This window comes from Lolium perenne, chromosome 5 (genome assembly GCF_019359855.2).
Source record: "Lolium perenne isolate Kyuss_39 chromosome 5, Kyuss_2.0, whole genome shotgun sequence".
In the NCBI taxonomy this organism is placed as follows: Eukaryota; Viridiplantae; Streptophyta; class Magnoliopsida; order Poales; family Poaceae; genus Lolium; species Lolium perenne.
This window is the reverse complement of record NC_067248.2, coordinates 165,122,859-165,194,947: the sequence shown is the minus strand read 5'-3', so window position 1 is coordinate 165,194,947 and position 72,089 is coordinate 165,122,859. Positions and strand designations below refer to the sequence as shown.

General features: G+C 43.0%; 4 protein-coding genes across 5 annotated transcripts; 2 read left to right on the top strand and 2 right to left on the bottom strand.

Moving 5' to 3' along the window:
- The first annotated feature begins 13,151 nt into the window (after positions 1–13,151).
- Positions 13,152–20,413, top strand: LOC127300500 (uncharacterized). 2 transcript variants are annotated; one of them, XM_051330631.2, is made up of 11 exons: positions 13,152–13,461; positions 13,545–13,718; positions 14,322–14,465; positions 15,605–15,744; positions 16,505–16,591; positions 16,748–16,870; positions 17,816–17,962; positions 18,115–18,210; positions 18,574–18,744; positions 18,838–18,917; positions 20,094–20,413. In XM_051330631.2, exons 1-11 carry the CDS (start codon positions 13,308–13,310, stop codon positions 20,107–20,109), a joined length of 1,332 nt encoding a protein of 443 aa, XP_051186591.1. In that variant the 5' UTR covers positions 13,152–13,307; the 3' UTR covers positions 20,110–20,413. The 2 variants fall into 2 exon arrangements, with proteins under 2 accessions (XP_051186591.1, XP_051186592.1); XM_051330632.2 differs by having other exon boundaries at positions 18,838–18,938.
- A 31,684-nt stretch (positions 20,414–52,097) lies between these two features.
- Positions 52,098–52,922, bottom strand: LOC139831644 (uncharacterized). The gene has a single exon (XM_071820958.1). The coding sequence runs from the start codon at positions 52,920–52,922 to the stop codon at positions 52,098–52,100; it is 825 nt and encodes a 274-aa protein (XP_071677059.1).
- Positions 52,923–53,745: 823 nt separating this feature from the next.
- LOC127303720 (uncharacterized) lies at positions 53,746–54,555 on the bottom strand. Its single transcript, XM_051334426.1, has one exon. The coding sequence runs from the start codon at positions 54,553–54,555 to the stop codon at positions 53,746–53,748; it is 810 nt and encodes a 269-aa protein (XP_051190386.1).
- Positions 54,556–55,034: 479 nt separating this feature from the next.
- LOC139831053 (uncharacterized) lies at positions 55,035–60,643 on the top strand. Its single transcript, XM_071820145.1, has 9 exons — positions 55,035–55,291; positions 55,378–55,554; positions 55,910–56,681; positions 57,547–57,633; positions 57,791–57,913; positions 58,712–58,858; positions 58,974–59,072; positions 59,739–59,909; positions 60,345–60,643. The coding sequence occupies exons 3-9, from the start codon at positions 56,595–56,597 to the stop codon at positions 60,369–60,371; spliced, it is 741 nt and encodes a 246-aa protein (XP_071676246.1). The 5' UTR covers positions 55,035–55,291; positions 55,378–55,554; positions 55,910–56,594; the 3' UTR covers positions 60,372–60,643.
- Positions 60,644–72,089: the final 11,446 nt, after the last annotated feature.

The window sequence follows — 72,089 nt, the reverse complement described above, 5'->3', positions numbered from 1 at the left end:
GTAACAATCATAGCAGGGCATTTGCAGATAATAATAAAACGGTGTCCAAGTACAAAGCAATCAATAGGCATGTGTTCCATATATAGTCGTGCGTGCTCGCAATGAGAAACTTGCACAACATCTTTTGTCCTACCAGCCGGTGGCAGCCGGGCCTCAAGGGAAACTACTGGATATTAAGGTACTCCTTTTAATAAAGTACCGGAGCAAAGCATTAACACTCCGTGAACACATGTGATCCTCACATCGCTACCATTCCCTCCGGTTGTCCCGATTTCTGTCACTTCGGGGCCATTGGTTCCGGACAGCGACATGTGTATACAACTTATAGGTAAGACCATAAACAATGATTATCTTGATGAAACAATAACATGTTCAGATCTGAGATCATGGCACTTGGGCCCTAGTGACAAGCATTAAGCATAACAAGTTGCAACAATATCATCAAAGTACCAATTACGGACACTAGGCACTATGCCCTAACAATCTTATGCTATTACATGACCAATCTCATCCAATCCCTACCATCCCCTTCGGCCTACAGCGGGGGAATTACTCACACATGGATGGGGGAAACATGGCTGGTTGATGTAGAGGCGTTGGCGGTGATGGCGGCGATGATCTCCTCCAATTCCCCATCCCGGCGGAGTGCCAGAACGGAGACTTCTGGCTCCCGCGACGGAGTTTCGCGATGTGGCGGCGTTCTGGAGGGTTTCTGGCGACTTCGACTTCTCTCCGTGCGTTTTTAGGTCGAGGCCGATAAATAGTCCGAAGGAGGGCGTCGGAGGCCGGCCGAGGGGGCCACACCACAGGGCCGCGCGGGCCCCCCCTGGGCCGCGCCGCCCTATGGTGTGGGGCCCTCGGGCCTCCACCTTAATTGTCCTTCTGGCTCCGTCATTATTCTGGGAAAATAGGGCCTTCTGCATAAATTCCGAGGATTTTCCCGAAAGTTGGATTTCTGCACAAAAACGAGACACCAGAGCAATTCTGCTGAAAACAGCGTTAGTCCGTGTTAGTTGCATCCAAAATACACAAATTAGAGGCAAAACAATAGCAAAAGTGTTCGGGAAAGTAGATACGTTTTGGACGTATCAACTCCCCCCAAGCTTAGCTTATTGCTTGTCCTCAAGCAATTCAGTTAACAACTGAGCGATAAAAGAACTTTCACGAACACATTTGCTCATATAATGTATATATTCTCATGCTATGGCTAATACTTAAACAATTCATAATGAGACACATGCAAATGAGATCATCTAACAGCTATGTCAATCATGAAAAGGTACCAACAATTAATAATAAGCATCATGAATCATGTATATAAGCAAGATTGCAATGTTCATAAGAGAGTATGATAAAGTGGTATCTCGCTTGCCTGTATTTGATTGGCAAAACATAAATGCCCGGGCACCTCTGGAGTTCATAGAAAGACTAGAAGTAGTGATTGTCAAAAGATAAATGCATCAAAGTTATACCACAATCAATCATATTTTGAGACAAGCATATTATACTAAGAATGACAGTTGTGCTCTCAAGATAGTGCTCAAAGAAATAATGGAGACACAACATAAAAGTAAAAGATTGACCCTTCGCAGAGGGAAGCAGGGATTAACATGCGCTAGAGCTTTTCATTTTTATAAAGACAGGAGTAAAATTATTTTGAGAGGTGTTTGTTGTTGTCAACGAATGGTAATGGGTACACCAACTACCTCGCCAACCGGACTTTCAAGAGCGGCTCCCATGAATTATTGCATATTTATGTGGCACTCCTTCCAACCTTTCTTTCACAAACCATGGCTAACCGAATCCTCGGGTGCCTGCCAACAATCTCATACCATGAAGGAGTGCCTTTTTATTTTATTTTTATTATGATGATGACACTCCCCCCAACCTTTGCTTACACAAGCCATGGCTAACCGAATCCTTCGGGTGCCGTCCAACAATCACAAACCATGGAGGAGTGTCTATTAAGTTAATTAATTCGGGACTGGGAATCCCATTGCCAGCTCTTTTTGCAAAATTATTGGATAAGCGGATGTGCCACTAGTCCATATGAGAGTCCGTCAAAAGTAAATGACAAGGTTGAAAGCTAAACACCACATACTTCCTCATGAGCTATGAAACATAAACACAAATTAAGAAGCATTTTGAAGGTTTTAAAGGTAGCGCATGAGAATTTACTTGGAATGGTTTGAAATGCCATGCATAGGTATTTATGGTGGACACTCTGGAATAACTTGGTTTTCATGTGTTTGGAAGCACGAGCAGCGTTCCCGCTCAGTACAAGTGAAGGCTAGCAATAGACTAGGGAGCGACAAATCAAGAGAGCAGTAACTGTCATAATCATGCTTGCGGCAAAATAAATAAATGGAGGCATAAAAGTGATACAAGAACTCTGAAGCAATATAGATCATCGAGGCTTAATTGACTCTTTGTTCAGTCATATGCATGCGTGAGCATGTGCCAAGTCGATATAAATGAATTATTCAGAGGAGGATACCACAATGCCATACTTACTTATGAATAAAACAATGCAAGCAAACATCCATGACATGCTACTCATATTAATAATTTGGAGCTAAACATGAGAGATCATAAACTACTAGACTTTCTCAAATAACATATACCTCACATGAACCAACTAAGCATGCTCACATGGATGAGTATATGTACAAAAATGAAAACAAATAGAGTTCATACCAGCCTCTCACCACAATCCAATTGTCGTAGATCGTCATTATTGCCTTTTCACTTGTGTAGCTTGGATAATATGAAATGAAAACCACGCTCCAGCCACCGAAGACCATTGAACTCATAAAGAACTTTACAAACCAAAGAAGAACAGCAAATATTTTTGGTGTTTTCAAATTGCAAATAAGAACAAAAGGAAACAAACAAAGCAAAATCTTTTTGGGTTTTCTTATAGCAAACTAGCAATAGCAAATAAAGTGAAACAAATGCAAGAAACCAAAGCAAACAAATGGTGAAGAGAAACAACAGAAATATTTTTGGTCTTTTTGTATTTTGGAAAGGAAACAAGGCAAAAGCAAGAAATAGCAAACTAAAAGAAACACAGAAAAGCCAGATAGCAGAAATCTGCCAAAACCTGACAGCAGTACAGAAATCGATTTTTACAAAAATCTTACGTTGCTCAGATCGAAAAGTGTTCAACTAATGAAAGTTAGATAACAACCTGGGGAACCTGCACAAAAATTGGCAGCTCAAAATGACGCTCTGGCTATTTTTGAGAATTTTTATGGTAACATTCCAGATTCTGTTTTCAGGCAGCACTTCCCCAAATATCATCTTCCTCTCATTAGAAAACCACTTAAACGAACAAAACAAGTATGTACAAGTATCCAGCAACCATAATATGCAAAGAATGAGTGATGCCGGTATACCTCCCCCCAAGCTTAGGCTTTTGGCCTAAGTGGAGTTCAATCCCATCGATCCCATGAAGTAGTGTCTCCGTAGTATGACGAGGATGGATCGTATTCCGGATATGTGCTGGAAGAAGCACCCGGATACGTGACGGTGTGGTCGTAGGAGGCCCCGGCGTCCTCGGAGTCATGTTGCTGGTGGAAGTCTTGTATCTTCATTTGTTCATCCACCTCCTCCTTAGTGCACGACCATGATTGCCTGTCAATACTGAACAAACCTGGTTGGGGAAGAGGAATTTCTTTCTCATCCCCTTCAGAAAACAACATTCTATAAACCATATTATCTAAAGTAGAATCAGCGGTAACAAAATGATGACTCTTCATAGCAGCAATATCAAGTTTCCTAGGGGCCAATGGCACATCATTAGGATCAAGAGGAAGATTTAGATAAGTTAAAACACGCAGCGCAATAGTTCCTCCAAAAATAGGCCCCATGGTAGTCAGGCGGCGAGCAATAAGAGCACCAAGGTGATAGGATGTTTGACCAGTAAGTGCAATATTCAAGAAAGCAAGATGGTAGCTAGAAATATTACTAGTGTTCTCCCTACCAAGAATGCTAGTAGCAATGTAATATGCAAAATACTTAATGGCGGGGAGTTGAATGTTCCTTATCTTGCCCCGCTGAATGGTGCGACAATCATCATCGGTGATCCCTCGGTAGAGCTCCAACAAGTCCCGGGGGTTGTCATCAATCCTACTTGTTGTACCTACAGGGACAATATCCAATGCACGACAAAAATCCTCCAATTTCATAGTAACAGGATTACCATAGATCCTGAATGCAACCGTCGGCTCATATTGTTTGTTGTTGAACTGGAAGCTTTCAACGAAGATTTTGGTGAGCATGTAGTATTGCTCCCTTTCATCTCCCACATAGGTAGTCAAGCCCGCCCTGTTGACAAGGGTAGAGAAATCCTCCAATATTCCTGCATTCCTCAGGAAATCATAGCATGGAAAAGACGAAGCATTAGGAGCCCCGTTGTCCTCTTCGGGCGCGAAGCTAGGCGCGATGATATCTTCATTATATGATCGCCTAATCCGGGTGGCGGCCCTAGAAGGCCTCCCGGTGCTGGTTGTTCCTTTCTTGAACAACTCTCCAAAGTTGAATTTCTTCATAGCTTCTCTGAAATTTTCAACAAATGATATAAAATTTGATTTGGTGACATATAATTGAGGGAAACTACCATAGGAACTTGCTAGAGTACTAATCATGCATCAAAACTAGTTTCTACCACTTAGAACAAGCATGCAAGCTCACTAAACATGTTACCTACAGCAGCAAATTATTCAAGATATACTCAACCAAACAAAATTCTACTTGGATGGGTGAAGGAGTCACATACCGAAGAGCAAATGTGCCAAATTTCAGCAGGAAATCTGGGCTGAGCAAAGAGATCGAGAAATCTGGAGCTCTGGAGCAAAAACGCGAGTGAGAGGAACTTGGTACGAGTTTTTTCGGGAGAGAGAAGGTGCTGGGAGGAAGAGATGACAAAGTGGGGCAAAGAGGGGCCCACACCACATGGTGGCGCGGCCACCTCCTTGGCCGCGCCGGCCTGTGGTTTGGCGCCCTCTGGTGCCCCACAGGTCATCCTCTGGTGCTCCCAGGTGCCTCGTCGAAAAATAGGACCAATGGTATAATTTTTATGAATTTTTGAAAACTTTGAAAAACGCACATTTCTGGGTATTTTAGTTTATTATTACTGGCCAGGAAAAATTTTGAAATCTCCAAATAACTAAGGAACTTTGCAAATTAAAAGTGCTACAGCAACTAGAGCAAGTGGAGGAAGAAAGAGATGTTGTTTACCCTCTCTATGCATGTAAAAGGTATTTGTTAACAAGGTTGATCAGGTCTTGCCACCAAATAAATTTACATAGCATAAGAAGAAATAAACCTCAAATCAATCATGTTACCTTGAATTGTATTGATATGGATCCAATCACGAGAGTTTGATATTCTTCTTTAGGCTCATATATAGGACAATCAATAGTTCCCACTTTGATAGTTCTCACATTAAAAATAGTATTGACTCCACATACTTTATCAATCTTCTTGGGGAAATAAACGGTATGCTCCTTATCATCAACATTGAAAGTAACCTTTCCTTTATTGCAATCAATAACAGCCCCTGCGGTGTTAAGAAAAGGTCTCCCAAGAATAATAGACATATTATCATCTTCAGGCATTTCCAACACAACAAAATCAGTTAATATCAAGCAGTTAGTAGTAACTTGAACAGGAACATTCTCACATATCCCAACAGGAATAGCAGTAGATTTATCAGCCATTTGCAAAGATATATCAGTAGGTATCAACTTATCTAAGTAAAGTCTCTTATAAAGAGAAAAAGGCATAACACTAACACCGGCTCCCAAGTCACATAGAGCAGTTTTAACATAATTATTCTTGATAGAACAAGGAATAGTAGGTATACCTGGGTCGCCCAACTTCTTTGGAACTTTGCCATTGAAAGAGTAATTAGCAAGCATAGTGGAAATTTCCTCATTGGGGATTTTCCTTTTGTTAGTAACAATATCTTTCATATACTTTGAATAAGGAGGCAATTTAATAGCATCAGTCAAAGGAATTTGCAAGAATAAAGGTTTCATCCAATCACAAAATTTATTATAGTGTTCTTCTTCCTTTGATTTTAGTTTCTTAGCAGGAAAGGGCATTTGCTTTTGCACCCAAGGTTCTCTTTCATTACCATGTTTCTCAGCAATAAAATCTTCTTTAGTGTACTTTTTATTTTTAGCATGCTTTTCAGGTTCTTCTTCAACCTCTTCTTTATCAGGAGTATCATTCTTATCATTATCTTTATCATTATCATGTTCATTACCACTTTCAGTTTCAGCATCAGAAATAGAAATACTATTAGGATCATTAACAGGTTCAGAGGATTCTACAACATTTTTATGCTTCTTCTTTTTCTTCCTAGAATGAGCACTAGGTTCAATGCGTTGAGAATCTTGTTCAATTCTTTTGGGATGCCCTTCAGGATATAGAGGATCCTGGGTAGAGACACCACCTCTAGTTGTTACTTCATAAGCATGTTTTATCTTTAGAATTATTCCCTAACAAGTCATTTTGCACTTTAGTGAGTTGATCAATTTGAGTTTGAATCATATGAAAATGTTTAACAAGCATCTTAACATCATTGGAGGTTCTCTCCACAATACCATGCAATTCACTAATAGCTCGAGAATTTTCCATTAAATGATTCTCTACTCTCATATTAAAATTTTCTTGCTTAACAATATAATTATCAAACTCATCTAAGCATTGTGCAGGAGGTTTCGAATACGGAATATCTTCCCTAGTAAAGCGTTGAAGCGAGTTTACCTCAATCATGGATGAAGGGGGAATTATCTCACATATATCTTCTATAGGAGGTAGATTCTTCACATCTTCAGATTTAATACCTTTCTCCTTGAGAGACTTCTTGGCTTCCCTCATATCTTCATCATTCAATTTAATCATACCCCTCTTCTTCAATATTGGCGTTGGAGTTGGTTCAGGCGTAGTCCAATCATCATGATTCCGGCTTATTTTAGCCAATAATTCTTCAAATCGTCACTGAGTTCTTTTCCTGAAAACACAACCAGCACAACTATCCAGGTATGCCCTAGATTCAATGGTTAGTCCACTATAAAATATATCAAGTAAATCATGCTTTTCCAGATCATGCTCAGGCCGAGCTCTAATAAGAGAGCAAAATCTCGCCCAAGCCTCAGGCAATTTCTCTCCATCTCCCTGATCAAAATTATAAATTCTCTGCAAAGCAATATGTTGAGCACTAGCAGGAAAGTATTTGCGGAAGAAAACATCAAGCAATTCTTTTGGACTTTTAATAGAATTAGGTGGCAAATTATTATACCAAGTTTTAGCGTCATCCTTTAATGAGAATGGAAAGATTTTAGCAACAAAGTAAGTACGCATCTTGACATCATCAGAAAACAAGCTACTTAGAGTAGATAACTCAGTCATGTGTTCAACAGCACTTTCTTTTTCAGTACCACAAAAGAGTGTTTTCTCAACAATAGCTATATGAGATAGATCAAGAGAAAAATCATAATCTTTATCCTTAATGTTTATAGGAGATGTGGCAAATTTAGGATCAGGAGACAGTTTATATCTAACAGCATGTTCTGCAAGCAACTTTTTAATTTTTCTTGCATCAGTAGTAGCATTGCATTTTTCAATAAAATCATCATTAAGCTCCACATAATCTTCATCAGGATCATCACTAAAATAATCAAGTTCAGGTGAATTAACAGGTGTAGTAACATTAGGAGTTTCAGTATTTTCAATTTGTCTAGACCTAGCAATTGTAGCATCTAGAAAGGATCCCAATGAACCACTATCATCAAGCACAGTAGAAATATTATCAATATTATGAGAGTGTTCAGATTCAGCAGAAGTTCCCGCATGCGAAGCATGTGGCGGTGAAACAAGTTTATCAATCACAGATGGTGAATCAAGAGCAGCAGAGGTATTAAGAATTGTACCTTTTCTTGTAGTGGATGGTAATATGGCGATCTTAGTATCGCGAGGTTTACCCATGATGGAGAATTTGCAGCGAACAATATTAATCCAAGTGAACTTCCAAATAAAGCTATGCTCCCCGGCAACGGCGCCAGAAAATAGTCTTGATGACCCACAAGTATAGGGGATCGCAACAGTCTTCGAGGGAAGTAAAACCCAATTTATTGATTCGACACAAGGGGAGACAAAGAACACTTGGAAGCCTTAACAGCGGAGTTGTCAATTCAGCCGCACTGAAACAGACTTGCTCGCAAGAGTTTATCGATAGTAACAGTTTTATAACGAAGAGTAGTGAAATAACAAAGCAGAGTAACAAAGACAGCAGTAGTGATTTTAGTAAACAACAGGATTAAAATACTGTAGGCACGGGGACGGATGAACGGGCGTTGCATGGATGAGAGAAACTCATGTAACAATCATAGCAGGGCATTTGCAGATAATAATAAAACGGTGTCCAAGTACAAAGCAATCAATAGGCATGTGTTCCATATATAGTCGTGCGTGCTCGCAATGAGAAACTTGCACAACATCTTTTGTCCTACCCGCCCGGTGGCAGCCGGGCCTCAAGGGAAACTACCGGATATTAAGGTGCTCCTTTTAATAAAGTACCGGAGCAAAGCATTAACACTCCGTGAACACATGTGATCCTCACATCGCTACCATTCCCTCCGGTTGTCCCGATTTCTGTCACTTCGGGGCCATTGGTTCCGGACAGCGACATGTGTATACAACTTATAGGTAAGACCATAAAAAATGATTATCTTGATGAAACAATAACATGTTCAGATCTGAGATCATGGCACTCGGGCCCTAGTGACAAGCATTAAGCATAACAAGTTGCAACAATATCATCAAAGTACCAATTACGGACACTAGGCACTATGCCCTAACAATCTTATGCTATTACATGACCAATCTCATCCAATCCCTACCATCCCCTTCGGCCTACAGCGGGGGAATTACTCACACATGGATGGGGGAAACATGGCTGGTTGATGTAGAGGCGTTGGCGGTGATGGCGGCGATGATCTCCTCCAATTCCCCGTCCCGGCGGAGTGCCAGAACGGAGACTTCTGGCTCCCGCGACGGAGTTTCGCGATGTGGCGGCGTTCTGGAGGGTTTCTGGCGACTTCGACTTCTCTCCGTGCGTTTTTAGGTCGAGGCCGATAAATAGTCCGAAGGAGGGCGTCGGAGGCCGGCCGAGGGGGCCACACCACAGGGCCGCGCGGCCCCCCAGGGCCGCGCCGCCCTAATGTTTGGGGCCCTCGGGCCTACACCTTAATTGTCCTTCTGGCTCCGTCATTATTCTGGGAAAATAGGGCCTTCTGCATAAATTCCGAGGATTTTCCCGAAAGTTGGATTTCTGCACAAAAACGAGACACCAGAGCAGTTCTGCTGAAAACAGCGTTAGTCCGTGTTAGTTGCATCCAAAATACACAAATTAGAGGCAAAACAATAGCAAAAGTGTTCGGGAAAGTAGATACGTTTTGGACGTATCACCGGCCACTTCAATGGGGCGGCCAGCTTGTGGTCTTGGGGTGGCCGGCCCCCTCCCTTGGCCCCTCATTATATAGGTGGAACCCCAAGTGTTGGTCTCCAAGTCTTCGAATAAGACCCGAAACCAAAACCTTCCATATGAAAAGGAAACCTACCTAGGGTGGGAATCCCACTTGGGGTGGGATTCCCCCTTTCCATATGGGGGGGTGGCCGGCACCCTAAGGGGGAGTCCACTTGGGACTCCTCCCCCACTAGGGTTGGCCGGCCATGGAGGTGGAGTCCCACCGGGACTCCACCTTCCTTGGTGGTTTCTTCCAGACTTTTCTAGAACCTTCTAGAACCTTCCATAGAACCTTCCGCATCATTTTAATTCACATAAAATGACATCCTATATATGAATCTTATTCTACGGACCATTCCGGAACTCCTCGTGATGTCCGGGATCTCATCCGGGACTCCGAAAAAACATTCGAACTCCATTCCATTTTCAAGTTCTACCATTTCAACATCCAACTTTAAGTGTGTCACCCTACGGTTCGTGAACTATGCGGACATGGTTGAGTACTCACTCCTACCAATAACCAATAGCGGGATCTGGAGATCCATAATGGCTCCCACATATTCAACGATGACTTTAGTGATCGAATGAACCATTCACATACAATACCAATTCCCTTTGTCACGCGATATTTTACTTGTCCGAGGTTTGATCTTCGGTATCACTCTATACCTTGTTCAACCTCGTCTCCTGACAAGTACTCTTTACTCGTACCGTGGTATGTGGTCTCTTATGAACTCATTCATATGCTTGCAAGACATTAGACGACATTCCACCGAGAGGGCCCAGAGTATATCTATCCGTCATCGGGATGGACAAATCCCACTGTTGATCCATATGCCTCAACTCATACTTTCCGGATACTTAATCCCACCTTTATAACCACCCATTTACGCAGTGGCGTTTGGTGTAATCAAAGTACCTTTCCGGTATAAGTGATTTACATGATCTCATGGTCATAAGGACTAGGTAACTATGTATCGAAAGCTTATAGCAAATAACTTAATGACGAGATCTTATGCTGCGCTTAATTGGGCGTATCCATTACATCATTCATACAATGATATAACCTTGTTATTAATAACATCCAATGTTCATGATTATGAAACTAATCATCCATTAATCAACAAGCTAGTTAAGAGGCATACTAGGGACTTCTTTGTTTGTCTACATATCACACATGTACTAATGTTTCGGTTAATACAATTATAGCATGACATATAAACATTTATCATAAACATAAATATATAAATAATAACCACTTTATTATTGCCTCTAGGGCATATCTCCTTCATTGACAACCTCACTGTTTCGTTGGGGTAAAGTACTTGGTTTGTGTTTTGCAGGTTCCACGTTGGCGCCGGAATCCCTGGTGTTGCGCCGCACTACATCTTGCCGCCATCAACCTTCAACGTGCTTCTTGACTCCTACTGGTTTGATTAAACCTTGGTTTCATACTGAGGGAAAACTTGTCGCTGTACGCATCACACCTTCCTCTTGGGGTTCCCAACGGTCGCGTGCTGTACGCGTATCAGCTGCCATGACGTCGAGATGGCCGATTTGAGACAGCCGCCATGACGTGGGCGGTTAGCAGCCAGATCAGTACCGGAGGCGGCCAATTTGAGGCATGGATGATGGGATCTGCACCGGAGGTGGCCGAATCGAGGGTAAAAAGGTCGGATCGACACCAGAGTTGGCTGAATCGAGGCGGCGTCGGCGGAGTCTGGGTGGACGACCTCGTTCGCGAGCAGTTGCAGAGAAGACCGCTGACTAGCAGATGCTATCTCTATGCGGGTAGAAACGGAAGCCGCGTAACAGTGATAAGTACTTGCGGCTTGCCGCAGACGGCCCACATTTAATTGCAGGTACATGCGGAAAATACGCGGGCCCCCGCATCACGTCCCACTTGCAGCCTGAGCGCTCAGTATTATTGGACCAGATTTCCACATATACCCATGTCCAATTTTTTTTCTTTTTGAACACGGAGCGCCCAGCGTATAAGCTTCATTGATCACAAACGGTGGGCGTACAATACATTACAAAGGACCCCATGAAATAAAAAATAACACATAGGTCCCTAATATTTGCAGAAAGGGCCTCCCTAAAAGAAAGGAAAAAGCAATCAAGCCCTTCTCTTTCCCCACCGACGAGCAGGAGATTAGCCAGGTCGCCGTCGAGCTTCAACGCGGGGACGAAACCACTTGCTTCAAAGTCGGCGATGGATGCGACCGCCAATCTCGGGGAGGGCCTCCGATGGAGCTTGAAGATTTTCCAGCCTTCACTGGCATGGATAACGGACGACATATGTGCCGCCGATGTGGTGCTCCAAGAAAGATGCTTCTGATGGACTCCGGTGCCACCTCCTCAGCACCGCCACTCTGCACACTCCCTCGCTTGACGCCACCATGACGCCAGGAGCTCGGGAGAGAAGAAGATGAGGCAGGTTTGAAGAAGCAGCAGGGCCATACCAAAGCCACGACAGAGAGAGCGGCTCGCCATCAAACCTGAAGGGCCTGCCACAGACTCGGGGAGGCGGGCGTTGAAGATGGCGACTTTGGCTTACCCAGGAGAGCTTATTGGAGAAGTCATCCTCAGATCCTCCCCTTCCCTTGTCCATCCACCATGGATGAGGTCGGAGAAGCAGAAGATCTGGGCTTTGGTTGTTGCTCCAGCACAACCAAAGCAGATGACGAAGATGGGAAGGGATGGCCTTATTGCTGGAGATGCCACAGCGTCCCTTCGCCGCCTGCCGCCGCTCCTGCCACCGGAGAAGAACAGCGACGAAGAAGAAGGCCTGGACGGGCCGGATCTGGCCAAGAAGATCCCGCCACCTACTCCAATTCTCCACAAGGGTAGCAGACAGAACTAGGAACCCTAGACTACTATGTACATCTGGCCAGGCTCCTCCCCTTCCTCCGCTCCACACGTCATCGCCGGCGGAGAAGAATCCAGATTGGGCCGGCAACGGGGAAGAAGGGCGGCGGACTCTCAAAGCGGCCTGGCTACTGTAGCGCCTTGAGAGGAGATAGAAAAGGGTGGCCTTATCTATTTCCATGTCCAATTACATCCAACAAAATTTAGGTCCTGTTTGTTTGGGCTGGAGCTTGAGCTTTTACTGCTTTTGGGTCTTTAAAAGCACAAGCCCAGCCAAACACCTAACTTCTAGGCATGGGCTTCTACAAGCGCTTCTCACATTTACACTTGAAGCCTATAAGCACGTCTCGGGGTATTTCCTGCAGCTTCTCGTGACTTCTCACTTACAAATCGAGAAAAAAATTGCATCTTGAGAAAAAAATTAGATTCTTAGTTAATTTATATTTTATAGTAAAATCTTTTTAAATAGAAAATAATAAGAAAAATAATATATCTATTATTATTAAATAATAAGGAAAATAATATTTTTATTATTATTAAATAATAAGGAAAATAATATTTTTGTTATTATTTTCTATTTTACATTTGACCAGTTTACCAACCGTCCTGAATGCAGTTTGCCAAACAATAATTTTACATTTGACCAGCCATCCAGCTCCAGCTGCTTCTCAGATCTTAGCAGCTCCAACTACTTTTCGTTCAGCTGCAGCCCAAACAAATAGGCACTTAGTCCAAAATCCATTGGACTACCTCGATCCAGTTCGATACCTTTGCTCTGACACCCAAACGCAGCACCACAGTCCACCGCCGTCACTCTGCTTCCCGCTCTTTTCCCGTTCCTCTCCCCTCTCCGCCTCGATACTCACCGAACCCTAACCTTCTCGAACCTTCCATCTCCATGGCCTCCTCCCCATCCTCCCTCGCGAAATCCTCCTCTCGGCCGCAGCGCTTCCCGGAGAATCTGTTCGTACTCGACAACCCCAGGCCCGAGGATAAGCTGACCCCGCAGATCTTCCTGGCGGCGGGGGATGGCAACATCCGTTCGATGAAGAGTAAGCTCTCGCGACCCCCCCTCCCCCCCGTGGATAGGTTCCTGAATCTGATGCGGTTTCCGCTCCTGGATCTGTCCGTGTAGAGCTGGCGGAGGGGCTAGCAAGGGAGGGGAAAAGCTTGGGGGAGATGACGGTCAATGACCCGCTGCACAGGAGGCTCGGCCCGCTCCACTTCGCCGCCTGGTCCGGGAAGCTGGAGATGTGCAGGTTCCTCATCAAGGATCTCCACCTCGACGTCAATGCGGACGCTGACCGTGGTAATTTATTTGCTCTGCTCTTCTTCTTTTTTCTTTGCACTGTATTGGATTGCTGGGGGTTGTTATTTTCTGCAATTCTGCAAATGCTAGTTTCACTTGACTGGCCCCTTTCTGCTTTGAGGGGCTGGAGACCATCATCAACTCCCCAACCTAAATTTTGTAAAAATATAAACTAGTCATGTTGAAGGGCGGCTAGCTTAATTAATTATTTGGACTATGATATGCAATAGTTCGTTCCTTTTTGTTTTTCTGCTATATATTAGGTTGCCGTTGGGAAGTCTTTTGTGTTATATATATCGTTTTCGTTTTAAAGCAGGGAGGCACTGGCGTTCACATAAGAAAAGTTCTGCAGAGATATATATTTTTCTTAAATGCATGTTAAATAATGGATCGATAAAATAGGAAAATATGAGTACAGACCAATGATGTCACTGTGAGCGAATGCGCTTGCGCTTAATTTTAGTTTTTATGGCATGACCCATTTGTACCTGCTTGCGCCATCTTTGGCTTGTATTTTACAGGTTTCATTGCTCTTAATTACTTATCCCTTTTCTGGCCAGAAGATTCTGAGGAACTGCTTGCGCTTTCTTGTGTTCTTGCTAGGTTCGTCGCCTCTATTATTTGCAGCATGTGGTCGTGCACCTAAAGAAGCTGTGAGGCTTCTACTTGATCGTGGCGCTAATCCAAACATAGCATGCGGGAAAGGGTATACTGTGCTCCATGTTGTTGCAACCATGACAAAGAGAGGTTCTCTCTTACCTACATATCCATCGTTCCAGAATTTTATATGTTTTAGCTTAGGTTTAACCTGCCATATCTGATCTCTGTCATATTTAAACCAAAACGGATCGCAGTCTCTGCTCTTCAGTGACATTCTGCTCTTTTGATTGTTTTTATCTTTGCAAATTGCACTTTTCTGCTGACTTAAGTGGTGTGAAAACCTTTAATTAGGGAACCATTGTTGGTGCTAGTACCAAGTTTCATCGATGTAGAATCAATAGAACCACTGTTGCCTATAATAGTTTCATTCATCAGATAGCCATTTCAAGTTTGAACAGTATTACACTATTACTACCAACCAATTGTTTCTGTCAACTGAAGAAGCTTTATTCTCCTGGTCTTGGCATCAGGTGTTGCAGATAGCAATCAATGCATACTCAAAACATATACATAGTTCACAACCAGAAACAATTGATACCAAAAACATCAAATAATGGATTAAACAAAAACCAATACAGGACTTTAATAGCCGCAAGCTTCTTCTGCCTCCTATCTATTTTTGCCAAATATTTCATCAGTGACAATCTCCTGTCTCCTGCTCCCATTGGCCATAGCTTCCTTGTTGTCCTGATCCTGATTGCTAAAACCTGACGTGCATTAGCTTTTTTATCAAGCATGGCATATAAGTAAACTTGAGCAAGACTCATATTGGATTGTGATAAAAGAACGCCACATTATGTTTTGGTCCCATCAGGCTAGCATTACCTGATGCTAGTTACTAGTGTCCATAGCTGGGAACACTGACAGTCAAGTCTGTAACTCTCATAACCTTATTTGTTTTTCCTACGCTTAATCACTGTTGTGGGTCAGGTTCTGTTGATCAGCCCAGAAAAGCCTTAAGCCATGTTGCAGTAATTTTCCAAGTTTTTTTAGTGCTTATTGTCTCGCGAAACCACTTACATGTTACTTTAGCTTATGGGTTTATAGAAATGCCTTGTATGTATATTATAAGAAATTTTGTTCCTGGCCATGGTTTGATTTTAATTATGAAGCAGCTGCTTTTAATTATGAAACAAATACAGTTTTTTCGGTAATACTACATTATTTATCTATTGTATTCTTCATGGTGATGTGATGCAGCGGGAAATTTCATGTATTTTATCCAGATTCCAGCGGGGTAGCAGAGATATTATTGTCCAGAGGGGCCAATGTTGACCCCATGTGCGAACTAGGAACCCCACTACATTATGCTGCTGAATGTGGAAATGTGCAAATGCTGGACATGCTGTTGCAGTATCACGCAAATGTAATAATTTTCTTCTTTCCATATTTGGTGTGCTCTTTTTGGTCTATATTAGATGTGCTGTGTACAGTACTGTATCCACGATAGCTGAGAAGTCGTGGCCAGGGTGAATTTGGTTGGGCCCATAAATGTTCATATCGATATTTTCTCCCAGGGAATATTCCCATTCTGGCATTGGAATGGATGCTACTCTTACCTCATTCAATGGACTGAGCCAGCTTCTGTTTTTTCCGCTCACTCTAGTCTGGTGTCTCTTTCCGTTCTTTTCTTCTTTCACCATGTGTATCCTTTGTTCATGGGCCATTGGCTCTTCCCTTGCTTATAATGTACTATTATTAGATTCTTGATTACTGTGCCAGATCACAGTCAGATAAAGTTACAGTTTAATGTATTGTCCCCATGTGATAGGGCTCACACTTCTGGTGTTTTGTGTTTTGCATGTAAGTTTATTTGTAAATTAATGAGCATCCAGCATAGGTGATAACAGGTAACATCCGCATATCCTTAAATTACCTTGATTTGTCCACTTGCTGTTTTGAGTATTCATCTGATCGATGTAGTGGAAACAGTTGCAAAAATGATAAAGCATTATGGTTAACTTTTCGAAGGGAATTTGACTAAAATACGTAGAACACAGTTTCTGTTAATGTTTTCATTTCTTCTGATAATAATTGCATATTAAAGAGCTGATAGTTTATTTTTCGCCATTAGCCATTGCGTTATTGTTTCTGTACAAGTGATGTATTGTCTGCCTTTTGTCCAGCCTAACAGAGTTGTGCGTTTATTCTATGCACCACTGACATTGGCTATCTTTGCTCATTCGTTGAAGTGCGTGGAACTACTTATTAAGGTGCAGTCACGTTCCCTTTAGAGCATCTACTTACCATAAGATAGTTTTTGCCAAAGGGAGGTCAACAAATTTGCTATGTCATTCCTATAATGAGCACAAGTTGCAGCATATTCTAGAAACACTATCTTCAACATCATGGGCTATTCAATGTTTCAGGCTGGTGCTGATGTCAATGCTGGTAGACCTGTAACTCCATTAATAATAGCTGCAGCTGATGGCTTAGCTGACTGCGTCAAGTGTTTGTTGGAAGCTGGTGCTGATGCCAATATTCCCGATGAAGTGAGTTTCTGTTCCGCTACTTAGGCTGTTTTCAGTTTGTCTCTCTGATGGAGCTTCCGAGCTAGTTTTTAGTTGAACTTGCGAAACAACTTTCCTGGAGTGTTAGAGATGAATAGCTGATTGTAAATCACAGAACCTATACATTATATATAATAACACAGTAAATGTTGGTCATTTGGTAAACGTCCGTAAATGATGCCGCATGTTGTTATTTCGCGTTTGTTAGGTTTCAAAAATCATTGTTTCTTACTAGCCTGTTTTATGTGATCCTCTCATTTATCTGATTTTTGTACCTGTGTTACATCAATCCCGCTTTTGACGAAAACAAGAGCAAAAGCCCTTTCTGCAAATGAGAAACTTATTAGCCTGGTAGGGACCAATACTTATTTTTTCATGAATATTGTGGCAGTTATGCATATGCTAGAAATAGGCTAGAAGATTGGTTGTTGCTCTTACCCAGTTCTACATTTCAACAGTATGGTGAAATGCTTCTTTTTCGAGATTTAGTAGGGTGAATTGTTACACTCCCAAACTAAAGTATTATGTAACTCTGTCGTAATAAGAGCAGTTTAGGGTAAACTGTGCCACACTGAAGTTCTATGCCTGGTTCAAATAATTATTTATCTAGGTAATACTGAAGTTCACATCATCCGCGCTTTCCACATAAAGAAAAGAGCAAAGGAACTAAACATTTGTGGACCTGTTTATTTTATTCACATATCCAGGAGTTCTGGCTGCAGACTGGCATACTGTACAGTCTTTCATATTGTACTATACATTAATACATATGCGGTACAATCGTCTACAATTCCTCACATTTTGGATCTTACAGTAATATGCTTGAATGTATTACCTTCACCACATTCTTTATTTCCCCCCATTGCCTACCCCCTCCCTCTCCTTCACGCTTATGTCTCAAACTGATCCTTGAAAGGTTGTTAACAGATTGGTAGAACACCATTGGAAATAGCTGCAATCCAAGGATGGAAGGAATGCGTTGAGATCCTTTTTCCTTTCACATCCCGTCTAACCAGATTTCCAGACTGGAGCATTGATGGAATAATGCAACATGTGGCATTAGGGAGTTCAAGAGTACAAATACAATCTCGCCAACTCTACTTATTACTCCAGTTGCATTGATTTCTATGGGTTACGCATATTGCTAAAAATGAACTAACTCTCTTAAAGATTGTTCACTGCACTGCACTCTATACACTATTTGACTGTCATTTACATTTGTTTAGGATTATAAAAAATGTGAGGGATCTGCTTTAAAAGCCCAAGGGGATGCTGCATTTCAGGCAAAGGATTATCCTCATGCATCGGATCTGTACACCAAGGTAAAATCTTTTGTCATAATGCATCTACTTACCTGTAGCTGCATATTAGTACATCATGAGGACTCAAATAGACAATTGGTTTCCTTATCATATATTGAAGTTCCCGGTGAACCAAATAATGATTTTGTTTAAGACACATGCTGTACATCGGAACAGCTTCTATTTGCCACCTTTTAGGTTCAATTTTTGAACAGCTTCTATTTACCACCTTTTAGGTTCAATTTTCTTTGTAGAACAGCCTGTACATATGCAGTATCCTATTCTTCTAAATATTTTCTCTGTCCTTTGATTAAGACAAGGTGTGTTAGTAGTGTCTTTTACAGCTATCTTGATCTTTTGGTGGGACATCATTGATGGCTGCAGGCAGTCGAGACTGACCCTCATGATTCAACCTTGTACGCAAAGAGGAGCCTTTGCTGGCTGCATATGGGTGAAAAAGACAAAGCTTTTAATGATGCCAATACCTACAAAGGTATGGATGTGGACTTGTCAAGTTCCTGCCATGAGCAAGCAGCAGCTCTAATACTAACGAAGGTACTGTTTTGGCAAGTTGCAATGACCATTTGTTTTCCATGATATGTTGTATTTCTTATTACCCTGACCATGCATTGATGCTTGTGTGTTTAGGAGTATGGCCTTGCATGCAAAGCTCTCCTTTCTGGCTTGAAATTGGATTTTGGACGAGGTCCGATTGGTGAAGTATCTCGGTAATCTCTGCTCTTGTTCTGGTAATGTTTCATAGGATAGCTTGAGGCTGTTACTTTTATAGGTTATTATACTCAGATATGGTAAGATCTGTTAGATATCAGACTGTTCTTCCTCTGGTTTACTGTGACATCAACAAATAGTATTACGTGTACACGGCGGCACCATCTGTCCATTGTAGTTTCTCTCGTGCCCATTGACGAAGTTATAAGGTAGGTGGCATGTTAGGACTTCAGGCCTATTTGGATTACTACCAAAGCTTACCTTATCAAAAAATTGTCAGCCCGTGAAATTTGGCAGTCGCTTGGATCGATACCAAATAATTGGCTCGCACAGCCAACCTGCCATACGCCAGTGCTATTCTCGCCAAATCATGGGGTGCCGAGGGCGCCAAAAAGCTCCGCTAAAAATTTGGCTGGGTGACTTTTTCTGATTTGGTCCCATGTACTTCTTTGTTTATTGCTATATGCAGCGCATGCAGCCTACTGTTTTGATAGTATTGTCTTGTAATTAATTGGCCGGCCTTACATAAGCAAGCTTAGGTAGTCCAGGTACTCTGAGCGTGTATATCCAAGCCGCGCATGTCATTTTTTGGTGTTTTTTTTCGATTTTTTTTTCTCTTTGAGTGCATCATGAATCTACATATTTTCTCAGATTTAGTTAGTAGATTTAAAAAATATTCCAGGAACTAGTATGCACGAAATCTGTTTGTGGCAAACCAGACATGGTTAGTTATGCCAAAATTTTGGATAGTGCCGATGGCTACAAATCAAACAACTACCTATCAAAATTTTGGTCAGGCCCTTGGATTGGTCATGGCAATTTTTTGGTGGGGCAAGGTTGGGCTCGAACCAAGCAGACTCTTTATCTTCATTTCCCCCTTTATCACATGTTTTGGTTCGGTTTAGGGGACCCCACCAAAGTCCCACATATAGTTCATTTTGAGTTAGCTAGCTAGACAACTCTAAATGAACTATAGTCTATAGGTGTAATCCCGCTTGACACCTTATCGGATCACATGTCACCCAGAATAAGATTATGATGATTAACCGTCTGTCTGCTTATTCACGCTTTCTTCTGAACTTCATGAATGACCAGTGACCTTTTTTTTTTGCGGGTAGAATGACCAGTGACCTTAAATGTATATGCCACTATAAATTTTGGATTAAAACTTGCAGGGAGAAGAATGCGTGAAGAAAGGTTAATTATTACTGCCTGGACAATGCCAAGCGTCCACTGAAGTTGTGATGGCTGCGTTTTTGCTCGATCCTGCATGTTGTCAGTAGCGTGTCCATATTTTTGCGTGTAGAGATGTACCTAGCATGTAGACTATAGTCTGGCAGGTGAATCGCCTCGATACCTTGATTATGGATGGGCTCACCATTATTATGTTAGTAGGAAACAAGAGATATGATTTGATCAAACGAGAGATGTGGTTTGATCACCGACGATCAACCAATCACTAGAAAATATGCAATACTCGTGATATTGCCGAATCTTTTATAGTTGCATGTTGCCGGCGTATGCTACAAAATGTGAGTTATTTCTAACAACATGATGCGTACATAGCTGCATGTGAATTATGAAATTAGTCCTTGTACCTAGCATAGATGATGCTAGATTGCAGGTAATAAAAGTCCCGCTACATTATTCTAGTTTTAGCAACAACAATACATCTACCACCAAGACAACACCTGAAATTCACTCTTCAAAAGTGACGTCTCCAAAGAAGGGAACAGTGCATTAGCGTCGTTGTCGTCCGATCAAAGATCTTAGGTTTTCACCCTGAAAACATCCCCGCCCTCAAAACAATACCTTCAACAAAGTCATTGCTAGGCGCAACCAATTAAGGTTAGACCTTGGATTTTCACCTTGGGAGGTAGGACTCTGAACTTCACCCGTGCTACCGTTTCCACTTTTGTACCGCTGTTGCGAAGCCCGGAACACCAAACAAGTCCCTCAACAACACAGAGACTTGAACATCCCCTAGCTACTCCTCCAATCCGACCTTTATGATATACTTCACCATGGACCAAAAATTCATTTATGACCACGCAGAATAGAGCTTCACGCCGCTCCCTCCAGAACCAAATGGTTGGAATACAAACATGGGTGCGCACCACCGAATACCACCCGATCCAGCAAATTCCAGGAAAAAGATGTGTTGTTCCATTCACCGGTGGCGCCTTCTAGAGCTCAACACTCCAGTCGGATCAAGAAGGGCATGCCTCAAGCAGGTCTTCATCTTCGCACAAGAGGAACCCTAGGACCGTCGCCTTTATTCAGCTCGGGCCCCCACGGCGCCGACCATCCAAGGCTGGCCAAGGTTGCCGGCCGATGATAGCAGGCTCAGAGCGCGAAGTCCGTGGACACCGGCCACACCTGGGCACCACCGCAACCCAACGGCCGCCCCTCCCCCGCCGGCAGTCGACACCACGATGAGGCAAGGATAAGAGGACCTAGGGTTACCCCTCCAGTCCGCCCCCATCCACACCTCCGCCGCCGGCACGGCTTGCCACCGGAGGAAAACCACCACCACTCGCTGTGATCGCAGCGCCACGCGTTTGAAGGCCCGCGCGCCGGCGCCTTACCGGACCCGCCCAGATCTACCGCCAGAACCTGAGTAGGCCGTGAGGAGTGCCCGACTACCGATGTCGGCTGCCCAAGGCTTTGCCGGGTAGGTTGTTTATGATAATTAATCGTCTGTTGTTTTAGTTTTTTTTTTGAGATTTCCACTACCGATTAAACGGTAACAAAGACAGGGATGTTCAGACCCACAGGCGGGTCAAGCATCCATACCTGGCGACTAGGATTATCTAAAACTACACTCCTAGCAAGATTATGTGCTTCTTTATTCGAAGGTAAGATGCCTCCACCAACGATTGAGTACTTAAATTGGTCAGAACAAGACATTGGCTTCACAATAGCAGATCATCCGCAGCAAGTTCCTCGACCAGGGCAGTCAGCACTTATCTTACCAGCAGTGATTGCAGGATTCGACGTATCTCGAGTATTCATAGATGGAGGCAGCAGTCTAAACCTTATGTACGCAGATACACTAAGGAAGATGAACATATCTCTAGCTAATCTGAAACCAACCGACACACGCTTCCACGGCATCACGCCAGAGAAGCCAAGTTATCCGTTGGGAAAGATCAATCTCGACGTTCAGTTTGGGACCCGAGAGAACTACAGAATAGAAAGGCTGGAGTTTGAAGTCATGGATTTCCCGTTACAATATCACGCCTTATTGGGACGACCAGCATATGCCAGGTTTATGGCGGTACCACATTACACATACTTGTTATGGAGGTTACCTGGACCTAAGAGACCAATCACAGTCAAAGGAAGCTTCGCATTAGCCGATAAATGTGACAAGGATTTTCATCGACTATCAGAAACTTTCGGGATGCAAGCAGAATACATGGCGTCAAGGCTCACGACCGATTATGATGTGCTGCCAAATGTAGGGAGGCCTAACAAAGAACCAACCTTTAACACTGCGAAAGATTCCAAGAAGGTGCAGATTCACCCGACTGATCCGAAGAAGACGACGTCTATCGCGACAGACATGGACCTCGCATAGGAAAGCGCGCTTGTCGAGTTCCTCCGTGAGCACTGGAAAATCTTCGCATGGTGTCCAGCTGACATGCCAGGAGTACTCAGGGAACTTGTCGAGCACCACCTAAACTTGGATCCAATAGCGAGACCAATCAAACAACCTTTGCGGCGTTTTTCGGAGCCAAACCGCAAAGCTATGCTGTCAGAGATTGATCGACTAAGAGAAGCTGGTTTCATTAAGGAGTTGCATACAGAGGCCACGTGGGTAGGAAACCCAGTGCTGGTCTCGAAGAAAAACACTAAAGTCCTTCGCATGTGTGTCGACTTTACGTGTCTCAACAAACAATGTCCAAAGGATCACTTTCCCCTCCCGAGGATCGATCAAATTATCGACTTCACGGTAGGATGTGAACGTCTTTCCTTCTTGGATGCGTACTCTGGTTATAACCAGATCATATTGAAAGAAGAGGACGAGGTCAAAACAGCGTTCATTACACCTTACGACGTGTTTTGCTATAGAACAATGCCCTTTGGTCTGAAAAACGTGGGAGCAACATACCAACGGATGATGCAGAAGTGCTTAGCAACACAGATTGGGAAAACGTGCAAGTGTACATTGACGATGTCGTCATAACGTCAAAAAAGGGGGCAACGCTAATCGAGGACTTGAAGGAAACCTTCGACAACCTCGACAAGTTTTGTCTCAAGCTGAATCCGACGAAGTGTTCTTTCGGCGTCCCTGCAGGAGAACTTCTCGGGTTCCTATTCTCAGCAAGAGGGATTAAAGCTAATCCTGAAAAAATCCAAGCTATCGTAACAATGAGGAAGCCAACAAAGTTGAAAGAAATACAGCAGTTAACTGGGCGAGTCGCAGCTTTAAGCAGATTCATCGCCAGGCTGGGAGAAAAGGCGTTACCGTTTTACGCTTTAATCAAACAAGGAGAGAAGTTCCAGTGGAACGAAGAGGCAGATAGAGCCTTCGAGGATCTTAAACGCACAATTTCGACACCACCAATCTTGGTGGCGCCGAAAGAAAAGGAATCCCTCCTGTTATACATTGCGGCTACACCCCATGTGGTCAGCACGGCGCTAGTTGTCGAAAGAGAAGAAGAAGAAGGAAAACTCCATGGAGTGCAGAGGCCGGTATATTTCATCAATGAAGTTTTATCGCCTTCAAAACAGCGGTACCCGCAGTACCAGAAGCTAGCATATGGAGTGTTCACAACCGCAAGAAAATTGCGGCACTATTTTTCGGCACACCCGATAATAGTGGTCAACGAGGCGCCTCTATCCAATATACTAAACAATCCAGAAGCTACAGGTCGTGTCTCCCTTTGGGGAATAGAACTTTCTCCTCGGGACATCACGTATGAAAAAAGGAAAATAATAAAGTCGCAAATTCTGCCAGATTTCATCGCAGAGTGGATGGAGCTGCAAAATATAGGACCCCCGGATTTATCGAGAACTTGGACGATGAACTTTGACGGGTCCAAGAGGGTAGAAGGAGCTGGAGCAGGCGTGATACTCATATCACCTGAAGGCGACAAATTAAAATATGTCTTATGGATGACGTTCCCGAACGCGTCTAACAATGAGGCAGAATATGAAGCTCTTATACACGGGATGAAGATGGCAAAGGCTTGTGGTGCAACTCGACTAAAAATCTTTGGCGACTCACAATTGGTGGCTCAGCAAGTCATGAATCAATGTGATGCAATCAATGATAGCATGGTGGCATACAAGGAAGTGTACAATGAGCTCGAGAAGTTATTTGATGGATGCGAGGTAAATCACATCAGCAGGCTGAGCAATGATGAGGCTGATGTTCTTGCAAACATCGGTCCGCAGTGCCTCGCAATTCCACCAGGTGTGTTCTGGGAAGAGATAACCGAGAGGTCTACAAAGCCGAAGAAGGCACAGAAGAAGCAGAAGGATGAAAAAACCTCGACAACCCCTAAAGAAGTACTAGAAGAGGAGGAGGAACATGAGCTAGTGATGATGGTGCAGATTCCATGGATGCAAGCTTACATATCATATATCTTAAGGAAAGAGATACCTGACGACCCGGTTGAAGCAAGGCGAGTTATTAGACGATCCAAAGCTTTTACAGTGGTTAAAGGAGAGCTGTACAAGCGAAGTATTTTGGGTGTGTTACAAAGGTGCGTCACACCCGAAGAAGGAAGAATAATCCTGAAGGACGTACACGAGGGAATATGTGGTCATCACGCAAGCAGTCGAGCTATTGCGGCCAAGGTTTTCAGGGCTGGATTTTATTGGTTGACAGCAATCGAGGACGCGAAGGAGATAGTACGAACTTGTGATGCGTGCCAGAGATTTGCCGCGAAGCCTCACTCTCCGGCAGCGGAGCTGATGCCAATACCGTTGTCTTGGCCCTTTGCTCAATGGGGCCTCAATATGGTGGGAAAGTTACACAAGACCTCGCCAGGAGGATACGAGTATATGCTCGTCGCTGTCGACAAATTTACCAAGTGGATAGAAGCAAAGCCGATAAATTCACCAGACGCAGCGTCGGCAATAAAGTTTGTGAAAAGCATTGTTTTTCGGTTTGGAGTACCTCATAGCATCGTCACGGACAATGGCAGTAACTTTACATCCAAGGAATTCAAGGCATATTGCGCAGAAGTAGGCATCAAATTGCACTTCGCGTCAGTTGGGCACCCGCAAACCAATGGTCAAGTCGAGAAAGCCAATGACATCATCTGCAATGGTATCAAGAAGCGCTTGTTAGGACCACTGGAAAAAGCTCGACATACGTGGTCAGAAGAGTTGCCAAGTGTTTTATGGAGTATTCGAACAACACCAAATACAGCGACACAGGAGACTCCGTTTTTTCTGGTCCATGGAGCAGAGGCAGTACTGCCGATAGAAATAGAGCATGATTCTCCAAGAGTCACGGAGTCCGATGAAGAAGCGTCCAGAAGAGCATTAGAGGACGATGTCGATGCACTTGACGAAGCTCGAGATGAAGTACTATCACGGGTCACCACATACCAGCAAGACTTGGAAAACTACCACAGTCGACGTTTGCGGCCAAGGTCTTTTCAGGTCGGAGATTTAGTTCTACGACTCAATCAAAACAGTACTGAAAAACTCGAGTCGCCATGGCTTGGCCCTTACATCGTCACAGAAGTAATCGAAGGAGGCGCGTACAGGATCAAGGACAAGAAGACGGGGGCTCCCGAGAAAAACCCCTGGAACGTGGCGCAGCTAAGGCGTTTTTACGCTTAGTGTCGAAATATAGTCCTCCTTGTAAAAATACAATGTACTGAAACGCCCGCGAGTTTTCGGACGCACTCTTTTCCTTTCAGGGCATCGAGTGGGGCTGAAAGGTTTTTAATGAGGCGGGCTCGCGGTGCTGCAATATAGTAAAAGATATTGGTGATATACATCTTCCTTCGCCGACAGGCTCGGGGGCTCATAACCCATGGCAACAAAAAATATATATATACTCTCGCAAAATAGAAAATTCATCGGGACGAAAAAATAAACCTGAGCTCCGGCCAAAGGCTCGGGGGCTCTACAAGATAGATTACACTTTACAATATAGACAACTTCATCGTCAGGAAGAATTCGACACAAAATATATATGTATGACTTCCCGCAATATAGTACAATTCAGTTGATACCTAATATATTGTCTATGGATAAACCTTTGTTATTTGCAGCGGTTGTCGTATGCTCAGCATAGCTCCCTTTGACAAAGAACTCAGAGTCCATCCGAAGGAGTTCATCCATCACTTCTTCGGCTACAGGAGTTACAACATCGTTGATTTTGTCGATGTTCCTTTTTCGTTTCGACTGCTTGGTTAGACACTTGGCGACAATCATTCGTGGGTAAAGATTGTTTGGCCAACCTCCATAAGAATACATTGATCTTCGACGGGACCCTCGTGCGCCACAGCGCTATCCACTGCCCTTCTGTTTGTGTCGTGCTCGACGCCGTGGCTCTATGTTCCAGCCATGCTTCTCGTCTTGCTCTCGTCGCTACTAGCATTCGGTATGCTGACCGCACCGTAAACACGCCTTTTCGTTCATGCTGCCACGCCCAGAAATCTTCTTGTCGACGACCGCTCAATGGGATTTGGAGAATGGCCTCCACATCCATTGGCTGTAAGAAGCATCGTAACTTGTCTTCCCTCCATGACACCATCGTTGCGTTGATGAACTCCGCAACTCGGGTCGGTGGGGAATCCTCACTCAGGCATGCAATCGGCCGAAGAGAGCCATCCCGCGGGATCCACTGATCATTCCATGGGTGCGTATTCTCTCCAGTACCGATCCTGCGAATCAGCCCCTGCTCGATGACATAGGCATCCCCAATGGGCCTGCCGAAGATGGTACCCGGGGTTTACTCAAGGCCCACGACCCGAAGGATAAGAAGAATCGGAAGCCCAAGTTACTATTAAGGAAAGCTAGAGTTGTATTAGGAGATAATATTTGTAATCTTGCGGGATGAGTTGGAAACCCTCCCGGACTCTGTAACTTGTGTATTACGAATCCCTCGGCTCCACCTCCTATATAAGGGGGAGTCGAGGGAGAAAGAAAGCATTGATTCATTGTCTCACAAACCCTAGTTTTCATATCGTCGAGCACTTTTCGGCTGAAACCTTCGAGATCTACTTGCCCTCTACTTCCGACTAAAACCCTAGTCTACAACCCGTAGGCATTGACAAGTTAATACCTTGTCAATTGGCGCCGTCTGTGGGAATTAGAGGCGTCAAGGATCTGATCTCGATGGCACATTCAAGATCGTCGACTTCGTCAACAGCGAGCAACGCGATGGATCGAGGTAAACAGATCGAAATTGGTCTAGTCGATTTTGTTCCTCACCCGCCCTCCCGTTTGGATGCATATGCGTATCTGGAGGAGCCCATGGAGATGACGTTCGGAAAGTTCCACTTCCGCGTCGAGAAATAAGGAGCGTATCGTCTCGAAATTCCGATCTCGTCGGGATTATTGGCGGTCGATTCCGATTTTTCGAGCTCAGCATCGTCAATCGAGTCAGGCGACGAGGAGACTTCATCGCCACGCTTCATCAGCACTAGGCCAAGCGAAAAGCTCGCCAACATCTTCAGCGACATGTCCTTCGAGTCATCTGCGGACTCCGATATAAGCGATGACTCGAGGAGCTTCGACAGCTTCAACTTCATCGACATATCCACTACCGTTGGCAAGGTCTTCACCAATCTCTATGATGGTGTCACCAAACCCAGCAAGGTTCAGAATTCAAAATATCATCAGATTTATGCCATTGGAGAAACAAGTCGCGATCAGGAGGAGACATCAGAGGCTTTCGACGAATTGGGAAATCCATATGTCGATCCCTCTGACCTAAGGCGAGGTTTAGGCAATAAATATGTCGGGCCTACACCACGTGTTAGGGTTCAACTTCCACAAGCATCATGGGATATAGCCGCAAGAGCTGTGGTGACCCGGCATACCACTGCATGGTGTAGTATGCAAGTCTGATATAACACTAGTGAAACACCGTTCCACTAGTATTATATCGCTCAGAGTGGTACAACAGAAACATATGCGGGTCCAAGGCATGTCTATAGAATTACAACATTGACTCTGTTACATAAGATCATCACAGCCTCCTACTTTACAATGAGGTAAAACTACAAATAAACTCCAGAAGAACGACTCGTAGTCTAATCCTATCACGAACTCTATTTGTAGAGTATTTGATTAGCTATAGAGGCTATGAATAGATTCTAGCTAAGTAGGAGCTAGGTTTAGGAAGCTAGTTCACTTCTATGGCTAAACTAGGTTTTCTCCTTGTTGGATGTGGTATCTGACTCCTCTGACAGGGTCCTGTCTCTTGAAATAGTTGTTGACTCCTCGGCTTTCGAGTTGCACTGTAGATCCTCCTTCGATGCCTCCATATCTAAGCAGGGGATTTAAGAGTGGGATGAGTACGAGCGTACTCAACAAATTCATTATAGGAAAGAGGTGTTTAATGCACTAGCTACATCATTAGACCAGAAAGTCTAATACCAATGCAAGTTTTCATAACCATTTCTTCAAAAGGTTGCTTTTATTCAGAAGAACTATGTCCGTCAGCCTTCACCGGTTTACTAGAACTTCATGGAGCTCCTTTCCGGCCGTGTTCGCAGTTCCATATCCCGGAACAGGGAGTGACAGGTCACGATTCATTACACTCTGCAGAGGTGTGTTGCTTTACCCATAAGAGATCTTAACCTTGGTGCCAACTAAGCTGCAGGCTTGTCCACACTTCCTATGGTGTGAGGCCCGGTATAAGGTCTAGCCAATCATGTTCCTCCGCTACCTCGAACACCCACCCGTTGTTGCATGCCCCGACCCTGGGTCCTCGCCGGTCCCATTATTCCCACTCACGGGTGGACCCCGACCACGACAACAGTTTGGGACTCGTTAACCAAACTCCTTCGCTGGTAGCTGCAACCCATCATAGACCGCAATACCGTGGGGACTTAAGGCCTCCCCAGCCAACCGCTTGCTCTTCGAGCGACAAGTGTCTACGGACTATGCCGTGGGGACTTAAGGCTTCCCCAGCCAACCGCTTGCCCTGACAGATACAAGTGTCTACGGTAAAGCGCATCCGTTGATGAACGAGAGGTGGAAACACTTTTGACTACTCCGTCCCACTCCGGATCTTATGGTTAACACGGGTATTACGGCACAAGAATCACTGGCGACATTTGTTGTTTAATCCTAGATGGATATAAACCCTTGCAATGGAACCTCCACCATATCAACACAAACCATGGTTCCATTGCCCACCACATAGTCATATTCATAGTTATGAAAGTAGTGGTTTTGATTTTTATGCAATAGTGATAACCATAATACTTTGCAAGTAATTTGATAGAAATACTCAAATGACATGAGCAAGTGATGAACTTGTCTTTCTTGACTGCAAGATTATGCAGACAAGGTCTTCGGTACGCAATAACTCCACATTCTGAAATAGCATCATCGTCCGGTAAGGACGATGTTTAAAAGATTGGCAAGGATGCAATAATGCATAAGTATGAGATGCAATCGCTCTAAGCGTGACCTAACCCCGATGATTTAGGATCAGTAAGTTGTAATGATTGGTTCAGGGTGTGTTACACTTTTAGAGTGATTCAAAGATTCACAAACAAGGTTCTTATTAAGAATTGGTTGCTTGTTATCATAAACAGGTGCTGTAATAAATAATAATAACAATAATAGCACATAACAATAATATTTGGTATAATCTTAACATGTAATGAATAGTGGTTGGTTTTAGCACTATATGGCATGGTTAATGATTAATTATCATATACTTCAAAAGAATAACTTTTGAAGAACATGTTCTTTGATAAAGAACAAGTATGATAATTAGATTGGGTTTCTATGGTTGACTATGGTTTAGTGTAGTTCTTTGGCGTAAATATTAGATGGATCCCAACAAAGTTAGATTCATCAACACCTAGGGCTTGTAAGGTTAAGATAAGCCTAGGTATCCTAAGCAATTCATTATACATGGTTGTTGTCAAGGTTGGTTTATCTTGCTAGTGATAGCTGGCTAGGGTTTATAGGTCCTTATAAGCAGGTTTGGTGATGATTCTTTATTTACTTCAAAAGAATAACTTTTGAAGAACATACTTCTTAAGTAATAAGAAGTATATCAATTAGGGTTGAGGTTGTCTAGGGTTTGCTATTGATCTACTAAGTAAGGAATAGTGGTTTCCTAAATAGGATGTTTAATAATTATCTCATACTGATAGGGTTTAGTGGAACAGGGTTATGTAATGTCAAATAGTAGGTATGGTTGCTATTAGGGTTCATCACAATGGTGTGATGCTAAATAGGGATAATTAATGCTGATGGCTTTGGTAATAGGATCTAGGGTTTACACTTAGTTAACCCTACTTGAATATTTAGGTCTGATGAAGATGGACACATGGGTTACCCATATATCAGTGCTAGGTCTTCTACATTTCATGTGGTCATGGCAAATATTTAGTTGCTACAAGGGTTCTATGCTTCGAAAGAAGGTACCATGATCACATGCTCTAACCTAGGGTTTAGGTTAGAAGCAATTTAGGTTTCACATGTAATAATGGAACTAGGGTTCCTAATTAATTTAGGGTTTTAGGTTTCACATGAAATGATAGGGTTGTAATATTATTCAATATGGGATTAGGGTTTGCTATTTTCCATATAGTTCTTATGATTAATAAACTTCATTTTAAAGTTGAAGTTTATTAATAACTTTGAAATAATAATATTGAATTTGGCATTTTATATTTTTTTTAAATCCTCCTAATAAGGATTTAATAAGTTAATAGAAAAGGAAAATTAATTTTAATGTTTTCCTTATTTACTTACTGGTTTTTATTTATTTTATTTATTTTTACTAATTATTGAATTTTAATTGAATTTGGAAATAGAATTAAAGGCTTAATTAATAAGTATTAAATAATTAAATTTTTATTAAAAATAAAAATTTCATTTTATATTTTTATTGGATAGGGTTTATCTTTATAAGAATTTTGATATCTTATATTTATTTTTCTGACTTAAATTGAATTTTCTATAATTATTTGAAGTTGCAGTAATTATTCAATTTAAATTTAAAACAAGAAAATCACTAAAGCTACCCGGGTTAGAGCTACCCATGGCCACTGACTAGTGGGCCAGTGGTACGTCAGCTGCCACATGGTGCCGATGTGGCAGCCATGGGCTTCACCGGCGGGTAGTGACGATGGTCGCCGGCGCTGGGCGTCACCCGCGGGCAAACCAACCACTTCACGATACTCGGCACGACACGGCGAATCTAACAGTACCAGCGCCGCCCGCTAATGACCACCGGAGCTTGACCGGCGATGATGTGCTGCGGCGGCGGAGAAGGAACGGCGCCGAGACGGCACTACAGGGCATAATCGAGCAGTCCAGGGACACGGTGAGATGCGGAAGCTCACCAGGAGGCTGCAGGGCTTGACGGCGTGGCCAGAGGTGGTCCTAATCGACGACAATTGCCGGATTTCTGGCGGTGACCGGCGAAAGGGAACGACGGTTCTCCGGCGACTGAGAGCTTCCGAGCTCGATTCCTCTTGCCCAGTGAGCTTGTCGAGGGTGCTGATCATGATGGTGTCCACGACGAGGTTTGGGGAAGCTCCGAACGGCGGCGATGCTCGGAGTTTGTGAGGTTAGGGTTTCGGCATTGGAGAAAATTAGAGAGAGAAGGAAGAACTCGATGCGGGTGTTCATCCAGATGCTTTTATAGGGCGCCTGGACGCGCCTCGTCACACCGTCGGACGAGGAGGAGCTGCCACCGGCGAGTCGAAGCCGAGCACGGCTTCGTGCTGTCACCCCCGCGCGAGGAGAGGATGAGGACGACCTCCTCTGGATTTTTTTAACGAAGGGGTTTACGGGCTCCGGCTGGGCTGGCGCTTGGGCTGCGTCGATGGGCTGTTGTTGGGCTCCTGCGGCCAGGTAAGATCCAGGTGAGGCCTTTCTTCTTTTTCTCTTTTTCTGTTTTCATTTTCTGTTTTATAATTTACCAAATTGAAATCATATTTGAATTCTATTATTTTTGGCAGGTGTCTCAATTGTGTTAATTCCTTTTGGATGTTGTGAAATGACTATTACACCCATAATCCATTTGAAACAAGTATCTTATAAAGCATTATATTACATACTTGTGTTTTATTCAAAATAGCAAATGAGCATGATTTTATATCCTCATTTTATTTTTATGTTTTTCTTGTGAATCAATCTATTTGAAGTATTAGAGTTGGTAAGTCCAGCTCAAGGTATTTTAGAGTTTATCATTAGGACTTGTTATCTTATTTAAGAAGTTGGTTGTTCACATATGATTTTATGTGAGTATCAATCTGTTAGGGTTTTTATGATGTCTATTACAACCCCCTTATTAAAGATAATATTAACATTATATTTGAAAGGATCTAAGTAGATATTGGTTCCATCATAATTGATCTTGGTTACAAAGATAAATGGTTGATCACTACTTATTTGGTTTTAATTATGGGACTTAGCATTAGGTGGCTCTTATGTCTTATAATTGAAGCATAGGATTAATTAATGAACCATTAGGGTTCTAGTCATATTCTCCTAGTGACACATGGTTTGAGTCTCAAATAAGGTTTAGGTTTTTAGTTATGATCATCCAAGTGATGCATAAACTAGGGTTGAGGTTTAACTCTAGGTTGTGAGATGAAGTGACACCATATTGCATGTGCTAGGGTTTAATCTCCCCTAACCATGATAAAGTGGTTACTTGCTTAATATTTCATGTGCTTCTCTAATTACTAATGATTTGGGAATTGGTTTTATCTTCTACCAATTAACTTCTATTATTGTTCTCAATTAATCATTAAAGTAACTATAGTGGTTGTAGTTCTTTTTATAGTTAACTTTGGTCATATGGATGGATGGTTTCTCACCATATAAAGTATAGTGTTTAACTCTAAGGTTTTCTTAGGTGGTTTAATTTCTGAAGTATGGATATGGTAGGATTCTACTTATGATCACCAAGTGGTTCACAAGTAAGGGTTGGGATATAAGCCTAGGGTTGCTTACTAGTTACCTCCCTATGTCTTCATGTGGTGAGTGATATCTATTTATCCTATTAGGATTTTACTTATCCTCACATACCTCAAGAGCATGATCATGGATTAGGCATGATCAACTTGTTCTTAATAACTCTACCTAAAATTCTTAGGGTTCATGATCATTACTCAATTTATAATGATCAGGGTTTGGCTTCCTAAGATTCTCTCATTAAATAGTTTTCTCACTTCCATGATCAAGCATTGTCTTTATCAACTAGGTATAGTACTTCTTCTATACTATCTTGAGTGGTCATGGCTATGGTTGTCTCAATAAATTATATCCCAGGAGAATTCCTGAGGTAATTACTTAGAGTTCTCTCAAGGATTGATGGTTTAACCACTTGAATATATAATAGGTCTCTCCCTTGAATCCAAGTTTTTCCTCAACTAACTTGAGGGTAACACCATAGCTTGAGTTCTCTCATACAGGAATAGTTATTCTAGGGTTTATGGTATACTCCTAATATTTATTTAGGTAGCTGAGCTAAAGATTCAATTGTCTAACTTAGTTGGAGTAGTCCAATCCTTATTTCACTAATTCATGGATATAGTCTTATTCCACTTGGTATTTGGTTATCTCATCACACCAAGATGAAATGATTTACCTCCTAATACTTTGGTTCAAAGATTGTTCTTGGTTCCTTAATAAGTAAAGCTGGAATTGGCATGAATGGTCTCTCTCATTTTGGGAAGGACTATAATTCTAACTTAAGGTTAAGCTTTATTGAGATTGATGTGATCATCAATATCTATGGTTAAAATAAATGGTTTCTCTCTCTAGGAATGTCTTGAATAATATCCTAGGGTTACTCTTAAAGATGATGATTTGAATACTTGGATGTATATCTAAGGTTTAATTCAAGGTTTGTTAATGCTTCTCTAATAATTATAATAGAACTCTCACCTCTCTAGGTTTAATGCTTAACTATTAGGAATAGAGAAGAATATATATTTCTAGGGTTGATCTCCTTGTCATGTTTCCAAGAATGAAGTACAACAAATACCATGAGGTCCATGGTACGATCATGGATTTGTTTAAGACATGGAAATGATAAGTGAAGAATAGTTTGTCCAATTATTGTTACTTGATTTCCAATTAAATGGATGTTCATATGTTATGGCAAGGAATATCATGTTATGATCTTTAATAGGATCAAGTAGTTGATCCTTGATTCATAAGTTCTTGTGTTGATTTTATTTCCATTTGATCTAACCCCTTAGATCAAATCATCTCTACCCAAAACAGGTTTTAACAAAGGTCACACTGAGGTTTATAGCACTTGACTTGATGAGCTACTTCAATTCCACCAAGGTCAAGTGAAACTTCAGTTACTGTAACAGTTTTACTTTAAAGCGCGAAAATTCCCCAGATTTTCCATGCATGAATGCAATGCACACATCTGTTTCCTCTATTTTTGTAACCCCATTACCTGGGATATTACAGTCTCTACCCCTTAAACTAAACTTCGTCCTCGAAGTTTGATCTCTCTCACGTTTCCGGAGTGTGGATCTGACTTGTGCAGACTACGACTTTTCTCGACTCCATGGTGATCTTACTGGATATAATTGAATACATCCCTTGTCCAGATTCTTCCTGGAATCCATTATGGTTTGTCTCTGAACATAAGTTTCTAACTTCAGTTCTATGATTTGTCTCTGGAATCTAATAATACCTGTCTCTGAGCCATGGCTTCTAGCTTTAATTATTTGATTTCTTTCAACCCTATAGTCTTGTTTCCTTTCTCATTGAAGAATCAATGATGGGACTTCTTCTTGTCCTGACAGTCTAAATTGAAGACTAATTGGATAACATTCTCCTATTTGATAAAATAGGTCTTTGTTTTCCCTTACTACCAAAAAGTGCAGTAATGGTACTTGGTAAGGTACTTAACATGGAATGATCGTGATGGTTTATTTCCTAAGAATGTATTAGACTCATTTAGTCCGTCCAATCATGGTTTATAGTTGATACATATAACTATTTTGTGTTCTTTAGGTTCCATGAAAGGAATCATTCTATTAGTCTTTGATTTTACTACTGTTAAACTCCTTCAGTCTGTGACCTTCTTGAGCTATATTTGGTCTTCAGTATTATCTTCGTCCACTTCATTAACATCAGCTGACTTAAGCTCTCGTACTTCTGAGTAAATATTACTCACTTTCTCAAGTTATAGTCCACTTCTTACTTCCTCGAGGTATGAACCTCGGCTTCTGGTCTAATATCTTTCTGAAAGAAGCGTCAACAATCTTATGAAAATAAGATCGAACTTCCTCTCAGATCAGACCTTCTTCAACTATCTTGCTCAAAATATTGAGTTATTATACAGCCAACTCAATCTTTACTCTACCCCTTAGAGTTTTCTTATAGTCTTCAGCTCCTTTTCTTCCAACCATTGAATTGATGGTTAGAATATTGGTCTAGGTGTAGCTTATGGTTTATATTTTTCTAAGGTCCTGTGAAGAATCCTCGTGGTGTATCCACTCAATTGTGGACATCCAACATGAATCCTTCGACTAAATGATTATAGGTCATTGTTATTTGGCTAACAAAATTTGATTTGTTCACATCTTCTTGGTACAATTAATTCAATGGTGGACTACTTGATATCAATTGTGGCTATTTGTTATCTAAAAAATGGATCTTATTATAGGTTCTGATGAACTGGACGAGACATCTTCTACTTTATCTCGCAGTTTTGATCCTATACCACAACAGTGGTCTCCTGATACCAACTATGATCTTCTTATCTCTGCTATGGTTTCATCGGTCATCTTCCTTCTGTCAGGGTTTATTTTGCAAGAGAACCACTAACTGACACTATGAATATAGTATCCGAAGTGATTTCCCATGCATTCCCTCTTCCATGATGACTAGGGATCTGCTTGAGCTTCACCATAATCATCATATTTCTCACCTTCATGCTTCTTCTGTACTAAAGTACTCCTCTGTTGAGACTAAGCATGAGTTTTGATTAATACTTCCTTCAGAGTTTTGTGGTTGCTTCCCACAATTTTACTCCTTTCCTCTGATGAACCTTCATCTTGTATTTAAGATCTTCAGAGTTCGTCACTTCCTCACACGTTTACCATCACCCTCTAGATCTATAGCATCAAGTAAGAACTTGATATTGCAACATGCATTTGCATATCAAAGTCAAACTTCATGTATGGATCTAGTCAAACAATGAAAATCCAAGAAGATTCAGCTTTGTGATTATAATACACACCATCATAAGCCTGAATAATAATAGTTGAGTAAGACATCTCTAAACATCAGGCTCTGATGTGTAGTATATAACACCACATAAGATAGGTTTATATCGGGATACTTAGCACGAATATATGGGATTCTGCTATTTGTCTCAACCTTTACCTTAATTGCACAATTGCAATGAGATAGACTTGAAACAAAGTGGTCTAGGATAGTTAAGGTTAACCTAATTTTCTTTGAAAGTACTACTTAACTTCCATTATGTTGAGGACTATCTCACATGATATGTCTAGGTTCTTGCATGACTACTCTAATCACATAACTCTTGGAATATAGCTCCTATACTTCCAAGTGATTCTATCATAAGACTATGGTCATGATGTGCTTGGCACACTTCCCATATTCTTGGAACACAGTTCTTGCACTATTGTCTGGCTTCTTATTGTTCTCCTCCTAAATGTTTATGATGTTCTATTCCATCACATAATGATTCTCAGGTGAATCATATATGATTAGAAACTCTACTATGTAAGCAGACATATATTATTTCTATCTCTCTTCCTTACTTTCCGTGATTGACTCATCATGGTCTATACTACCTCATATCACTTAAATTTTTCACTTACTATCAGTTGTTTCACATGTCTAGATAATTTTACTTACTCATTACTTATCTGGGTCTACATCTTCTATTATGATATCTTAATTATCTTCATCACTTGATATTACTCCTATTACAGGTCTGGATATCTCTTACTTGACCATAACATATGTTGGTACACATCTTCCAATAGGATAGCTTCCTTATGGTTGTATCCTCTCTTTGGACTATCATGTATTGTATACCAACTGTGATCTACTCATCTACTGCTTAGGAATTTATTTGTGTACTACATGTTTGGGATTAGCTGACTAACTTTACTTTATCTTGGTAAGTTAGGTAAGAAATGTTGACTCAAGTGTGTCAGGATTATTCTCAAGTGAATATCCATCTCAAGTCATACAAATATTTGGTTTACCTAGGACAACTTCCTATAGACACTACCAATCCTATAGGTCTCCTTTAAAGGGTTTTAATTCTAGGGTCAAAGCATTTGCTCTGATACCAACTGTGGTGACCCGGCATACCACTGCATGGTGTAGTATGCAAGTCTGATATAACACTAGTGAAACACCGTTCCACTAGTATTATATCGCTCAGAGTGGTACAACAGAAACATATGCGGGTCCAAGGCATGTCTATAGAATTACAACATTGACTCTGTTACATAAGATCATCACAGCCTCCTACTTTACAATGAGGTAAAACTACAAATAAACTCCAGAAGAACGACTCGTAGTCTAATCCTATCACGAACTCTATTTGTAGAGTATTTGATTAGATATAGAGGCTATGAATAGATTCTAGCTAAGTAGGAGCTAGGTTTAGGAAGCTAGTTCACTTCTATGGCTAAACTAGGTTTTCTCCTTGTTGGATGTGGTATCTGACTCCTCTGACAGGGTCCTGTCTCTTGAAATAGTTGTTGACTCCTCGGCTTTCGAGTTGCACTGTAGATCCTCCTTCGATGCCTCCATATCTAAGCAGGGGATTTAAGAGTGGGATGAGTACGAGCGTACTCAACAAGTTCATTATAGGAAAGAGGTGTTTAATGCACTAGCTACAGCATTATACCAGAAAGTCTAATACCAATGCAAGTTTTCATAACCATTTCTTCAAAAGGTTGCTTTTATTCAGAAGAACTATGTCCGTCAGCCTTCACCGGTTTACTAGAACTTCATGGAGCTCCTTTCCGGCCGTGTTCGCAGTTCCATATCCCGGAACAGGGAGTGACAGGTCACGATTCATTACACTCTGCAGAGGTGTGTTGCTTTACCCATAAGAGATCTTAACCTTGGTGCCAACCAAGCTGCAGGCTTGTCCACACTTCCTATGGTGTGAGGCCCGGTATAAGGTCTAGCCAATCATGTTCCTCCGCTACCTCGAACACCCACCCGTTGTTGCATGCCCCGACCCTGGGTCCTCGCCGGTCCCATTATTCCCACTCACGGGTGGACCCCGACCACGACAACAGTTTGGGACTCGTTAACCAAACTCCTTCGCCGGTAGCTGCAACCCATCATAGACCGCAATACCGTGGGGACTTAAGGCCTCCCCAGCCAACCGCTTGCTCTTCGAGCGACAAGTGTCTACGGACTATGCCGTGGGGACTTAAGGCTTCCCCAGCCAACCGCTTGCCCTGACAGATACAAGTGTCTACGGTAAAGCGCATCCGTTGATGATCGAGAGGTGGAAACACTTTTGACTACTCCGTCCCACTCCGGATCTTATGGTTAACACGGGTATTACGGCACAAGAATCACTGGCGACATTTGTTGTTTAATCCTAGATGGATATAAACCCTTGCAATGGAACCTCCACCATATCAACACAAACCATGGTTCCATTGCCCACCACATAGTCATATTCATAGTTATGAAAGTAGTGGTTTTGATTTTTATGCAATAGTGATAACCATAATACTTTGCAAGTAATTTGATAGAAATACTCAAATGACATGAGCAAGTGATGAACTTGCCTTTCTTGACTGCAAGATTATGCAGACAAGGTCTTCGGTACGCAATAACTCCACATTCTGAAATAGCATCATCGTCCGGTAAGGACGATGTTTAAAAGATTGGCAAGGATGCAATAATGCATAAGTATGAGATGCAATCGCTCTAAGCATGACCTAACCCCGATGATTTAGGATCAGTAAGTTGTAATGATTGGTTCAGGGTGTGTTACACTTTTAGAGTGATTCAAAGATTCACAAACAAGGTTCTTATTAAGAATTGGTTGCTTGTTATCATAAACAGGTGCTGTAATAAATAATAATAACAATAATAGCACATAACAATAATATTTGGTATAATCTTAACATGTAATGAATAGTGGTTGGTTTTAGCACTATATGGCATGGTTAATTATTAATTATCATATACTTCAAAAGAATAACTTTTGAAGAACATGTTCTTTGATAAAGAACAAGTATGATAATTAGATTGGGTTTCTATGGTTGACTATGGTTTCAGGTAGTTGCTGGCGTAAATATTAGATGGATCCCAACAAAGTTGGATTCATCAACACCTAGGGCTTGTAAGGTTAAGATAAGCCTAGGTATCCTAAGCAATTCATTATACATGGTTGTTGTCAAGGTTGGTTTATCTTGCTAGTGATAGCTGGCTAGGGTTTATAGGTCCTTATAAGCAGGTTTGGTGATGATTCTTTATTTACTTCAAAAGAATAACTTTTGAAGAACATACTTCTTAAGTAATAAGAAGTATATCAATTAGGGTTGAGGTTGTCTAGGGTTTGCTATTGATCTACTAAGTAAGGAATAGTGGTTTCCTAAATAGGATGTTTAATAATTATCTCATACTGATAGGGTTTAGTGGAACAGGGTTATGTAATGTCAAATAGTAGGTATGGTTGCTATTAGGGTTCATCACAATGGTGTGATGCTAAATAGGGATAATTAATGCTGATGGCTTTGGTAATAGGATCTAGGGTTTACACTTAGTTAACCCTACTTGAATATTTAGGTCTGATGAAGATGGACACATGGGTTACCCATATATCAGTGCTAGGTATTCTACATTTCATGTGGTCATGGCAAATATTTAGTTGCTACTAGGGTTCTATGCTTCGAAAGAAGGTACCATGATCACATGCTCTAACCTAGGGTTTAGGTTAGAAGCAATTTAGGTTTCACATGTAATAATGGAACTAGGGTTCCTAATTAATTTAGGGTTTTAGGTTTCACATGAAATGATAGGGTTGTAATATTATTCAATATGGGATTAGGGTTTGCTATTTTCCATATAGTTCTTATGATTAATAAACTTCATTTTAAAGTTGAAGTTTATTAATTACTTTGAAATAATAATATTGAATTTGGCATTTTTTTAAACAATTAATAATTAGGGTAATTATTAATTAGGATTTTATATCCTCCTAATAAGGATTTAATAAGTTAATAGAAAAGGAAAATTAATTTTAATGTTTTCCTTATTTACTTACTGTTTTTTATTTATTTTATGAATTTTTTACTAATTATTGAATTTTAATTGAATTTGGAAATAGAATTAAAGGCTTAATTAACAAGTATTAAATAATTAAATTTTTATTAAAAATAAAAATTTCATTTTATATTTTTATTGGATAGGGTTTATCTCTATAAGAATTTTGATATCTTATATTTATTTTTCTGACTTAAATTGAATTTTCTATAATTATTTGAAGTTGCAGTAATTATTCAATTTAAATTTAAAACAAGAAAATCACTAAAGCTACCCGGGTTAGAGCTACCCATGGCCACTGACTAGTGGGCCAGTGGCACGTCAGCTGCCACATGGTGCCGATGTGGCAGCCATGGGCTTCACCGGCGGGCAGTGACGATGGTCGCCGGCGCTGGGCGTCACCCGCGGGCAAACCAACCACTTCACGATACTCGGCACGACACGGCGAATCTAACAGTACCAGCGCCGCCCGCTAATGACCACCGGAGCTTGACCGGCGATGATGTGCTGCGGCGGCGGAGAAGGAACGACGGCGAGACGACACTACATGGCATAATCGAGCAGTCCAGGGACACGGTGAGATGCGGAAGCTCACCAGGAGGCTGTAGGGCTTGACGGCGTGGCCGGAGGTGGTCCTAATCGACGGCAATCGTCGGATTTCTGGCGGTGACCGGCGAAAGGGAACGACGGTTCTCCGGCGACTGAGAGCTTCCGAGCTCGATTCCTCTTGCCCAGTGAGCTTGTCGAGGGTGCTGATCATGATGGTGTCCACGGCGAGGTTTGGGGAAGCTCCGAACGGCGGCGATGCTCGGAGTTTGTGAGGTTAGGGTTTCGGCATTGGAGAAAATTAGAGAGAGAAGGAAGAACTCGATGCGGGTGTTCATCCAGATGCTTTTATAGGGCGCCTGGACGCGCCTCGTCACACCGTCGGACGAGGAGGAGCTGCCACCGGCGAGTCGAAGCCGAGCACGGCTTCGTGCTGTCACCCCCGCGCGAGGAGAGGATGAGGACGACCTCCTCTGGATTTTTTTAACGAAGGGGTATACGGGCTCCGGCTGGGCTGGCGCTTGGGCTGCGTCGATGGGATGTTGTTGGGCTCCTGCGGCCAGGTAAGATCCAGGTGAGGCCTTTCTTCTTTTTCTCTTTTTCTGTTTTCATTTTCTGTTTTATAATTTACCAAATTGAAATCATATTTGAATTCTATTATTTTTGGCAGGTGTCTCAATTGTGTTAATTCCTTTTGGATGTTGTGAAATGACTATTACACCCATAATCCATTTGAAACAAGTATCTTATAAAGCATTATATTACATACTTGTGTTTTATTCAAAATAGCAAATGAGCATGATTTTATATCCTCATTTTATTTTTATGTTTTTCTTGTGAATCAATCTATTTGAAGTATTAGAGTTGGTAAGTCCAGCTCAAGGTATTTTAGAGTTTATCATTAGGACTTGTTATCTTATTTAAGAAGTTGGTTGTTCACATATGATTTTATGTGAGTATCAATCTGTTAGGGTTTTTATGATGTCTATTACAACCCCCTTATTAAAGATAATATTAACATTATATTTGAAAGGATCTAAGTAGATATTGGTTCCATCATAATTGATCTTGGTTACAAAGATAAATGGTTGATCACTACTTTTGTGGTTTTAATTATGGGACTTAGCATTAGGTGGCTCTTATGTCTTATAATTGAAGCATAGGATTAATTAATGAACCATTGGGGTTCTAGTCATATTCTCCTAATGACACATGGTTTGAGTCTCAAATAAGGTTTAGGTTTTTAGTTATGATCATCCAAGTGATGCATAAACTAGGGTTGAGGTTTAACTCTAGGTTGTGAGATGAAGTGACACCATATTGCATGTGCTAGGGTTTAATCTCCCCTAACCATGATAAAGTGGTTACTTGCTTAATATTTCATGTGCTTCTCTAATTACTAAGGATTTGGGAATTGGTTTTATCTTCTACCAATTAACTTCTATTATTGTCCTCAATTAATCATTAAAGTAACTACAGTGGTTGTAGTTCTTTTTATAGTTAACTTTGGTCATATGGATGGATGGTTTCTCACCATATAAAGTATAGTGTTTAACTCTAAGGTTTTCTTAGGTGGTTTAATTTCTGAAGTATGGATATGGTAGGATTCTACTTATGATCACCAAATGGTTCACAAGTAAGGGTTGGGATATAAGCCTAGGGTTGCTTACTAGTTACCTCCCTATGTCTTCATGTGGTGAGTGATATCTATTTATCCTATTAGGATTTAACTTATCCTCACATACCTCAAGAGCATGATCATGGATTAGGCATGATTAACTTGTTCTTAATAACTCTACCTAAAATTCTTAGGGTTCATGATCATTACTCAATTTATAATGATCAGGGTTTGGCTTCCTAAGATTCTCTCATTAAATAGGTTTCTCACTTCCATGATCAAGCATTGTCTTTATCAACTAGGTATAGTACTTCTTCTATACTATCTTGAGTGGTCATGGCTATGGTTGTCTCAATAAATTATATCCCAGGAGAATTCCTGAGGTAATTACTTAGAGTTCTCTCAAGGATTGATGGTTTAACCACTTGAATATATAATAGGTCTCTCCCTTGAATCCAAGTTTTTCCTCAACTAACTTGAGGGTAACACCATAGCTTGAGTTCTCTCATACAGGAATAGTTATTCTAGGGTTTATGGTATACTCCTAATATTTATTTAGGTAGCTGAGCTAAAGATTCAATTGTCTAACTTAGTTGGAGTAGTCCAATCCTTATTTCACTAATTCATGGATATAGTCTTATTCCACTTGGTATTTGGTTATATCATCACACCAAGATGAAATGATTTACCTCCTAATACTTTGGTTCAAAGATTGTTCTTGGTTCCTTAATAAGTAAAGCTGGAATTGGCATGAATGGTCTCTCTCATTTTGGGAAGGACTATAATTCTAACTTAAGGTTAAGCTTTATTGAGATTGATGTGATCATCAATATCTATGGTTAAAATAAATGGTTTCTCTCTCTAGGAATGTCTTGAATAATATCCTAGGGTTACTCTTAAAGATGATGATTTGAATACTTGGATGTATATCTAAGGTTTAATTCAAGGTTTGTTAATGCTTCTCTAATAATTATAATAGAACTCTCACCTCTCTAGGTTTAATGCTTAACTATTAGGAATAGAGAAGAATATATATTTCTAGGGTTGATCTCCTTGTCATGTTTCCAAGAATGAAGTATAACAAATACCATGAGGTCCATGGTAGGATCATGGATTTGTTTAAGACATGGAAATGATAAGTGAAGAATAGTTTCTCCAATTATTGTTACTTGATTTCCAATTAAATGGATGTTCATATGTTATGGCAAGGAATATCATGTTATGATCTTTAATAGGATCAAGTAGTTGATCCTTGATTCATAAGTTCTTGTGTTGATTTTATTTCCATTTGATCTAACCCCTTAGATCAAATCATCTCTACCCAAAACAGGTTTTAACAAAGGTCACACTGAGGTTTATAGCACTTGACTTGATGAGCTACCACAATTCCACCAAGGTCAAGTGAAACTTCAGTTACTGTAACAGTTTTACTTTAAAGCGCAAAAATTCCCCAGATTTTCTATGCATGAATGCAATGCACACATCTGTTTCCTCTATTTTTGTAACCCCATTACCTGGGATATTACAAGAGCTATGGATGGTTCAGAACCAATGGCCACAACCGCTACGACGGAAGAATTGCAAGCATACCAATATAGGCTCGCTCGAGCTGGAAGGGAATTGGAAAAACAGACAGCTGCTCTGAACAAAAGAAGGGAGGCAGCTTCCGCATCAAGCAGGCGAAGGGCGGAGTTAAGTCGACATTCAGGAACTTCGGGAGATAGCCACAGAGAAGCTCGGAACATAGCAAGATCTAGGCTGCAAAACATACCTGAGGCCGATAGGGAGAACTTGGTTCAAAACCTCGATATGTCCTTTATGTCGATAGACACGAGAGGGAACATTGTCCCTAAGACACCAGAAGCTGGATACATGGAGACGCAAGCATTCATCCTCGCATCCAAGCCACCTCCCAGAGATCCAAGAGAAGCATTGTACAATATGGCTATGGCAGGAGTTGGGGCCATGGGAACGACGTTCGTAACGACGCCTCCCGAAGGTTCAGCAAGGCAAAATAGTCCACGACCTGCTGCAGCAGCACCAGGTCCTGAGAGAACAAGTGGAGCATGAGACACAGCAGCGCAAGCATGGGTGGACAGAGCACGACAAAATAGAAGGGAACATCAGCACTCCCGAGAGATAGATGACGAGGATATGTGCGGGCTGCCGTGCTTTACAAGGAGGGTCCGAAAAACTCGAGTTCCTTCAGGGTTTAAATTACCCGATAATTTCAAAAACTTCGACGGCCTACAAGATCCAGATGATTGGCTAGTTGATTATCTCGAGACAGTGAAGCTGATAGGAGGAACCAGAGCAACAGCCATGCAGAGCATCCAAGTACATCTGAGTGGAGCTGCGCGATCTTGGATAAAGAAGCTTCCTCCGGGTTCCATCGACTGGTGGGACAGTTTCGAGGAGGTGTTCGTCAAGAACTTTCGGTCCACCTGCAAAAAACCCGCATCGTTAGAAGAGTTGAGAGCATGTCGACAAAAGCAGGATGAATCAATGAGAAAGTACATCCAAAGGTGGAACATCATTAAAAACTCGGCAGAGAACATATCTGACGAGAGAGCAATAGATGCGTTCGTAGCTGGAATTCGACGAGGAGATTTTGTCGAAGACTTGGGGAGAACCAACCCAAAGACAGTATCAGCGTTGATGGAGATAGCAAACAGGTGGGCAGATGGAGAAGATGTTGTTCACAATAAACGACACAGGTCACCAGAGGAGGACCGTGGTCGAAATTTTCAAAATAGACGACGATTTCCTCGGCAGTACTCGAGCTATGACGCTCCTGGCCAAATTTCGGCTGGTTTCCGAGGAAGTGCTGGAGGAAGCAATAGAGATGACTATCAAAAAAGCAACGAGCAGCGAGGCGACAATAGAGATGACTCCCGAAATAACAGACAAAATAGTGGGCCAAGGTTTCAGAGACCTTTCGTGTCCCCCGAGGATATGATGAATGGGCCCTGTCAGATGCACTTCTATCTCGACAGCAATGGGAAGAGACAGTCAGGGCACCTGCAGAAGGACTATCGAAATTTTCAGACAATGCTAAGGTTTGCAGGGCAAGCCAATGCTCAGGCGACAAACAGAAACCCTCAAGGGCCCAGGAGTGAGATCCACTTGCCACCTCCTCCCGCAATCACGGACGAAAATCGACACCAGCTCATAATAGCGGCAGCACCACAACCACCTCCATACGTTGATCCCAACTCCAACAGAGCGGTCTCGATGATTCAGAAGGGTAGGCCGTCCAATAGAGCTCAGAAAGTGATCTCGCGACAAGTGTTCATGGCAGAGAAGATGCCTCCACCAACGATTGAGTACTTAAATTGGTCAGGACAAGACATTGGCTTCACAATAGCAGATCATCCGCAGCAAGTTCCTCGACCAGGGCAGTCAGCACTTATCTTACCAGCAGTGATCGCAGGATTCGATGTATCTCGAGTATTCATAGATGGAGGCAGCAGTCTAAACCTTATGTACGCAGATACACTAAGGAAGATGAACATATCTCTAGCTAATCTGAAACCAACCGACACACGCTTCCACGGCATCACGCCAGAGAAGCCAAGTTATCCGTTGGGAAAGATCAATCTCGACGTTCAGTTTGGGACCCGAGAGAACTACAAAATAGAAAGGCTGGAGTTTGAAGTCGTGGATTTCCCGTCGCAGTATCACGCCTTGTTGGAACGACCAGCATATGCCAGGTTTATGGTGGTACCACATTACACATACTTGTTATGGAGGTTACCTGGACCTAAGGGACCAATCACAGTCAAAGGAAGCTTCGCGTTAGCCGATAAATGTGACAAGGATTTTCATCGACTATCAGAAACTTTCGGGATGCAAGCAGAATACATGGCGTCAAGGCTCACAACCGATTATGATGTGCTGCCAGATGTAGGGAGGCCTAACAAAGAACCAACCTTTAACACTGCGAAAGATTCCAAGGAGGTGCAGATTCACCCGACAGATCCGAAGAAGACGACGTCTATCGCGACAGACATGGACCTCGCATAGGAAAGCGCGCTCGTCGAGTTCCTCCGTGAGCACTGGAAAATCTTCGCATGGTGTCCAGCTGACATGCCAGGAGTACTCAGGTAACTTGCCGAGCACCACCTAAACTTGGATCCAATAGTGAGACCAATCAAACAACCTTTGCGGCGTTTTTCGGAGCCAAACCGCAAAGCTATGCTGTCAGAGATTGATCGACTAAGAGAAGCTGGTTTCATTAAGGAGCTGCATACAGAGGCCACGTGGGTAGCAAACCTAGTGCTGGTCTTGAAGAAAAACACTAAAGTCCTTCGCATGTGTGTCGACTTTACGTGTCTCAACAAACACTGTACAAAGGATCACCTTCCCCTCCCGAGGATCGATCAAATTATCGACTCCACGGTAGGATGTGAACGTCTTTCCTTCTTGGATGCGTACTCTGGTTATAACCAGATCAGATTGAAAGAAGAGGACGAGGTCAAAACAGCGTTCATTACACCTTACGGCGTGTTTTGCTATAGAACAATGCCCTTTGGTCTGAAAAACGCGGGAGCAACATACCAACGGATGATGCAGAAGTCCTTAGCAACACAGATTGGGAAAAACGTGCAAGTGTACATTGACGATGTCATCATAACGTCAAAAAAGGGGGCAACGCTAATCGAGGACTTGAAGGAAACCTTCGACAACCTCGACAAGTTTTGTCTCAAGCTGAATCCGATGAAGTGTTCTTTCGGCGTCCCTGCAGGAGAACTTCTCGGGTTCCTAGTCTCAGCAAGAGGGATTGAAGCTAATCCTGAAAAAATCCAAGCTATCGTAACAATGAGGAAGCCAACAAAGTTGAAAGAAATACAACAGTTAACTCGGCGAGTCGCAGCTTTAAGCAGATTCATCGCCAGACTGGGAGAAAAGGCGTTACCGTTTTACGCTTTAATCAAACAAGGAGAGAAGTTCCAGTGGAACGAAGAGGCAGATAGAGCCTTCGAGGATCTTAAACGCACAATTTCGACACCACCAATCTTGGTGGCGCCGAAAGAAAAGGAACCCCTCCTGTTATACATTGCGGCTACACCCCAGGTGGTCAGCACGGCGCTAGTTGTCGAAAGAGAAGAAGAAGGAAAACTCCATGGAGTGCAGAGGCCGGTATATTTCATCAATGAAGTTTTATCGCCTTCAAAACAGCGGTACCCGCAGTACCAGAAGCTAGCATATGGAGTGTTCACAACCGCAAGAAAATTGCGGCACTATTTTTCGGCACACCCGATAATAGTGGTCAACGAGGCGCCTCTATCCAATATACTAAACAATCCAGAAGCTACAGGTCGTGTCTCCCTTTGGGGAATAGAACTTTCTCCTCGGGACATCACGTATGAAAAAAGAAAAGTAATAAAGTCGCAAATTCTGCCAGATTTCATCGCAGAGTGGATGGAGCTGCAAAATACAGGACCCCCGGATTTATCGAGAACTTGGACGATGAACTTTGACGGGTCCAAGAGGGTAGAAGGAGCTGGAGCAGGCGTGATACTCATATCACCTGAAGGCGACAAATTAAAATATGTCTTACGGATGACGTTCCCGAACGCGTCTAACAATGAGGCAGAATATGAAGCTCTTATACACGGGATGAAGATGGCAAAGGCTTGTGGTGCAACTCGACTAAAAATCTTTGGCGACTCACAATTGGTGGCTCAGCAAGTCATGAATCAATGTGATGCAGTCAATGATAGCATGGTGGCATACAAGGAAGTGTACAATGAGCTCGAGAAGTTATTTGATGGATGCGAGATAAATCACATCAGCAAGCTGAGCAATGATGAGGCTGATGTTCTTGCAAACATCGGGTCGCAGTGCCTCGCAATTCCACCAGGTGTGTTCTGGGAAGAGATAACCGAGAGGTCTACAAAGCCGAAGAAGGCACAGAAGAAGCAGAAGGATGAAAAAACCTCGACAACCCCTAAAGAAGTACTAGAAGAGGAGGAGGAACATGAGCTAGTGATGATGGTGCAGATTCCATGGATGCAAGCTTACATATCATATATCTTAAGGAAGAGATACCTGACGACCCGGTTGAAGCAAGGCGAGTTATTAGACGATCCAAAGCTTTTACAGTGGTCAAAGGGGAGCTGTACAAGAGAAGTATTTTGGGTGTGTTACAAAGGTGCGTCACACCCGAAGAAGGAAGAATAATCTTGAAGGACGTACACGAGGGAATATGTGGTCATCACGCAAGCAGTCGAGCTATTGCGGCCAAGGTTTTCAGGGCTGGATTTTATTGGTTGACAGCAATCGAGGACGCGAAGGAGATAGTACGAACTTGTGATGCGTGCCAGAGATTTGCCGCGAAGCCTCACTCTCCGGCAGCGGAGCTGATGCCAATACCGTTGTCTTGGCCCTTTGCTCAATGGGGCCTCAATATGGTGGGAAAGTTACACAAGGCCTCGCCAGGAGGATACGAGTATATGCCTGTCGCTGTCGACAAATTTACCAAGTGGATAGAAGCAAAGCCGATAAATTCACCAGACGCAGCGTCGGCAATAAAGTTCGTGAAAAGCATTGTTTTTCGGTTTGGAGTACCTCATAGCATCGTCACGGACAATGGCAGTAACTTTACATCCAAGGAATTCAAGGCATATTGCGCAGAAGTAGGCATCAAATTGCACTTCGCGTCAGTTGGGCACCCGCAAACCAATGGTCAAGTCGAGAAAGCCAATGGTATCATCTGCAATGGTATCAAGAAGCGCTTGTTAGGACCACTGGAAAAAGCTCGACATACGTGGCCAGAAGAGTTGCCAAGTATATTATGGAGTATTCGAACAACACCAAATACAGCGACACAGGAGACTCCGTTTTTTCTGGTCCATGGAGCAGAGGCAGTACTGCCGATAGAAATAGAGCATGATTCTCCAAGAGTCACGGAGTACGATGAAGAAGCGTCCAGAAGAGCATTAGAGGACGATGTCGATGCACTTGACGAAGCTCGAGATGAAGTACTATCACGGGTCACCAAGTACCAGCAAGACTTGAAAAACTACCACAGTCGACGTTTGCGGCCAAGGTCTTTTCAGGTCGGGGATTTAGTTCTACGACTCAATCAAAACAGTACTGAAAAAACTCGAGTCACCATGGCTTGGCCCTTACATCGTCACAGAAGTAATCGAAGGAGGCGCGTACAGGATCAAGGACAAGAAGACGGGGGCTCCCGAGAAAACCCCCTGGAACGTGGCGCAGCTAAGGCGTTTTTACGCTTAGTGTCGAAATATAGTCCTCCTTGTAAAAATACAATGTACTGAAACGCCCGCGAGTTTTCAGACGCACTCTTTTCCTTTCAGGGCACCGAGTGGGGCTGAAAGGTTTTTAATGAGGCGGGCTCGCGGTGCTGCAATATAGTAAAAGATATTGGTGATATACATCTTCCTTCGCCGACAGGCTCGGGGGCTCATAACCCATGGCAACAAAAAATATATATATATATATATACTCTCGCATAATAGAAAATTCATCGGGACGAAAAAATAAACCTGAGCTCCGGCCAAAGGATCGGGGGCTCTACAAGATAGATTACACTTTACAATATAGACAACTTCATCGTCAGGAAGAATTCGACACAGAAAATATATATATGACTTCCCGCAATATAGTACAATTCAGTTGATACCTAATATATTGTCTATGGATAAACCTTTGTTATTTGCAGCGGTTGTCGTATGTTCAGCATAGCTCCCTTTGACAAAGAACTCAGAGTCCATCCGAAGGAGTTCATCCATCATTTCTTCGGCTACAGGAGTTACAACATCGTTGATTTTGTCGATGTTCCTTTTTCGTTTCGACTGCTTGGCTAGACACTTGGCGACAATCATTCGTGGGTAAAGATTGTTTGGCCAACCTCCATAAGAATACATTGATCTTCGACGGGACCCTCGTGCGCCACAACGCTGTCCACTGCCCTTCTGTTTGTGTCGTGCTCGATGTCGTGGCTCTATGTTCCAGCCATGCTTCTCGTCTTGCTCTCGTCGCTACTAGCATCCGGTATGCTGACCGCACCGTAAACACGCCTTTTCGTTCATGCTGCCACGCCCAGAAATCTTCTTGTCGACGACCGCTCAATGGGATTTGGAGAATGGCCTCCACATCCATTGGCAGTAAGAAGCATCGTAACTTGTCTTCCCTCCATGACAACATCGTTGCGTTGATGAACTCCGCAACTCAGGTCGGTGGGGAATCCTCACTCAGGCATGCAATCGGCCGAAGAGAGCCATCCCGCGGGATCCACTGATCATTCCATGGGTGCGTTTTCTCTCCAGTACCGATCCCGCGAATCAGCCCCTGCTCGAGGACCTGGATCCCTGCATGAACACCTCTCCAAACTTGAGAGGGCGCGGATCCTAGGTTAGCCTGTAGCACATCTCCGGTCGGATAGTAGACCGCCTTCAGAACCCTGGTGCTCAACGCTGTAGGGTTTTGCACCATGCGCCATGCTTGTCGGGCGAGAAGGGATAGGTTAAAAAGATCCATATCCCGAAACCCTAAACCTCCCATGTTCTTTGGTTTGCACATCTCCTTCCATGAGACCCACGCTGTCTTCCTTTCACCGTCCTTGCAACCCCACCAAAACTTGCGGATCATAGTATTGATGTGGCTACACAAACCTGCCGGTAGAATAAAACAAGCCATCGTGAAAATTGGTATCACTTGCGCCACGGATTTAATGAGAATATCCTTGCCTCCTGATGACAAGTTTCTCCAACCAGCCCTGTATTTTGTTCCATATGCGTTCCCTGATGAATTTGAAAGCATCAGTCTTTGATTGCCCCACCTCCGAGGGCATTCCCAAATATCTTGCGCAAAGGGTTTGATTGTGAACATCAAGCACCATCTTGACGCTTTCCCTCCTTGTGCTCGGACATTTCTTACTAAAAAATATAGAAGATTTGTCTCGATTTATACGCTGACCTGAAGCCAGGCAATATGTGTCCAGAATCTGCTGGATCTTCCCCGCACTTTCCGCATCTGCCTTGAAAAGCAACAGGCTGTCATCGGCAAACAAGAGGTGACTCACCGCCGGGGCCGACGATGCCACCTTCAGTCCATGGAGCTCCGATGATAAACTGTGGTGTTTTAAGAGGCACGTAAGGCCCTCTGCTTCTAACAAGAATAGATACGGTGAGATTGGCCGGGTCTCCTTGTCTTACTCCCCGTGAGGGTACAAATTGTCGAAGTCTTCCTCCATTGAACAACACCTGGAAGGAGACAGTGGACACCAGGCGCATAACCATCTACACCCATAGCCTGTGGAATCTGAGCTTGGTCATGACAGCCTCCAGATAACTCCACTCTAGGCGATCATATGCCTTCCGCATATCCACTGCTCCTCTGAAATTATCTCCAAAGACATACTTTCAGTCGGTTTGCCATGGCCTTCGATGCAATTTTGTAGATGACATTGCACAGGCTGATTGGTCTAAACTGACCCAATTCTTCTGGATTAGCTACTTTGGGCATCAAGACGATAAAAGTCTTGTTGATTTCCTCCATACTCTCCTCTCCCTTTAGCACTATCAAGACTGCCATCGTGACCTCCTTACCGCAGAGATCCCAATGAGTTTGGAAAAAAATGTGCAGGGAAGCCGTCAGGCCCAGGAGATTTAGTTGGGAACATTTGGAAAAGTGCCTCCTTCACCTCCTCATCGCGGAAGGGTTTAAGTAGGGCATCATTCATCAGCATCGTGACCTTCGTAGGGATCACGTTAATAAACTCAGCCATATTGGTTACCCCCTCCGAGGTGTACAAGTGCTCATAGAAACTGCTTGTCAGCTCGGCCATCTCTTGTCTATCTTCTGTGAACAGCCCATCAGGCTTCTTTAACTTGCTTATTTTATTTCTCCTTTTCCGCTGATTGGCACGGAGATGAAAAAAAACGCGTATTTTTATCCCTTCCGCCAACCATTGCACTCGCGACCTCTGTCGCCACATGACCTCCTCTCCATTATAAAGCTCCACAAGCCGTTGGGTAATTTTAACTTCTTCATAGGACGGTCCTTGTCGAGTCGGTTCCACCCGTAAGCTTGTCATCCTCTCAGTGAGTTGCTTGATCTCACGCTGGACATGTCCAAACGTGTGCCTCCCCCAGCTATCGTGGGACTTGGAGACCCGCTCCAGTTTCTGTTGCAAGTCCCCCATCGAGCGTGCCTGCCCCTCTGCATCCCACACCTCTTCAAGGTGTGGTCTGAAATTCTCATGCTTCTCCCACATCAATTCATATCGAAATATCTTCTCCTCAATGATCCGGCGTTCTCGAGCTGACTCACGCCATCGGAGGAAAATCGGGGAGTGGTCCGATGACACACCCATCAAGTGACGGAGAGATGCCGTGCGGAACCTCTCACTCCAAGCCAGCGTCGCCATCCACCTGCCACTCACTTTTCATAGGTCCAGAAGTTTCCTTCGAACCCCAAATCCGCAAGCTCGCACACATCCACCGTCTCCCTAAAGCCTGCTATCTGAGTGAGGATCCTTTCAGCGACCCCCTCATGCTCGTGTTGTTGCAACACCTCATTGAAATCCCCAATACACATCCACGGTAATGGGTTAGACGACCTAATGAACTTTAACATGTCCCAGGTCTTATACCGCTCCGATGTCTGAGCCTCTCCATAGACACAAGTTACCCTCCAAGGCTCATCGTCCCCCTCGGTTATAATTGCGTCAAGGTGATACTGAGAATACGGCAAAATCTCCATCTTTATTTCATTGTTCCAAAACATCCCAAGACCTCCACTATGTCCTGAGCTACCAACAGCAAAACCGTTATCGTACCCTAGTCTTTTGGCCAAGCCCTCAACCCGCAACTTAGGAAGTTGAGTTTCTACAACAAAAAGAACAGAAGGTCGGAAGCGCCTCACAAGATCTTGAAGCTCACGAACTGTCGCGTCGCTGCCCAAGCCGCGACAGTTCCAACATATGCTACTCATTGCTCCTGGCGGCGCCCCTCACCGGAGCCCGCCTCATCAAGGTTGTCTTCTGTCAATCTCGGTCTCTTTGGATCAGGCTTCACATGCGAGGCGACCCCCATCTTGGTGCCATCCTCCTCTGCTTCCAACACGATGTCCAGATTCTTCTTCATCTTTGGATCATCCAAGCCATCAGTCAGCAATGGCCTACCTCCCGCCCCCATTGTGTCCGCCCCTGCCTTTCCCGCCCGAGGCGGTGTGACTGCTTGCGGCCTCTTTCAGGAATCAGCAGCCCCAGTGCCCCGTCCCCCTCCTCTTCCTCCACGGAAATTATCCCTCGACGGCTCCCTTATGCGCACCCCTGATGAACTGGGATGCCAGTCTTCCATCGGCGCAATCATCCACGCCCCATATTGCATCGCCGATTGTTCATGCACACCATCCTCACACTCCGCATCTCCGTGACCTAGAAGCCCACATACATCACAGAATTTAGGCAGCTTCTCATATAGGACTTGGAACATCAATCGTTCGCTTCCTTCGGGGTGCAGCCCCACAACTCTGGTCAGGGCCTTATGAACATCCAGCTTGACCCTAACCCTCACGAAACTCGTACCACTGGCTCGCAGCGCATACATCTCCGTTCCAAGCACCTCCCCAATCCGAGCGGCCATATCACGCGCAATGTCATCCTTCCGAAACAGCGGTGGAATCCCTCGCACCTGAACCCATGCATGCAAGCGACTGAGAACCATCGTGGTCGGGTCTGCCACACCATCGTAGGGTTCCACCATCACACCCATATGGCGGAAAATCCAGGGACCATCGTTCATGACCCTATTCCAGTCTCCCAAGCATGATACCTGGAGGATAAACAGGTTATCTTCCACAGGCCTTATTGTCCATGACTTGGCGAAACCCCAAGCTACGTCCATCTTTTGAAAGAAGGGCTGGTTTCCAAAGTGCCTGGTAGTATGCACTCTGACCACCGCCATCCAACGAGCGCCTTCCTTTAGGTTCACCACCTCCTCCTTCGGGAGTACAACGTCATCCAGTTCCTCATCTCTCAGGACCAGCTTCTTCAACATCGCTAGACCCCGACGCTCCCCCTTCCTTAGGCATCTTCACCGCCATCAGATCTTCCTCCTCCTGGATCGGATCCGCGCCGCCCAACCCCGTCGTCGCCCGCCCCCACCAAGACCGGGAAGACGTACCAGGACGACCCCTTGGTCAGCCCGAGTGGAGCGGGAAGCAGATGAGGAGGATCGGTCATCGATCAGAGCCGGTGTTTCCTCTCGCCGCGGTGATCGCCTGCGAGACCCAAACCCTAGACGCGTGAGGCGAAAAGGTTGTATAGTGAGATAATGTTGTCGTATGGGTACGGCATTGCTGTTTTAGTTTTTTTAGGGGGATCTGCTTTGTTTAGTGGAGAATCTGCTTATCTTAATGGATACGACAGGAAAGGCTAAGTATGCTAAATAGGCCCATCCAGCCCATCCGATTCACACAGGGGAGCACCTATATAATCGGCTACCGAAGCCCAACACGCCAACATCCACCCCGCCCACCCGTCCCTCGCTTCGCGCTCTTTTCCGTCTAGAGCCTTCTGGAACCTTCCATTCCATCCAGAGCCGTGAAGGCGAGCCATCGCCATGGGCTCCTCCTTCTCCTCCTCCTCCTCCTCCGGATGCTGCATCTCCTCCGGGGGATCCTCCTTCGAGCCGCCGCTCTTCCCCGACACTTTCAAGCTCTACACGGGGCGCACCTACCCGGGCAGTCTGGTCTTCGAAGCGGCGCGCGACGGTAGCATCCCTGTCATGAAGAGTAAGGTCCCGAAACTCCTCGCGGTTAGGTTTTGGTGCTCGTGGATCCGATGCGATTTCTGGTTGCTGTACGTTTTGTGCGCGCAGCGATGGCGGAGCTTTGTCGAAAATTGGGGGAAAGCCTGGAGGTGGTGGAGGAGATCCAGGACTTCAACGGCAGGAGCCTCGGGGCGCTCCATGTGGCGGCCTTGAATGGGAAGCTGGAGATGTGCGAGTTCCTGATCGATGAACTCAACCTCGACGTCAACGCGGCTGCTCAGCATGGTAATTAACCTGTCGCTAATACACGTTATTGGATTCGTCAGGGTTGTTGTTCCTGATCAAGGATCTCCTGATTTGCGGGATTTTTTTTTTATGCCGTGCCATCTTGGAGTAGCCGAATGACATCTAAGATCTGGTTTCAGAGTGCAACCGTACTTGGCTTTTTTGCTTAGTTTGGCAATCACGCCATTGTGTTTTCAGAGGCTGAATGCCACCTGCCAATTGCGCGCAGTTAATTTCAAATAGAAAGTAGTAGGTGTGCCTTATTGGGGTTAATGGTATGCGATCATTAGTTCCTTGTATGCTGATGGAATGACATTGACAAGTCTTTTGTGTTTTTACTGTTTTTTCCAAGCAGGGCGGTACTTGTGTTTGACAAATTCTGCAGATAGTTGGTTTCTTGAAAATGGATGTTAAATAATGGATCTGTAAAATAGGAGCATTCGAGGTACATGAAAGTAGATACCAATTATGGCATTGTGAGTGAATGTTCTGGTGCTTCATTTTTTTTATGGATGACTCACTTGTGGTATCTGCTTGTGCCATCTTCTAGTATACATGTATTTTGCAGGTTCAGTCGCTCTTGGTTACGTATCCCTCTTTTGGTCGGAAGAAACATCTGTTGCTCACTCTGACAAACTGTTTGTCATATCTTGTGCTCTCGCTAGGTTCATCACCTCTAATATGTGCAATATATGGTAAAGCACCGAAACCAATTGTGAACCTTCTACTTGATCGTGGTGCTAATCCAAACATACCAAGCAAGCAAGGATTTACTGTGCTCCATGTTCTTGCAACAAAGAAAGGTTCTCTCGGCCTGTATACTTGCTTCTGACATTTCACTCATGCCAAATCTTATCTGTCATATCTAATCAAAACTCGTTGTAGTGTCTCTGCCCAGATATAATTTTTTTTCGAGAATACTATGAAATCTATTGTATCCTTGATGTTAATGTGACACAGTGAGTATTTTTCGTGTATTTTATCCAGATCCCCTTGGAATAGCGAATATATTGTTATCCAGAGGGGCCAATGTTGACTCTATGAGCTCAGAAGGAACACCACTACATTTTGCGGCTCTGTGTAGAAATCTGGAAATGATGGAAGTGCTGTTGAAGTATGAGGCAAATGTATTAATTTCCTTCTTTCCATCTTTTGTATGCTCTTTCTGGTCAATATTCACTATGGTTTATACAGTCTTGTATTCATGGTAAAGAGAAGTCGTGGCCAAAAGGTATTCACTTGGCCCATAGATGTTATTATCTTTCTTTTCCCTCAAGGAACTATCCCAATCCTGCCTAATTGGCGGAATGATGAACACTATTTTTACCTCCTTGCCTCTTGCCTAAACTGACCTAGGGCTTCTCTTTTATTTGCTGGCTCTAGTCTTGTGTCTCTTTCCGTTCTTTTCTTGTTTTACCATGCATCATTTGTCCATGGATATTTTCTTCTTCTTCCTTTGCTTAAAATGTATTAGATTCTAGATGACTACCAGATCTTGGTCAGGCCAAGTTCCAGTTTAATCCACTGTCCCTGTGTGACGGTCAGACATGCTGGTGTTGGGTAGTTTGCAACTTCGCATGCAACTTTACTCGCATGCTAGAAAATATCAAGCGCAGGAGATAACACAACATATGACCTTAAATTACCTTCATTCTTTTGCAGTGCTCTTAGATACTTCATCTGATGGATGTAGTGGTAATAGTTGCATAAGGGCCTTTGCTACTGAACGCTGGAATTTCCTTCCAAAAAAGATATTGGGTGCATACTTCTATGTCCAATGATTCATTTGGAAAAACAAAGATGATAAAAGCATATGATTTCCTTTCGCATCTATAGCATTTGTCTGGAAAAAATAAATAAAGTACGCCAAGCAGTGCGTTTAGTAATTTCTTTATTCGGCTAATAATTGCTAATAAATAGTTGATAGTTTACTGTTCTTCATTGACTACTGTGTTATTGTTTCAAGTAATGTGATGTTTGCCTTTTCTCCAGCCTAACAGCGTTGTGCAATCATCCTATGCACCACTTACATTGGCTCTCTTCGCTTCTTCATTGAAGTGTGTGGAACTAGTTATTCAGGTGCAGTGACTTGTCCCTTTAAAACATCTACGTGCAATAGAGATATTTTGCCAAATGGACCTAATTTTTTTGTCATGTCATTCCTATTGTGAGACAAGTTGCAGATGATTACAAAACACTATCTTCACAATTCTGTGGTAAATATTTAATGTTTCAGGCCGGTGCTGATGTCAATGCTGCTAGGCCTGCAACTCCATTAATAATAGCTGCAAGATATGGCTTATCTGACTGCATCAAGTTCTTGTTGGAATATCGTGCTGATCCCAATATTCCTGATGAAGTGAGTTTTTTGTGCTGCTACTTAGACTGTTAGATGTAACTCGAATTAAGCTTCTGAACTGGCTATGTGATGTACTAGCAAAACAACTTCCGTGATGTGTTTGTGATTAATGGCTTATCGTAGCATCGATTATCTCCAGAATTTGTAGATTATATTATTTATGGTACCATCTAATAACATGAATAAATGTAAGCTATTTGATAAACGTGGGTAAATGATGCCATATCTTGCTATTCTGGGTTTGTTAGGTTTGAAATAACATTGCTTGTTAATAGCCGGTTTTATGCTGAGTTCCCCTTCTGTTTATCCGAATTTTTTATCCAGTTGCATTATTCTGAGCATTTTATGGTTAAACATGCCATTCTGAAGTCCTCTGTCTCTTCTCTTCAAATAATTATCTATCACGTTGTACTGAAGGTCACATCATTTGTGCTTTCACAGAAATAAGAAGAGCAAAGGAACCAAACATTCATGCACCTGTTTAATTATTCTATCTATACACATGTCCATGATATGATGGGAATCTGGGAGCACATATATGTACATGCGCTGCACAATCGTCCATAACTTTCCATACTCCCTTCGTCTCATGAAAGTTGTCTTAGATTTGTCTAAATTGGATGCTAGATACATCCAAATTTAGACAAAATCTAAGACAGCTTTGATTGGACAGAGGGGGTATTTCGGATCTTATAGATATGCCTGAATGCAACGCCTTTGCCACAATCTCTTTTTGTGCCATTCCCGAAGCTCTCCCGTGCTTATTCTAAAACTGATCCCTGATATGATTGTTAACAGAGTGATATAATGCCGGTGGAAATAGCAGCAATCCATGGACGGAAGGAATGTGTTGAGATTCTTTTTCCTGTCACATCACGTGTAGACAAATTTGCAGACTGGAGCATTGATGGAATAATGCAACATGTGAAATCTGTGGGTTTAGAAGTACGAATAGAATATTTCCAATTCAACTTGTTGTTCCAGTCGGGTTGATGTCAATCAGTTTTACACAGATCAAGCAAAAAAGCTAAATTAGCTTTGTTTGAAACATTTGATTTAGGGTCATCTTCATACAATTGTGCATTCTTCTTCTGAAGTGCAAGGGGATGCTGCATTTGAGATAAAGGATTATGCTCAGGCATCAGCTCTATACACCACGGTAAATTCTTCCATCAGATCAGTGGCTGCATAGTACATCCATAGGGCTCCAATAAATACTTGGTTACCTTATCATATATTGAAATTCGCTGTGAAGCAAATAATAATTTTGTTACTCCATAATAATACTGCACATATGGGTGCTCTACATTGTAACTGTTTTTTATTACCTACTTTTTTTTTGGGGTTCCAGTATTTGTTAAAAGGGCGTACCCAGTGCTGAAAGCTCCCACACATTGTGGGCATGGACGGAGCTGCCTTATTGGCATTGGGTCAATGTTGCAAAACTCTTCACTAATTAGTACTAAGTACTGTGACTTTGCATAAGATGACACCAGTGAATTAGTGATAATATTGAGCTGACCCCATTGAGATTTTTTCCTAGCTTCGTCCCTGATTTGTGGGGTCTGGGGAAGGGTATTTCTAGGCAGCCTTTCCCTTGCTTTTATTATGCGAGGAGGCTGATTCGAACTATTTGTGTGGGTCCCAGTTTTTGGGTCCAACTTTTTGTATTTAGAACTAATTTGTGTGCATATCTGACTGTTGGGAATCTTCTCTCTATCATATTTGATTAATGTTTACACAAATATTTTTGGTACAAGGTGTGTTGATTTAGTCATATTCAGCCGTCTTGATCTTTTTGTGGTATACTATTTCATGGCTCCAGGCAATGGCGACTGGCCCTAAGAATCCAAACTTGTATGCAAAGAGGTGCCGTTGCTGGGTTCAGATGGGTGAGATAAACAAAGCTTTGGATGATGCCAATACCTGCAAAAGTATGGGTTGGTATGTATCGATTCGCTCCCATGAGCAAGGATCAGCTATAATACTAATAGAGGTACGGTTTCGGAGAGTTGCTATGACATTTTATTTTCCATAATATGTTTTGTTCCCTAGCCATGCATTAAAGTTTGTGTGCTTAGGACTATGGCCAACCAGGAAAAGCTCTTATATATCTAGGTAATCTCTGCTTGATAATGTTTGATTGGACAGCTCGAGGTTGTTATTTTAATAAATCATTGTTGTCATTCACTTCACAGCAATATAATCACTTGTAAGGGACATCCATCATATGTTTATTATCATTTCTCTCATGCCCATTGAATGTTAAATCTTCATCTTCCTTTTTCCCCCTCATCATCTGTTTTGGTTTTCAGATCACATGTCACCAAGCATAGAAGAAAGATTATGCAGATGAATATGTTTGCTTATTCTTGCTTTCTGTTGAACTTTCACGATAACCAGTGGTTTAAATAAATTTTATTATATGCAGGGAGGAGGATGTGTGAATAAAGGATAGTTGCTGCTGCCTGGACATGTGAAGCCTCCACTGAAGTTGTGAGGGGTTGTGTTTTGTTCGATACTGCACGGTGTACTGTATAGCCTGTCCATATTCTTGTGAAGAAAACTGAAAACAACATAAGTTGGAGATGTACCTATACATAGCACAGACGGGTAGCTGGAGATATACCTAGCATGCCTACATGTCAGATATGACTCTTAGCAGAGCTACGTAACTGATCCATGTACCTTGCATAGTCGCTTACTTCTGACAGCAGGAGGTTAGAAACAGATCGTTGGAAAATAAGCACATGCCCGACTATGTTTCTTACTCATGTTTGTCTCATGGTAGAATTCTTTGCTGGTTTGTTTATCTAGTTTTAGATGTCCTACCAAAAAGATTTGGCATAGTTAGAGCATGTCTAACAGACCCCTTAAAAGGGCCAAACCCGTATAATAACCGCCGAAATACAGGGTTGGGCTCTACCCGGCTCTCTAGCAGACCTCGTAAAAACGGCCCCCGCGTCGAATTTTCCCAGTTTTGGCTACGAGGCGGCTCTTCGCCCCCTACTTGTGCGGGGTGGGAAGGGGAATACAGGGCAAACCCACTATCCTCCCTTCCACTGCGCACGAAGCGTTTCAGCGAACCCAACCGCCGCCTGTAACAACCCAAAAATTTCAAAACAAACAAAATGATTTTCCCTAGTTCCAAATTTTGGAACCAACAAAAAACTTTTATTAAAATAAGATTGATACATATAGATCTTGTTCAAATCTTGTGTTTGCCATGATGAGTGTTATTATGCTTATGTGCTAAACCCTAAAACCCCAAAGTGATCAAGTGAAGATCACCAACCCAATAAAACAAAAGAGAAAGAAATCAAATAAGAAAAACCTTAAACCCTAACCTTCTCCAAAAATCCTTTGGATCCTTTTTGAGAAACCAAAATAAAATAAAAGACATATGGGGGCATATAACCCTAATAGGTAAATCTTGAACCCTACCTTTTTTTTTTTTTGCTAAATGGTGATGAACCATTGTGAACCCCACTAAACCCTAAACCTCACCCCTCATTTTTCACCACCCTAGTTATAATGAAATAAAAAGGAAGTTAAATAAGAAAGAGGCATATGTGCCTGTGGCTATATTTATAAAACCTCACCCTAAGCCTTATACTTTGCTTAGAGGTTTGGAAAATCTTCATATACCTTACCTAGCACTTACCAAACCAAATCCAAGTGTTTTCCCAAGAAAATAAAAAGAAACTAAAAATGCCATAGAGGCATATGAGAGTAAAATAGCAAATTTGTGAATTTAAGAATCTTGACCCTAGGACTTGTTGTGAATGGTTGGATCACTCCTATATACCATTTCAACACTTAACAACATCAATTGGGCCAAGAACACTCAAATCAAAAATCAAATGCCACATATGCATAGAGGCATATGTGACACATAGCCATTTCACCAAACTTTGACCTATGACTCTAAACCTTGACCAAATGAGGGGAAACCATCTCTCAACCTAATATAACACTAAATTGACCCTAACCCATATCCAAGTGAAGCAAGGGGAACATTTTACAAAAATAATAAAACTTAACACATCACCTCTTATGTGTTATGGCCAATTTTGCAAATCTTTGATCAAGACTTTTGAAATGGATTCAATGGTTTGAAAATGTTTCTAAACTAATAAGAATCACATTAGAGTCAACCAAAGTCAAAACAAATGGAGAGAAATCAAATAGGGAGAAAATCCCATTTTTACTCACATACACATTTAGCCATTGTTGCAAATCTTCAAGCAAGGCCACCATGGCTTGATCTATTGCTTGTAAAACTCTTATATATGATAAACAAACACAAGTGCATCAAAGAAACAAGAATCCAATCAAAGGAAATCTCATTTTCAATTCACATATGATAATGGTCATATGTCACTTTTATATTATCTTCACCACTTTGCACCCTTTTATCTTCTGATTCCTCAACCAAACTTAGTCAACTATGACCATGTCATCCGATACCATGTCAAGGTCAACAACTTCCATGTTGACCATCCCTGCTGAAGTTGACCAGGTTGACCAGTATAGTGTTGCCAAGTGGAGACTTTGGATTAAAGAGAAGATGAGCCACTTTTTGAATTCTTGCAAACCTTCACCAAAATGACCACCACCACCACCAATCTACTTCAAATATTATATGAATGAGATCCACCAAGGGAATTTCCAAATTTTGAAACTTTTTCTCTTTCGGGCATTTCTACAAACACTTTGCAGGCAGAACCCAATTTGATGCCCATGCTGAGTTTTTGGTTGGACTTGGTCCAACCCTGGCCCTCCCCTGCTGCTCTGTAACACCACCACCTCTCTGGACACCAGTCCAAGCCACTGCCAGCCCTGAACCTTGCTCACCTTGACCAAAACTAGACCATGCCGGCCCTCTTGTCACCTCACCATGCTCACCCCTCTCCTCTCCCATCCAGGCCACCTCAACATGTCACCTAGCTTGCCCTCACCCTCCTGAAGCTGACCATACACGCGCCGACCCAGGAGACGCTGGCGCTGGCCAGAACGCGACGCGCCCAGACACGCCCTGTGACGCCAGCATGCGCATGGTGGCGACGCAGAGCGCGCCAGAGCGTCGCTGGCCCCCGTCGTTGCTGACCTCCTCCCGTCCTCTCCCTCTCTCCTACGCACTCACCCGGTCACCTGCTCCCTCCTGGACAACCCCACTGGCCCGCGCAAGACCTGTAGCCGACGACTTCGTCGCCGACCGCCGCCACTGTTCCGCCGGACGCCGCACTATGCGTACCAAGCCCGTCCCCCTCCCCTGTTCGAGACCACCGTGACGACCGCCGCACCATGCCGCACCGCTGCCCCTCGCCCGTGACGCTAGACGCCTGTAGCCTCGCCTCCATGCTCGACTTGCCCCGCTCCACCACGGCCACCACGCGCCGCTATAAAAAGAGACCCTCCCACTCGATTTCTTCACACCGCCAGTCTCCACTCCCTCTTCTCACTCGCCTCGCTCACTCCCCTTGCTCGATTAGCCGCCGACGCCGTCCAATTGCAACGTCGGAGCCGCGGAGGTGCTGAGAGGCTCGCCGCCGATTGCGTCCTCCTCAAGCTCTCCCTCGACCACCGTTCGACTCGCCGTCCTCGACAACGTCGAACGCCGCCAACGCCCAGGCTCGCCGGAGCTCAGGTGAGCCGCCCACCTCCGACTAGCGCCGCCAGTAACCCTGCCCCTCGCCGTCGACGATGACGACGGTGGACCGTCGATCCCAACTCTAATCCTACGGCCTCCATTCGCGTACCGGTTCGGTGTTTTAAAAACGCCCTGACAGTGGACCCCACTGTCAGGCGGCCCGCCCGCATCGCCAGCGAAGCTGGGCCGGCCCATTTAGTTTCCCGCCCCCGTTTAAATTCAAAATGATTTAATTCTTTTCCATTTATTTTGCAATCTGATGCTAGCTTCAAAATTTAATAGATCCAAATCTACTGAGCCAATTTCAACAAATTTTATATATTTAGAAAGCTCATGAAAGGCCCCAGCCAACCACACTGGATTCAAATCAAAATATGTTGTAGAAGTTGATTAGTAAAAATAACAAATCAGTAACTTTTCAAACTTCAAATAAATCTTAAAAATCAACCATAAACTATTTTGAGGTGGTTCCACCTCTCAAATTTCACTTTTCAAAAACTCTAATTGTTTATGTAAAAATATGATATGGGTACTGTATATGATCATGGGTTAGAATCAAATAATGGCTATGTAGCCATTACTAGCCCATTTAAAATTTTCCAAAATTAAGATTGCAAATCTATGAGGTATAGCACCTCATTTAAATCATCTTTTTCAAGTTGTATGAAGTAATGTGATGACCCTGGTTGCTTGGTCTCATAATTGCTCATTTAAGAATATTACATGTTTGCCATAGTAGCTTTTTAAATTGTTCCAACAAATTATTAAATCTTATGGGAGTGTTTCTCTCATTTAAATCTTATCATGAACAATCCAATATGAGGTAGAGACTCTGGTCATTTAGGTCTCATATGAATTGTTAATGAGATTAAATCTTTACCATGTTAGGATTAAAAGGTATGAGGTATGGAACCTCATTTAAATCTTTTTTCTCAAATGATAAGTATGAAGAGGTTGACTTTGGTCAACCTAGGTCATATATTGTTCATGAGAGATTTTAAATCTTAATAAGATAATGAGAGGAAATTATTTCTCTAAGTAATTAAAAGTAACACCTAAATTAGTATGAGAGGAAATTATTTTTCCTAAATAAGAAAAACAACACATCTACCCACTTAATAGTAATGTGTGATGCTAGGATACTTGTGTAAATTATATGAGGTGTCTCACTTCATTTAAATCTTGTCCCAAGTACTTTCATGTGAAGTTTGAACCCCTGGTCAAATACTCTCACATGAAATACTTGGAGAATTAAATCATAATAGGCACTATTAAATGGTATGAGGTATCCCTACCTCATTTAAATCATTTTCTCAAATGATGATGATGAATGGTTGACTTAGGTCAACATAAATTCATGAGTAATGGTTTGAGAAATTAAATCTTAAAGAAGATTCAATGAGAGGAAATTATTCCTCAAGAACTATATGGAAACTATCTCTTTTACATATAAAATGAGAGGAAATTATTCTTCCTCAAACCCAGACCGCCAATGCACCAAATTGTATTAATTGTGTGAATAGAATAGTTTGTGTGAAATTATGTGATGTTTGGAATAGCCAATGAATTGTTTGGTGATTGTATCCTCGTATTCGTTTATAGACGCTAGTACCGGGGACTATCAAGAAGAGGAGGTATTCTACCAAGAAGAAGGAGAAGAAGACCACTTTGATCAATACACCAACCAAGGCAAGCTAGACTAATGCAAGTTATATTGTTGCAAGCTAATATTCTTGCAAAGTGCAAAGCTCTACTAGAGCAAGGCACACTCACTATTTTTTTTATGCTTCATGATCCCATCCCAAGTTTTATTCTTCCAAATTTTTACTTTGATTATTATACCTTGCTTTTATAGTTAACTTTGGTCTAGAGATAGAATACTACAAGAGTATCAAATTTAGCCTAGAAAGCTATAAGCTAAGTTAGCACCCCTCATGCCTAGTTGCTAGTGCTAAATGAACAAAATTGACTACTCTAGATGGGAACTTGTGAAATGAAATGACTTTGAAAACCTTGGAATGATGAGTCATTCTATTGAAAGATTTTGAAGGTGAATATGACTGGTGAATGACTTGGTGAATTTTACAAAAACTGATGGTTGGGTTCGGATGCGATACCTTTCTAATTTTGCAAGTACCCCCACAATACCTGATATGGGTAGGGCTTAACTAGAAGTTTATGTATCTTAGTATGGGTTCCCTCTAAACAAGCGTCATCGGGGTTAGGCTGGAGGCTGCCTCTACAAAAGTGAAGTGATATGAAATGACGTGAAAGGAGGTGAATGTCCGGCCCAAGCCCTGTGCAGTTCCCAGGCTGACAGTTGGTCTTCACTGGGAGGCCAAGCTCATGGGGAGAGATGCCTATACTAGGATATGTAAGTGAAAGGTTATGGTTGGTAGTCCGCACACGGAGTGTGGTAAATCAGGGCCAGTTAACCCTGACGGATTATTGCAAATGTTGTGGCACAAGTGTACGACCTCTGCAGAGTGTAGATCTATTCGAATAGCCGCGTCCACGGTTATGGACGGTTGGAAAGGCCATACTGTTCCGTCATCAGACCATTTTTTTTCAAAATGTGACATATGCAGGGTGACTTGTGATTTGAACTTGAAAAGGTGACTTTGACTTTGAATCACAACTGAGTTGTGGGAATGACACTAATGTTCCCACTTGAGTTAGTTAGCAAATGAAGAGGTCTTGTTTATGAAAGTGTTTATGAAATAAAACTGGCTTTATGCAAATGAAACTAGAGCTTAGAACCCCTTGCTATAGTTGATAGTGTTTACCTTAGTATTAGTTTGCGAGTACTTTAAAGTACTCATGGCTTTGTCCCTGGCTATTCAAATGGCCAGACTATGACGAGGAGTACCAGAACCCGGAAGAAGGACAGCAGGACGTCTACGACAACTAGGATCACTCCTGACGTCAACAGTTGCCTGTGGAATAGATGGACTACTACTACGCTACTTCGCTTCCGCTATTTGTTTTGTAATTGATCAATAGATCAACTAGTATTGTAATAAGACTGGATCATGTGATCCCTTGTTGTAAGACAATTATGCGTTGTAATGAATGATGTGTGGTGATATTAATCTATTATGTCTCGCAAAAACAATATTCCTGGGATTGCGATGAATGGCATAATAGGCATCTGGACTTAAAAATCCGGGTGTTGACAAGTTGGTATCAGAGCCATTGTTGACCTTAGGAGACCCTAGTTAGAATGGACGTCTGTAAAACTTAGTTTCAAAACCCAAGAAGTGAATATTTGTGAAAAACTATTCTCACCCTTAACCTTGAAATCTTTTTCAAAATGAGAAATTCATGCTCTACTTTTTCTTTGTAGCACTATCTAAAATTTTGCACACTTGACTACTTCTTTAACTTACTTATCCTACTTGCTCACAGATGAAGTACCAATGGGAATCCTATAAGCTTGGATCCGGAGACGACAAAAGTTTCGAAAAGGAGTTGAAGCAACTGGTGGACTATCTAGGACACCCGTATCCCGAGTTCTTCGGAATACCCCTCAAAGCTCAGTCAGGAGAACCACCTCAGTGGGACGTTTCTACTGATCTACGAAGAAAGCTTGATGCCCCGGTATGGGAAACCATATGGTTTTCTGTAACGGGAAGCACTTGGAAGGAAGGACTAGACAAAGCTATGCAAGAAGCAATTTCCCGTCTGTGTGGACAAAATGAGGACAAGATCAAGAACACTCGTTTCATCTACTACCCAAGACATGACTCCATGGGAAGACCGATGACCATGCCCCCACCACAACCCAAGATGAACCCCTATGAAGCACCTCAAGACTTCAGGCAGTACAAAACCCGCAGAGATTTGGACAACACCCTCGCCTCTCGCCAAGCACCTCACCCGTGAAGACGAAGAAATCCCCCCCCCTGAAGAGTAGTATCTTTTAAGCATTTAAGTAGGTGTGAGTTGTATCAGGATCCCCCTTGTATCGTAGAACGATGAATGGTTCTTCAAACCAACGGTGTGTTAGCTTTGTAATGTATGATGCTTGGTATGAATGAAAAAGTGTTGTCGGTTTTCACCCCCGCAACACTACTCAAAATTTTCAATTTGTGAACTTTTAAAAATTTTAACAAAACAAAACATAGAAATTTCCCTCTTATCTTATCATCTACTCCGATGTTCAGATGGCCCCACCAACCCGCAACGCCACCCAGGATGCCATGATGCAACTGCTGCAGACGATGATGGCAGACCGAGAAGTCGAAAGAGCTGAGCGCCAAGCCAACATTACCGCACTGCAACAGATAGCTCAGAACAATCAAGGCCACGGAAACCACAATCACCCTGGATCAAAGCTGAAGAACTTTCAGCACACCAACCCTCCGATATTCAACAAGACTGAAGAACCCCTAGATGCTGATGACTGGCTCCAAACAATGGAGAACAACCTCGAAGTTGCGCAAGTTGAAGCCGCAGAGAAAGTGCTGTTTGCCACGCACTACTTAGCAGGACCAGCCAGAGCTTGGTGGACCAGCACCCGTGCCATGAATGCAGGACAGATGATGACCTGGGAAGACTTCAAGACTAAGTTTAGCAAATACCATGTGCCCCAAGGACTGATCAAGAAGATGAGAGACGAGTTCCGTGAACTCAAGCAAGGAAGAATGTCCGTGGTGGAATACCGCGACAGGTTTCTTACTCTGTCAAGGTACGCCCCGGATGAGACCGACACCAATGAGAAGCGGAAGGAAAGATTTCTGAACGGACTGCACGACGAGATGCAAACTGTGTTAGTGAACATTCCGTTCGCTGACTTAGAAGCCCTGGTAGACTCAGCCATACAGATGGAAGGAAAGCTGCATCAGGCCAACGAGAACCGCAAGAGAAGAATGATGAACCAGAGTGGACCCCACCATAACCAGAAGTATCGCAATAACTACTCTGGAGGATTCACCCCAAGATACAACAAGCCCCCTGCCCAGAATTATCACCCCAACTACACCAACAACAACGGAGGACCCCCGAAGCCCGGAGGGAACAACAACAACAACAACAACAACAACAACCGCCCCAACAACAGCAACAACAATGGAAACAACAACAACCCCAATACTGCCCCAAGGACTGGAAGCAACGCTGTTCCCGTCACTCCCAAAAGACAAGTCCACCGTCAACTGCTATGAATGTGGAGTTGTGGGTCATTTCTCCAAAGAGTGCCCCAAGAAGCTTGCCAGGATTGCCGCCAATACCGCAGCACCTGCTCAGCAACAGCGCCGCTTTGCAGGAAGAAGGAACCAGAACAACAACAACGGCCGTCTCTACCACATGACTGCCACTGAAGCTCAGGAAGCACCCCAGACGATGCCAAGTATGTCCTCCTGTTAATAAAATGCTCAATCTCTCTTAGGAACCTAACTTTTCTTAAAATCTCGGGACGAGATTTGTTTAAGGGGGAAGGGTTTGTAACAACCCAAAAATTTCAAAACAAACAAAATGATTTTCCCTAGTTCCAAATTTTGGAACCAACAAAAAACTTTTATTAAAATAAGATTGATACATATAGATCTTGTTCAAATCTTGTGTTTGCCATGATGAGTGTTATTATGCTTATGTGCTAAACCCTAAAACCCCAAAGTGATCAAGTGAAGATCACCAACCCAATAAAACAAAAGAGAAAGAAATCAAATAAGAAAAACCTTAAACCCTAACCTTCTCCAAAAATCCTTTGGATCCTTTTTGAGAAACCAAAATAAAATAAAAGACATATGGGGGCATATAACCCTAATAGGTAAATCTTGAACCCTACCTTTTTTTTTTTGCTAAATGGTGATGAACCATTGTGAACCCCACTAAACCCTAAACCTCACCCCTCATTTTTCACCACCCTAGTTATAATGAAATAAAAAGGAAGTTAAATAAGAAAGAGGCATATGTGCCTGTGGCTATATTTATAAAACCTTACCCTAAGCCTTATACTTTGCTTAGAGGTTTGGAAAATCTTCATATACCTTACCTAGCACTTACCAAACCAAATCCAAGTGTTTTCCCAAGAAAATAAAAAGAAACTAAAAATGCCATAGAGGCATATGAGAGTAAAATAGCAAATTTGTGAATTTAAGAATCTTGACCCTAGGACTTGTTGTGAATGGTTGGATCACTCCTATATACCATTTCAACACTTAACAACATCAATTGGGCCAAGAACACTCAAATCAAAAATCAAATGCCACATATGCATAGAGGCATATGTGACACATAGCCATTTCACCAAACTTTGACCTATGACTCTAAACCTTGACCAAATGAGGGGAAACCATCTCTCAACCTAATATAACACTAAATTGACCCTAACCCATATCCAAGTGAAGCAAGGGGAACATTTTACAAAAATAATAAAACTTAACACATCACCTCTTATGTGTTATGGCCAATTTTGCAAATCTTTGATCAAGACTTTTGAAATGGATTCAATGGTTTGAAAATGTTTCTAAACTAATAAGAATCACATTAGAGTCAACCAAAGTCAAAACAAATGGAGAGAAATCAAATAGGGAGAAAATCCCATTTTTACTCACATACACATTTAGCCATTGTTGCAAATCTTCAAGCAAGGCCACCATGGCTTGATCTATTGCTTGTAAAACTCTTATATATGATAAACAAACACAAGTGCATCAAAGAAACAAGAATCCAATCAAAGGAAATCTCATTTTCAATTCACATATGATAATGGTCATATGTCACTTTTATATTATCTTCACCACTTTGCACCCTTTTATCTTCTGATTCCTCAACCAAACTTAGTCAACTATGACCATGTCATCCGATACCATGTCAAGGTCAACAACTTCCATGTTGACCATCCCTGCTGAAGTTGACCAGGTTGACCAGTATAGTGTTGCCAAGTGGAGACTTTGGATTAAAGAGAAGATGAGCCACTTTTTGAATTCTTGCAAACCTTCACCAAAATGACCACCACCACCACCAATCTACTTCAAATATTATATGAATGAGATCCACCAAGGGAATTTCCAAATTTTGAAACTTTTTCTCTTTCGGGCATTTCTACAAACACTTTGCAGGCAGAACCCAATTTGATGCCCATGCTGAGTTTTTGGTTGGACTTGGTCCAACCCTGGCCCTCCCCTGCTGCTCTGTAACACCACCACCTCTCTGGACACCAGTCCAAGCCACTGCCGGCCCTGAACCTTGCTCACCTTGACCAAAACTAGACCATGCCGGCCCTCTTGTCACCTCACCATGCTCACCCCTCTCCTCTCCCATCCAGGCCACCTCAACATGTCACCTAGCTTGCCCTCACCCTCCTGAAGCTGACCATACACGCGCTGACCCCAGGAGACGCTGGCGCTGGCCAGAACGCGACGCGCCCAGACACGCCCTGTGACGCCAGCATGCGCATGGTGGCGACGCAGAGCGCGCCAGAGCGTCGCTGGCCCCCATCGTTGCTGACCTCCTCCCGTCCTCTCCCTCTCTCCTACGCACTCACCCGGTCACCTGCTCCCTCCTGGACAACCCCACTGGCCCGCGCAAGACCTGTAGCCGACGACTTCGTCGCCGACCGCCGCCACTGTTCCGCTGGACGCCGCACTATGCAGACCAAGCCCGTCCCCCTCCCCCTGTTCTGAGACCACCGTGACGACCGCCAGACCATGCTGCACTGCCCTGCCCCCTCGCCCGTGACGCTAGACGCCTGTAGCCTCGCCTCCATGCTCGACCTGCCCCGCTCCACCACGGCCACCACGCGCCGCTATAAAAAGAGACCCTCCCACTCGATTTCTTCACACCGCCAGTCTCCACTCCCTCTTCTCACTCGCCTCGCTCACTCCCCTTGCTCGATTAGCCACCGACGCCGTCCAATTGCAACGTCGGAGCCGCGGAGGTGCTGAGAGGCTCGCCGCCGATTGCGTCCTCCTCAAGCTCTCCCTCGACCACCGTTCGACTCGCCGTCCTCGACAACGTCGAACGCCGCCAACGCCCAGGCTCGCCGGAGCTCAGGTGAGCCGCCCACCTCCGACTAGCGCCGCCAGTAACCCTGCCCCTCGCCGTCGACGATGACGACGGTGGACCGTCGATCCCAACTCTAATCCTACGGCCTCCATTCGCGTACCGGTTCGGTGTTTTAAAAACGCCCTGACAGTGGACCCCACTATCAGGCGGCCCGCCCGCATCGCCAGCGAAGCTGGGCCGGCCCATTTAGTTTCCCGCCCCCGTTTAAATTCAAAATGATTTAATTCTTTTCCATTTATTTTGCAATCTGATGCTAGCTTCAAAATTTAATAGATCCAAATCTACTGAGCCAATTTCAACAAATTTTATATATTTAGAAAGCTCATGAAAGGCCCCAGCCAACCACACTGGATTCAAATCAAAATATGTTGTAGAAGTTGATTAGTAAAAATAACAAATCAGTAACTTTTCAAACTTCAAATAAATCTTAAAAATCAACCATAAACTATTTTGAGGTGGTTCCACCTCTCAAATTTCACTTTTCAAAAACTCTAATTGTTTATGTAAAAATAT

Coding starts and splice junctions, on each gene's coding strand:
- LOC127300500 (XM_051330631.2), top strand. CDS start 13,308: ATGGCCTCCTCCCCATCCTCCCTCGCGAAATCCTCCTCTCGGCCGCAG. Junction 13,719..14,321: donor CAATGCGGACGCTGACCGTG/GTAATTTATTTG, acceptor TGTTCTTGCTAG/GTTCGTCGCCTCTATTATTT. Junction 17,963..18,114: donor TGGCATTAGGGAGTTCAAGA/GTACAAATACAA, acceptor ACATTTGTTTAG/GATTATAAAAAATGTGAGGG.
- LOC139831644 (XM_071820958.1), bottom strand. CDS start 52,922: ATGGCGACGCTGGCTTGGAGTGAGAGGTTCCGCACGGCATCTCTCCGT.
- LOC127303720 (XM_051334426.1), bottom strand. CDS start 54,555: ATGTTGAAGAAGCTGGTCCTGAGAGATGAGGAACTGGATGACGTTGTA.
- LOC139831053 (XM_071820145.1), top strand. CDS start 56,595: ATGAGCTCAGAAGGAACACCACTACATTTTGCGGCTCTGTGTAGAAAT. Junction 57,634..57,790: donor GTGTGGAACTAGTTATTCAG/GTGCAGTGACTT, acceptor TTAATGTTTCAG/GCCGGTGCTGATGTCAATGC. Junction 57,914..58,711: donor ATCCCAATATTCCTGATGAA/GTGAGTTTTTTG, acceptor GATTGTTAACAG/AGTGATATAATGCCGGTGGA.